Source organism: Polyodon spathula, chromosome 20 (assembly GCF_017654505.1).
Source record: "Polyodon spathula isolate WHYD16114869_AA chromosome 20, ASM1765450v1, whole genome shotgun sequence".
Classification (NCBI taxonomy): domain Eukaryota; kingdom Metazoa; phylum Chordata; class Actinopteri; order Acipenseriformes; family Polyodontidae; genus Polyodon; species Polyodon spathula.
In genome coordinates this window covers 17,165,869-17,237,957 of record NC_054553.1, presented here as the reverse complement: position 1 = coordinate 17,237,957, position 72,089 = coordinate 17,165,869, and the positions used below count along the sequence as shown (strand labels likewise).

At 42.5% G+C, this 72,089-nt stretch overlaps 1 protein-coding gene across 1 annotated transcript; it reads left to right on the top strand.

Annotated features, from left to right (window-relative positions):
• The first annotated feature begins 18,053 nt into the window (after positions 1-18,053).
• Positions 18,054-66,796, top strand: LOC121295274 (FERM domain-containing protein 7-like). The gene is made up of 13 exons (XM_041219728.1): positions 18,054-18,226; positions 18,818-18,986; positions 51,670-51,774; positions 52,243-52,285; positions 52,822-52,900; positions 54,337-54,434; positions 54,643-54,757; positions 55,502-55,649; positions 61,976-62,071; positions 62,604-62,767; positions 62,859-62,927; positions 63,566-63,641; positions 64,255-66,796. Exons 2-13 carry the CDS (start codon positions 18,846-18,848, stop codon positions 65,251-65,253), a joined length of 2,133 nt encoding a protein of 710 aa, XP_041075662.1. The 5' UTR covers positions 18,054-18,226; positions 18,818-18,845; the 3' UTR covers positions 65,254-66,796.
• Positions 66,797-72,089: the final 5,293 nt, after the last annotated feature.

Genomic DNA, 72,089 nt, shown 5'->3' with positions numbered 1-72,089 from the left:
TTCTTACTTTAAAGCATTTTTTCACACCTGCCTAAAACTTTTGCACAGTGTGTGTATATAAAAATATATATTAGTTTCGGTTCAGAAGGCAATTATCACTCTTGTGAGGTAAGGACGCTCTTTCCGTCCATAAAACCAATCAAAAATTATCTATTACCAAGACAGCTAAATTTGGATTATAGCTTCTAAAGGCAGAATGATAATTGCCTTATGAAACTCACATCAATTTGTAGAAGTCAAACAAATACTATAGTGTTAATTAACTCAAAGCATGAATTGAAAGCAACAATTCTTACATTCCACTTAAAACAAAACATTAATTTTACTTTAAGGTCTGCTTATTCGAGTTCATAAGAAGATTACAACACTATTCGTTGAATACTTAACAGATTTGCACGGCTTCCTCCAGCTGTTCCGTGTCTTCAACACTACAGGTGCTCGAAGCTTGGCCGCCGGCAAGGTCAGGTAGGTTCCAGGGTGTGCCTTCCTCGCATTTTGTCTCGACTTCAGGATACGAAAGAAATGTCTTTGCAAAGAACCAAGAGTCATTAACTATTTAGATATTCCATTGAAACAGCAAGTCCTCCACCAATATATGCATTCTTCATCTGGTTTCCACCGCAAGCTCCGGCACTGCTAGCTCAATAAATTGAATATTCAATTTATGTCGACTTCAAATGTTTATCCAACTCTTTTTCCAGTGATCAAAAAATCGGGGCTAAGTTAGAGATTTGATTACAAGTACTTTAGGGTTTTAGATGTCTCACGCAGAAGACTCCCACACCAAGGAAAACACTAGAATAGTTATCTTATATTACAGTGTCCAAAAATGGCATCTCTGTCCCAGATGGATCTCCAGGTTATCACAGTTCAAAGACCGGTTTGTGTATTGGAGCCTTGACTTTCGTGTCAGGAGCATCGTTTCAATGCCGCTCATTTTTGTAGGTCTCTCTCTACCCCTGTGATTGGATAGTTTGGTTAATTTGGGTAGTGCCTGAGCCCACGTGAAGTTCTTTTCATTGGTTGTTCTCATACCAACGCTGCCCCTTGTTCTCCACTGGTCCACTATTCCACCCCCTGTTGGCTGAATTTATGACAGACAGGTTCTCATCTTAAGTGTGAAGACACCTAGAATTGTTTGGCTTGAGCCATGTGTCCAGTATTTAATTTACAACTCTTTTTAAAAGCATTCTTTTTCAGTGATGGAGTTGGTGACCAGAAACCAAGAAGACACAGAGAATGGTTTAAGATTCACCCCTGTATATTCCAATTCTGTTACTTTCATGCACAGAATGAAAGTAACCCCCCCCCCCCCGATGCTACAGCTCCTCTCAGTGCTTCTGCGATTATGTCACAGCCTCATGGGAAAGTGGTTCCTTACTTCGAAAGCATCCCCTATCTTCCCTGACCAGTGCTTTGGACCAGCCGTTGAGAAATTGCTGCATCGATCCCACCGAGAACTCAAGGCGGCTCAGCAGGTAAAGAATGAGACTATGGATAAAACTATAGTACATTTCTACAATGCAAATATTTGCAAGCCCACTCTTTCACAATACAGATTATCACAATAGTAGAGGTTATTTTTCAATTACTTTAACTGAATTAAAAAAAAAAATGGGATATGGTCTGCAAGACAAGGAAGCTACAAACTTTAAAAAGAGCAATATTCTAGCAAGAATGAAAACTTACAAGCACACAGGTGGAAGAAAAAGAATCTTAATGAAATAAGAACTAAACTTTTATAAAAGATCCATTCAAATGTGTAAAGATAGTCACCAGTGAGAAATGGCACACAAAATCATTTAAGTTTGAGCTGGAGAGATATTTGGAGGAAACACAGATTCAAAAAAGGCAGGAGACTATGTCACTTCCTTCAGATATCCCACCTATCAATCGACCTGAATACCAAATGGAGGACTGTGCACCTAAGGGGAAAGAAGTAGAGCAAGCTGTAAAAAAAGCAAGCGCATCATCCTCATCTCCAGGACCTAATGGAGTTCCCTACAATGTACACAAGAGTGCTTCTGGAGTTATACAAATCCTGTGGAAATTTATGAAGGTTTAAAAGGTTCTACATTAATGGTGAGACAATACCAAGTGTCCAAGAAGCCAGTGAAAAGTCTAGGGAGATGGAACGATGGGGATCTAAAGGACACAGTTCGTGTGGGAGAAGTTAGACAACAAGCAGTGGAAGGGTTGAAGAGCATAGACAGCAGCGCCTTACCAGGCAAACTGAAACTCTGGTGCTTTCAGTTTGGTCTACTGCCAAGACTGCTGTGGCCACTGACTGTGTACAAGGTTTCCTTCACAACAGTTGAGAAGCTGGAAGATTTAATCAGTTCATACGTCAGGAAATGGTTGGGAGTTCATTGGTAAAAGGAATACTGCCGGCACCAATTTCTGCTCTAACCAAGGAGTTTAAGTGAACCAAAGTCTGACTGGAAATGACATTAGTAGATTCATGTGACAAATGATTGAGGAGGCAGCATCTGGGAAGAAAATGGATAGCAAAGAAAGCTGTGGAAGATGCCAAGGCTGCCCTTCAAATGGAGATATTATGGGGAAAGTTCAGCTCCTCCTACATGGCAAGGCAACCCCAGCTCAACGGAGGAAGCTGGTAGTCAATGAGGTGCAAAAGCAGGAGGAGAGGATCAGGTGTGTAAAGGCAGTTTCCCAGGCCAAGCAGGGAGAATGGACGAGATGGGAGAGTGTGGAACAACGCAAGATCAGCTGGCAAGACCTATGGACAATGGAACAGAGCAGGATCAGTTTCCTCATCAGATCAGCATATGATGTTCTCCCATCACCACAGAACCTAAACCTCTGGGTGGGTGAGGATGCCTCATGTTCATTACCTGTAATATTAAGGCACATTTTGACAGGATGTAAGGTGGGTCTTAGCCAAGGACGGTTTACTTGGCACCATGACTAGATGCTGCAATGTTTGGCCTTAGCATTGGAAGGCAAGCGTAACCTGACCAATAAGTTACCACCAGTTCCATCAAAGCATTACACACAAGACAATATTCCTCCATCCAGGAGAGCAACCACCAAGAAAAGGTGTTAAAACCAATCCTCGCTCAGGACAACTGGAAGCTGCTAGAGACTGGAAGATGCTGGTCAACGGCTTATTTTCCTACCTGAGATTGCCACCACTAACCTTCAACCAGACACTGTCTTGTGGTCAGGATCAGCATGCCTTGTTAAGTGCCATGGGAAGATGCTGTGGCTGAAGCTTATGAGATGAAGAAACTTTGGTATGCTCAACTAGCTGCTGAAGAGGAACAGCGAGGATGGAGAGTCTGAGTTTACCCAGTGGAGGTGGGTTGTCGAGGATTTGTGGCACACTCTACAACCTGGTTTCTCAGAGATGTCGGGTTCAGTATCCAAGAGTTGCGTCGCACAGTGAAGACCTTATCTGAAGCAGCAGAAAGGAGCAGCAACTGGCTGTGTTTGAGACTGAAAGATTCTGGATGGGGATCTCACGCACAATAGAAAGCAATGCTGATGTACAGGTAAGTAAGCTGGGCTGAGCTGAGTGGGGGATGATGCTAGGGTGCCAGAATCACTGTTGAGCCCTGTTGAAGTGTCGTGGGCTAGTCAAGGAGCCCAATTGAAGACCCCAGGAGATGTGTGCTGATGCGCTGGGGGAGGCAAAATGAGCTGATCCCTGGAGCCAGCACTACACTTCAGCCATCAACACCAAAGAGAAGGATATCTACATCAAATGGATGGAGATGAAGATGGCTCACATTAGTTTGGAGAGAGCAGAGTTCAAATCAGCATGAAATTCAACATCTACTCTCATAACGAAAATCAATTACATGTACTTAGAAACAGTATATAATTACAAAATATGAAGCATCTGTATTCAATACATTTAAAGTACTTGTTTTACACACATACTGCTAACTATTCAATTATTTTTCAAATAGTCTGCAAAAATAATTTACTATATAAATTGCAAGTATGGAATAAAGCAACATGGGCATGGTGTTCTTTATGCATATTCCTTTGTCGTTCTTTTTTTTATAAATTTAAGGAAACACATTTCAATATTGTTATCAACTTTGCCAGAGGTAGTCTTTTTCTGGTTTCATAACAGCCTTTCACGTGTACATTTTAATGAACGTATTGAAATTATATTCTGATAATTGAGGGCAGCATAGGGAGGGGAAAAAAAAAAAAAAAAAACACTGAAAGTTAGTGACCTTGCTTGTTGACTGCCGATGTTTTAATGTCAGTGGATGCCAAGTATGGAAGGGCATGATTGAAGTTGTTCCTGCTTTAGTCGTTGTGCTTTTGCCACATTCGTACATCCTATTGTACTGTCTAAAATTCTAAAAGGTATTGACAGTGTCGACCCAAGGGACTTTTTCAGCCTCAAAAAAGAAACAAGGACCAGGGGTCACAAATGGAGTTTAGAAAAAGGGGCATTCAGAACAGAAAATAGGAGACACTTTTTTACACAGAGAATTGAGGGTCTGGAATCAACTCCCCAGTAATGTTGTTGAAGCTGACACCCTGGGATCCTTCAAGAAGCTGCTTGATGAGATTTTGGGATCAATAAGCTACTAACAACCAAACGAGCAAGATGGGCTGAATGGCCTAATCTCGTTTGTAAACTTTATGTTCTTATGTCTATCCCCACTAATACACACTATATAATATATATATATATATATATATATATATAATATATATATATATACATATATATATATATATATAAAACACACACACACACACACACACGTACTCTTAACACCTTTGAATTTCATGCTGTCCAACTAACCTCTCCCAGTCAACTCCTGCTAATTGTACTGTACCGTCCCTTGGGCCTCTCACTCACTTTCGATGATCCCATCTCCTCTCCTCCCTCCCCTCTGTCTACCCCAACTGTCCTTTTAGGCGATTTCAATATCCATCTCTCCAACCCAACCTGCCAGATTCCTTCCTCTCACTTCAACTTCTCTCGCCATCCCCTCCTACCCACAAAGCTGACAGTCAACTAGTCCTTTCCTTCTATAGGGCCTGCTGCCCATCCACCCCTCTGATGACTATTTTCTCTGTTTCTCCCCTCTCCACCTACCCCCACTGTCACCTCCTGCCGTAACCTCTGTTCTCTCACCTTCCTCCTATCAACTCCTCCCAACTCTGCTACCTCCACCCTGTTCTCCTCCCTCACCTCCTACCTCAATTCCCTCTGTCTCCTCACCAACCATGGCTCTCCTCTGCTCAACAAGAACCAAACTGCGGTCCACTGAAAAGAAATGGAAAAGAACCAAACTCCCTGCTGCCTAGACCTCTGTCGCTCCCTCTTCTCCTCCATCTCCTCCACTCTCTCCTCTGCTAAACACTCCTGTTTCCAATCTGTTATCCAATCCTCCACTAACCACCACCGGAAACTATTCTCTACCTTTTCCTTCCTCTTCTCTCCTATCTCCGCTGACAACTTTGCCTCCTCTCCAAAATCTCCAATATCTGCAAACCCTTTAACATCTCTCCCTACCCCCCCACTCCCTTACCCCCCTCCTCCTCTCAGACTCTGACCATTTCTCCCTCCAGGGCCACAAACCCACCACGTGCGCCCTGGAACCCCTCTCCACTCACCTCTTTCAAGTTGATGCTCCTCCTCCTCCTCTACTCCCTAACACCTCTCCCTTCAAAACAAGCCTCTATCAACCCCTTTTTAAAAAAAAAAAAAAAAACACCCCACACACACTACCCTTTGTATGGTTTTGTAGTTGGACAGGAAGAGACTTAGTTTTAAAATTTTTCATTAATCACAATAAGCGTGCATAGCTAACTAGACCAACAGGGACATTTCTCTAATCCCACTATCTGACGTTCACACGCCATACATAGCAGAGTACGTCATATCCTAACATCCTTCAATTAAGTTTAATTACATTAATGCCAGGATCTAATCTGCTGAAATTCAGAATTCTCTTTTTTAGGTTCTTATTTTTTACTATGCATTGTTAAACTATTAACATAACTCTGCAGCTTAACATTTCTATACTAGTCTTTTGTACTTATATTTTTTAAATGTTAGCTTGCATAAGTTCAGGAGGTGTGTAGCAAAGGGGTTTCCAATGTCCTGTCAATTAGTTTCTATTTAAGCCCTGATCACTTGCACCTTTGCTGTCTAGTGTTTTTTTTTTTTTTTTTTTTGTAGCACACGGTCAGATGCCGTCTTTTCGTATTTCTCCGCTAATCTACACTTCGTTGCCCTTCACTGGAGGTTAATTCTCTGCGCAGCGCTACCAAGATATTATCAAATATTTTCCTACCTGCTCCGGTGCTGTTTCTCATTATTCAGCTTCTCCATTAGGCTGCAGGAGCTCCAGAGTTAGTCTTTCCTGCTCTTTCCAGCCTCCAGCAAAGCAACAGCACAGTTCAAACCGCAGCTTCATTTCTCATCTCGTCCACTCTTTGTTAGACAAACTGGCCCTCCACTAAAATCCTAAAGCTCCTTCAACAGACAGACATTCCTGTTGTCAGCGTTTGCCTTGCCATTGCTCCTCTATTTAATCCACCATAAAGATCTGTCAGCTGAACATTCCTTTACTCTTCGCTTGCAATTAAGCGCCCCTCCTCCACTCCCAGAGCCAGCAAAATTACCGTTCCTTCATAGGATCCTGCCCTGAACTTCTATTGGCTACGTTCAACGTTTTAGGGACCTGTCCATTCAGTTTCATGCTCCATTTCGCCATGCGGCGGCTTGTGCTTTCGACTCGTCACAACAAGATTCAACAACACTGCTGTTTTGCAACTTTTCCACCAGCGCTTCTCAGTTCATGGCTACCATGGTAACGCCCTCATTGCGTGACTGCGGGGGAGTGGCAAGTAACCATGGTGACCAGGCAGCTTAATCTGCACTGCGAGCTCTGTACTGCAATTTTCTGGCTTGCTTGCCGCTGGGCTTTTACAACCTGCAAGGGCTCGTTCAACTCGAATTGCGACATCTAAATACTGCGTTAATGTATTCATATACACGACTGACTGTCCTAAAACATGTAACGAAGATATTAAAATCTAAAAGAGTATTAATCTAATTGTTGTTCTACACCGACAAGGATTTTAATCACAATAACCAAATATTCTACCCGGTGTCACTCAAGCCAATGGTTAATTCTAATCATAACCACTAGATGGCAGTGTAACACCACAAATTTTATACAGTCTAAGCTGGTTTGCTATCACTGTGAAGCTCACATGCTCCAGCTTTTCTACACATCCCGCAGTTTGTCGTCATTCCGAGGGATTTACAGGAGACCCCCTCGTCCTCAACCTTTTGTAGCAACTGACATTCTTCAATTTCAACAGTTCCCCTCTCCAAAGACCTGGTCATGAAGCAACCTTACTCAGCTGTTTGAGATGCTCAGTATCTACCATCATAGTAACGTCCTGCTTTCCTGCATCATGCATCCATTCCTGTGACTTATTCCTGTTCCCAGATTCGTGTTTCCTCATCTGGCGCTGCTCCTCCAGTCCGACCAGCTTCATCAAAAGTCATCATTTCATCAACACGAGCCACTAGTCAGTCATGGAACCATGTCCTACGATTTATCAATGTTCCAGTCAATGTCCTCCTACCCCCAAAAGACAATAAACTTCTTCCGACAAATCAATAGGTTTTGCAGATGCCTCGGAGCAACATATTCTTCATCCTCTCTGGTTCTGCAGCCGTCTCAGATCTCTGCAATCTTCATCTCTGCCCAAATCTCTGTTCTCACAGCTGGGCCTCTGCACACTACTGACAGCACTCCATTGTTTTCTTCCTCAGACCTCTGCTCTGTTCAGCAGATCCCGCCCTCTGTTAATTGCTCCTCACTACAGCAGATCTCCACTCCCTCTTCAGATCTGTTCACTACTGCAGCTGCAAAGTCACTCTAGTTTACTGTTTAAATCTGCAGCTGCACTCTCCAGAGCCAACAATGCTCCAGCCTTTCTCCAATATGCAGATCGTAGCAGTATTCCCACAATCAAGGCTAACGCTAATCTCCATCTAATCAAAATACGGGGCACTTCCTCAGCAATCCTATTCCTCCCAAATGTTACAGCATTAATACTTGATTTGAAATGTGGTACGAGACTGGAAATCTGTCTTGATTATGAGCTAAGGATTTCCACTATTAAGAGAATAACTACAGTTGCGAAACCCGAATCTCTGAACGTGAGTTTTCCTTTTCCATTTCAAGCAGACATGATATTAGCAAACCGCTGATCGATCCTGTATTAACTAACCCATAGAAAGGTGGCATCTCATCTCTGCCCTCATTTCTAGAACATGGGGCGCAAAGGAGCCATGTTTCCCCAGTAGCAGATTCATGTTCGTTCAGTCCAGCTGCCACCTCAGCCCTCAGTTCCTTCTCTTCTTCTGCCTCTACTTTCAGTATCCAAGTTCAGTTAGTTGGTCCCATTTGATTCCACAACCCCCATCCAGAATCCTCAACTTCTCCAGATGCTATTTGACTGAAACCTACTCTCCGTAACCCCCTTCAATCTGCTCAGCATTACATGTCTGCAGCCCTCCACTTTGTTCAAGCTCCTACTCTACAGCCTGCTCAGCGTCTTCAATCCCCTGCGCCCAGCTTCGAATAATCACAGCCCTTCAATCAAAATCTGGCTCTCATGGCCTGTGCTAGGGATTCTCTCCAACTCCTTCCAGTCTCTCCATATTCAGCATTCTGTCTGACCCTCTGTGGGATTCTTAAGAGCTTTCCCCCTGCCTCACCTTCCCGTCTGTCTATATCAACATATATTCTCCACTTGCTAATTTCCACTCTTCAGAAAAGCCACTTCTCCCCCTACAATGATTTACCCATGGAGATCAACTGTCTATCAGCCACCTTCCATGCTTACTCCATCACTTGGCTGCGTACCACAGGACGGATCAATTCAGCGCGGTCGGTCTACTCACATGTCAGGTATCAAGTTCCCTATCCCCCTTTTCAAAGGCATCTCCACAGCAGGAACCCCCCCCTCAGACCATCTGTTCATTGATTCATCTCACTCCTATCATCACTCGCCTAGAGCAGACCTCCCTCCCTTCCTCCACCACTGGCCCACAAGCAGGCCTCCTTCCTGTCCACCCTCTCCTCCAGAGCACCCCCCCCCCCCCCCCCCCCCCCCCAGCCTGATCACAAATGTGGGGGAACTGGTCCTCCTCTGCAGTGGATTTCTACATTCATCCTTCCCTGATATAGTTGCTGCTCCTTCTAAAAATGCTAGAATCATCTCTACTCTTCGGAGAAGCTGCTTCTCCCCTTACGAGGCTCTACTCATGGAGACAATCTGCCTCACAGCCTTCTTTGCCTTTCTCAGAAGCTCTGAATTCAGTTCCCTCAGCTTCTTGCTTCCCCTCTGTGGGTATTCGTTTGTGACCTCTCCTATTTCCAACTCCTATTTTCTTATTCGGCTGCGCATTTCAAAGACAGACCAACTCCGGTGCGGTCAATTCTTCCAGCTTTCAAGGACCAAGTCTGCTCTCTGCCCTTTCAGCAATGTCAAGGTATCTCTCATGCAGGAAACCCTGCCCCCCCCTCCCAGACCCTCTATTCATCAATTCTTCCAAATCCATCATCACTTGTCTCTGGTTCTCAACCCACCTCTCCAGGACAGGCCTCCCTCCTCAGCTATTTACCCCATTCCTTCCGTATCGGTGCAGCCACCTCCGCTGCAAGGGCCAGCATCAATCAGAGCCTGATCAAGACCATGGGGCACGGTTCTGTTCTGCAGTGGATTCTTATGTTCATTCATCTCCCTCTGACATAGTTGCAGCCCATTCCAAAATTGCTAGTATGCCTGAAGTGGGGGCTACCTGTCTGCCGGAGCCACTAGAGGTTTTCCCCTAATTAGCTTCAAGGGGTTTTTTCCTCTCCACTGAGCAGCAGGTATACACAGTCATATCCTACTAAATTTACTAACCATTCTCCCGTTTGTCCCATTTGTCCTTCTAGTCTTTTGTTTGTTATGCGCTGGCATGTGCTGTCTTTTGTTTGTCTCACAGTGTGGGTGATTTGGTGGAATGCCGGGGGTCCATCCTTTGGGGGGCAAGTGATCTCACTTCCCCGACCTCAGGGAATGGCTTCAGCTAACCCTTGACCGTGCGAGTCAGAGCGGACCCCCGGCCACACTCCGTTCTTTCGCAGCTCCTGCTTATCGTGCCTCACTCAAGGCATTCTATACGCTGTCTCAGTTCAGGACGTGGCTACTCATGCTCGAGTCCCATACGAACATCTATGCCTTTTTCTTATCTCAGGTCCCAGGCAGCGTGAAGTCTCGGCCAATTGGGGGTCTAACGAGCACCCCTTTACAGAAGTCTCAGATGCGGGGTACCTCTCCCTCTCTATCTCCTTTCGTGTCCCAGTCTTCCGGGACCATGTTCCTCTGAGGGGCAGCTCCGAGTCATAACCCTCATATGTTTTCAGTTGCTAGGTCCTCTGCCCCTGGGCTCGTGTCGGCATCACCGCCTTCAGTCAGTGACCACCTTCTATCCTAGCTTCCATGTCCAGCTTCGCTGGTCTGCTACTAGAGTGGGTCTCGCCTGCTCTTCTATCCTAGGTCTGGTCCTTTCTAGCCGGCACTCTGTCCTACTAACTGCTCCCGCCCTATCTCTATCCCTATCTCTACCCCCAGCTCACGCCTCATGAACTATCATTTATTCATGTTTTATCATAATGAGTTTACATTGTCCACTTTTATTGGGGGCAGCGATCCACCTACACCCCTGACAATACAGTTTCCTGTTGGTCTAGTTAGCTATGCATGCTTACTGTGATTAATAAAAGTTCTTGAAACTTACACCAAGTCTCTTCCTTTCCAACTAGAAAACCGTACATGGTGTCAGAAGTTAAAATCTAGAAGCTTAACAAAAAACGAACACCTTGAAGAAAAAAAAAAAGTGGAAAAACTGAGCCTGCAATCTAAAATTAGGCCTGGAAGGAAACCTGGCTGAACAATGGCGTAAGTTTAAACAACAATTTCAAATCTATACAGCGGCCAGAGTCAGAAGAGAAGACAGAGAACAGAAAAACCTCCTTGTTCCTTGATGGTGGGTGAAAAGGCAGTAGAAATGTATAACACCTTCATGTTTACCGATGAAAGGAAAAGAGCTGGATGATGTTATGCAGAATTTCGAGGAATACTGCACAACAAGAAAGAATATTACCTATGAGAGGGATATCTTCACACGTGTGCAGCGGCAAGGTGAGACAATAGACCTATATGTGACAGAATTGAAAAATAAAAGTAAAATGTGCGAGTTCCAAAACCTAGCTGAATCTTTAGAGATCGAATAGTATGCAATATAAGTGATCCGGTTTTAAAAGCGCGATTGCTGAGAGACCCTAATCTTACTTTGCAAAAGGCAGTGGACACTTGCAAAGCAGCTGAGGTTACAAAAAGAATTAAGATTCTCACAAACACTGAAGTAAAAGAATCTAGGCCCTGAACTGGATGAAATAAAAAGGTACAAAAGAAAACAAAAGAGCTGAAGTGGGGAAAAAAAGAAAGACTGCAAGGAGGCAGTCACAGGCCAAGAAAACACATGAAATGCAGAAGGTACAGTAAAGAACATGACAGAAGTAGCTGTCCAGCCATGTTGAAAGAATGCTTAAACTGTAAAAAAAAATCATTTTGCAAGGATGTGCAAAACGGGGAAAAATACAGACAGTGAAACAGCTAGACGAAGACACCAACAGTGAAAGCGAGCTGTTCATTGGAGTTATGCAGAAAACATCTGCAGGAAAATGAACTATCAGCTTTGAAGACTAAAATGACTGACTACATACAGTGGAGAGCCGATTCCAATTGTTGGAGTGATTACAACGGACTGGGCTCAAAGGTACTTTGAAACAATTAAACTAGTCATGAATGTTGCTCCTGTTGTGAATTAGTCTAGGAAAATACAGTTCGCTCTAAAAGCCAGAGTTGAAAAGGAACTGAAAAGATAGAATTAGGCATGATAGTGAAAGAAAACAAATCAACTGGGTGGGTTAGCCCCATGGTAATTGTCAAAAAACCAGACAAGTCATTAATATGCTTGGACCCACAAGAACTGAACAAATCAATTAAAAGAGAACACTACCAGCTTCCAACGATGGAAGAAATAAATAGCAAATTGGCTGGAGCTAAATACTTTATTGTTTTAGATGACTCCAGTGGATTCTGGCAAATGCAGCTGGATCAGAGCTCAAAGTACACTACTTTCAACACACCATTCGGGAGATTCCGCTTTCAATGATTGCCGTTTGGAATTTCTAGTGCACCCGAAGTTCTGAAACACTGGAAGGGTTTGAAGGTGTAACACTATACATTGATTTGCCGATATGGGGAGCTACCAGAAAAGAATACGATGAGAGGCTGCGAGGAGTCTTCATGCGAACTAGAGACGTGGGCTTAAAATTCATAAAGAAAAAAAAGTGCCACATTGCACTGCAGCAGCTTTAGTACTTGGGTAATATATTCACATCAAGAGGAATGAAACCCAATGATGCCAAAGTAAAGGTAATTATGGAAATGCCAGAGCCAACAAACAAAACAGAATTGCAAAGATTTATAGGTATGGCCAATTTTCTAGCAAAATATCTGCCACACATGTCTGCAATAACTGCACCACTAAGACAACTGCTCCAGAATGACATTGAATGGCACTGGACAAATGAACATGAAAAGGCTGTAAACAAATTGAAAGCATGTTTGATTAAAGCTCCAGTTTTAAAGTACTTTGACCCAAACAAGCCAGTGAAGCTAATAGTGGATGCCTCTCAAAGTGGTTTAGGAGCAGCTTTGCTACAAGATAATGCACCAGTTGCATATGCATCCAGAGCACTCAAACAAAGCAAAGGTATGCCCAAATTGAAAGACATGTAGTTTCTGGCTGAGAGATTTCACCAGTATGTTACAGGAGAAGAATTGAAATAGAATCAGATCACAAGCCATTACAGGTTAGTGAAGAAACGACAGAGTAAAGCCCCACCTAGGATTCAGAGATTCCTACCGAGATTACAGAAATACCAGTATGACTTGACACTTACTACAGGTAAAGAAATGTGGGTCGCTGATGCTTTATCAAGAGCATACCTGCCAGAGACAGATTGTAGCCTGAAGTAGAAACCGAAGCACAGGTACATATGCTTATAGAACATTTCCCTATCTTGTATGACGAACAGCAGGAACTGAAAACTGAGATTGAAAATGACAGCAACATGCAAGCTCTGAGCAAGGCCATAGAACATGGTTGGCCAGAAATAAAAGTAGTATCTGAACCGAGACCTTACTGGCATGTATGAGAAGAGCTTAGTATAGTGGACTTCCCGATCCTTAAAGGAGAACAAACAGTCATTTGTCAGCTAAGGAAAAGCTATGGGGGGGGGGGGGGGGGGGGGGGGGGGGGGAGGGGGGGGGGGGCTTAAAAAAAAAAAAACACTTGAAGGTCACCTTGGCATAGACGCATGCAAAAGGAGAGCTAGAGAAATCTTGTTTTGGCCAGGTATGAATGCAGCAATAACAGATGTAGTGTCAAAATGTGCAGTGTTTCAGAAACACGAGACAGCAGCAAAAAGAGCCACTGAGTCCTCATGACGTGCCAAACAGACATTTCTCTTATCCCTCTATCCAACATTCACATGTAATATGTCTATAAATAGCCGAGTGTCATATCCCGACACCCTTGACCCCACCTCCCTCCAGAACTACTGTCCTGTCTATCTTTCCTCTAAAACCTGAGCAAGCAGTACACCCCAGCACTCTGCTTTCCTGTCTAACCACTCTCTGCTCGACCCTCTCCAGTCTGGTTTCTGCTCTGCTCACTCCACCAACTACTGCAACTCCTTCCTGGCCGGCCTCCCTGCATCCTCCACTCGTCTGCTCCAGCTCACCCAGAACTCCGCTGCTACTCTGATGTTCTCTCTGCCTCGCTTCTGCCACACTACTACTCACTCCACTGGCTCCCGATCAACGTTCGCATTCAGTTCAATAAAACACAGTACAATGCCTTGACCAGATTGCACCCAGCTACCTTCAGACAATCATCTCTCCATTCCACCTGCACTAAAAGACTGACTGTACCTCCTCTACCCACCCCTGCCTCCAGAGCCTGCTCCTTCTCCACCCTTGCCTCGCAGTGGTGGAACATCCTTCATGTCAGGACTGCCCAGTTCCTAACCACATTCTGACAACATCTTCAGACAACACCTGTAAAACTCGATTCTTCCCTTCTGAGCAGTATAGCACTCTGCCTTTAATGCACTTCAACTTGCACTTATCTGCTCCCTATTTTCCAGTATTTAATCCTGCACTTAACCCAGTCTGTCGTGTCTTGTATTTCACTTGCACTCATATCTAACCCTGATGTAACTATCAACACTTATCGGCTCTTGAACTGCCCCAGTATCAAATTGTACTGTTTTGTATTTGCTCTTATTAGGACTGAAGTCATTGTATCTTAGTAATTGTTCTGTAGTTCTTGATATGTACTTTTTGTATACAACTGTAAGTTGCCCTAGGTAAATATCTGCTAAGAAATAAATAATTAAGGGTTGGGCACCAGTATTGATATTTTGATATGATATTATTCAATGTCGATAATTTCCATATTGCAATATCGTGGAATAAGAAATGTCACTAAGCTTGCAGATTTTTAGCTGTATTATTGCTAAAAATAAACACAGTATAATCAGGTTTATTTTGTTAAGATACAACAAATCCTACACATACCAATCATTGTTAGTTTCACATGTAACGATCACTCTGCACAACTGAGAAGCAGTTGTACCGTCCTCCCTAAGGAGATACTACTTGCCCAATATCTATAACTAACTAAATCAGCAAGAGTGACAGACAGCAAAAGCAGGGATGTCAGAGGTGTCAATTTCATGAACAAAAGGTTTATTGTTATAAACTAATGTAATAAATGAAATATGAGGACAACAACTTATTGCAGAGAACATTTAATGGAAGGTACAGGAGTGTAAGAAAGTAAAGTGAACTAAGCAAACATCCAAACAAACTAACACTAAAGCGAAATGAATGCGATGTCCGGTGGGCCTCCAATAAACCCACACACAAAAAAACACCACACCAACACACTGACAGGCAAAAAAGACTAAAGGTGAATGAATAATTATATGGGGAAACCAATTAAAGACAGTCTTGATAGCAATAGATGATAAATGAAACTTAGGCCTAACAAGTCCAGCGAAGGAATGCACATGTAACCCAAAGTGACAAAAAGAACAAAACCAAAATTACAGGATCCAAAGTATCAAAGTAGAAAAAAACAGCAAACAGAAAAGGAATAATCTCACCAACAAATAATGAAGTCCCGAATAGAGTCCTGTACTGATGATGATGGATGAAGGTTGATGAAAAAATAGCGATCGTAGAAAATGGTGAGTCTGTCGAGTAGTACTGGGTTGAATGGTGAACAGCCTTTTGGAAAACATTAGGAGAATCAGGAACAAAATGGAGACTGAACACGCTAACAAAAACAAACCCTAACAAACCTTGAACAGCAACTAAACTTAAACAAGTAATAGTGTAAACAAAAAAGAAAGGTTTAGACAAAATACAAGATTAGCAAGAGTAAATGGGTGCACCAGTATTTATCTAAAATAAAGTTAAAGTTACACCATAATTAAGTAATGTGCTGTTTGTAAAACAGATTCTTCAAGAGAAAAGGAAGTTTTTTCCTGGCCTAGCCAGCCAACTTTAATACTGGAACTGGCTTCCAAGGAGCTCTGAGATTGGAGGAGTGGATATCTAAATGAGCCAATGGGGGGAGAGGATGAACAGAGGGTCATAGCAAGGAACTATGGGAATTTGAGTTTTAACCTGGCCAGGCTACTGACCCTAATAAAAGGGACAGGTGGGTGAAACTTACACCCACTTTATGGAGCAAGTGAATTGCTACACATATACCAGTCATTGTCAGTCTCACATACCAATCGTTGTCAGTCTCATATACCAATCATTGTCAGTCTCATATACCAATCATTGTCAGTCTCATATACCAATCGTTGTCAGTCTCATATACCAATCGTTGTCAGTCTCATAAACCAATCGTTGTCAGTCTCATATACCAATCGTTGTCAGTCTCACATACCAATCGTTGTCAGTCTCACATACCAATCGTTGTCAGTCTCACATACCAATCGTTGTCAGTCTCACATATCAATCGTTGTCAGTCTCACATATCAATCGTTGTCAGTCTCACATATCAATCATTGTCAGTCTCACATATCAATCGTTGTCAGTCTCACATATCAATCGTTGTCAGTCTCACATATCAATCGTTGTCAGTCTCACATATCAATCGTTGTCAGTCTCACATATCAATCGTTGTCAGTCTCACATATCAATCGTTGTCAGTCTCACATATCAATCGTTGTCAGTCTCACATATCAATCGTTGTCAGTCTCACATATCAATCGTTGTCAGTCTCACATATCAATCGTTGTCAGTCTCACATATCAATCGTTGTCAGTCTCACATATCAATCGTTGTCAGTCTCACATATCAATCATTGTCAGTCTCACATATCAATCGTTGTCAGTCTCACATATCAATCATTGTCAGTCTCACATATCAATCGTTGTCAGTCTCACATATCAATCGTTGTCAGTCTCACATATCAATCGTTGTCAGTCTCACATATCAATCGTTGTCAGTCTCACATATCAATCGTTGTCAGTCTCACATATCAATCGTTGTCAGTCTCACATATCAATCGTTGTCAGTCTCACATATCAATCGTTGTCAGTCTCACATATCAATCGTTGTCAGTCTCACATACCAATCGTTGTCAGTCTCACATACCAATCGTTGTCAGTCTCACATATCAATCGTTGTCAGTCTCACATATCAATCGTTGTCAGTCTCACATATCAATCGTTGTCAGTCTCACATATCAATCATTGTCAGTCTCACATATCAATCGTTGTCAGTCTCACATATCAATCGTTGTCAGTCTCGTAGACAAACACCACACCATTAAAGTATTACTTAACCATTTTAGTCCATTTTTAGTGTTTTTCTTTTAATGAGAACCCAAGTAACAAATGTATTTCAAACATTCAATAGCTGTAAATCAAGAGAAACAAATCCACAACCTATGTACCCTCTGTCAAATACTCTACTCTTATTTGTTCACCTTTATATGCAGATAAGATTAAATTACTTCGGGATTTGCTAGCCTGCGCAGTGAAGTATATATTACGGTTTTGAGATGGCTGTTGACAGCATATAATAGTAAATCCTTATAACAAGACATTGTTTTTGTCCATGGATATTGTGAAGCAAAGTTAAGTTAAAGTAAGTTATTGCTTTTCTTATGTAAATATCTGTTAATGTTTTCATATTGCAAATGTGTTATCAAATACAAGCAGAGCATTACATAATTTTGGTGCTCTGCGGGAAAAAGCCCAACCTCCCTTATTACTTTTGTTGACCCTAGTAACTCCGTATTTTAAAATAGCTATCCATTCAATAGTCCCTAGTAAAGACATTGTTTGGCAATCCCTTTCCAATAGAACAATGCAACCAAAACACAGGGTTGCTTTCTGTCTGTGTTAAGTATAGAATACAACTTTTATATAAAATTAGGTTGATAATACTTCAAAGTTAAGATACAGTCTGGAGACCCCTATTATGACACACAGTTGAACACTAAAACATTAGAATAAAATGAAAACAGAAAGAATGAGCTTAAACCCCTGTCCTTATGCCACAAGTGCCCTTCTCAGTCATAAAAATATTGCGATGCTTGAAGTGTCCTTTATTTTCTCAATGAGCCCCTGTCTTTTAATATCCTCTGCATGTTACTGCCCACTCCCCATTGTAATTTCAAAGTAATTATTTTCAGCTCTTTCCTTTGTCAATCAATGAGTCAATCCACCAGTCACGTATTAACTAATTAAGACTGGAGACTTTTCATCGTCTTTCATTACAGCATTGCTTCATTATTACTGTAGTTACACAGCTATACAGTGATACACTCTTTGCTATGTTCTTCAAAGCAAACCTGGAAAAGAGTTAAATATCAGCTTTGAGTGTTCACAATCAGGTGACTCTGATCAAGTAAATTATCCCTTTTGCTGCTCAGCAAAGCCGCCCCTGGCTTGAGGGGACGACAATAAGGAGTTATGTTGTTTGATGGTGACTGTGATCTATTTATTATATTTGTTGGACAATGACGTTTGAAAACAAAGGAGTTCAGGTAAATGTTGGGTTAAAATAGAAGTGTATAGGGCGTCAATGTAATATAGATAACATACTGATTACGTATTGCAGTTACTGTAAACAAGGAGAGCTCGGCGTCTAAAGAAATACGCGGTATAATCTGCATGATGTGTCTGTATAGGAAAATATTTAATCGAATTATTAGCTAGTTAACATCAAACATTCATGAATCGTAGCAACAAAACAAACGAATAAAACATACAACTATTTGTTGTAATTTCTCATGTGCCATTATTTTAATTGTAAACGGAATTCTAATGCGCTTGTAAGAACCTGGTTTATTGAAGGTGTCAAGTTTCTATTTCGGGCTGTGGTAATTTGAAAAATATTAAAGCAATTGTTTTTGGCACTGGAAATGTCATTTTGTATTGGAAATCCGCAATTTAACTGATTGATGTATTTGACATGCCAGTGTGGCGAGTTGTAAATGTGGGTGACACGAATAACGTACATACTACAGTATAGAAAGGGGACAGCGGGAATTGTATTGCACGATACATTTTAAATACATGTACTCTGTACAGTTATAGAATCGATTCTGTTTCATTTTTGTTTTTATTTGTTTCAGGATACGTGATCTAGCCGAGTGTTTAATTATGTGTGAAAGTAGATCCAGATCAGAGTTTTGTAAGTCCTCAGAAAAGACTGCAAAAGCAGCGCGGAAAAGATACAAGGAGAAAAAGCTACAGCTCAAAGTGCTGTTTCTGGATGATACTGAACAAACATTTGAGGTCGAGGTAGGACTACATTTGTAAACGACTCTTTATCAGCAACATGGTTATCTAACTGGAATATTTAAGTTGCGTTTTAAAATAATACAGTGCTAAATGTATTGAATTAATTAACATATAAATGAAACGGTGAAATGTAATGTGTGTGCTGCAGTGGTGGGCGATGTGATGCCACAATGAAATGTAATGTGTAACACCTTGGGAATGGAGGTTTGTTGTAAGTCAGAAATGTCCGTAACTCTGAAAACTGAATTGTCAATGTTTTTATTAAATGTGTACACCTGCTATCTTCACCCTCAAACTGGCAAAGATACAGTACAGTAATACAGTACTTACATTGTTGTGGTTTTCAAGTCTTTAAAACAGAACTATAAATGGTAAAAAAGTCTACATTTGTTACCATTGAAATTGTAAAAAATAGCAAAAACACTTTTAAATGTCTGAAGTCATTGTATTTTGAATGTTGCTCTTAATTGCACTGTAATCCTTGATATATATTTTTTGTATACAACTGTAAGTTGCCCTGGGTAAGGGCATCTGCTAAGTAATAATACTAATAATAATTGCGTTCTTGGGGTTGAAAGTGGGGCGTTCAGCAAACCGGTCAGTTCAGAAGTTTGGTGTTGGGAACTCTTGGGGTTCTACTTGCACCAATGCAGAATGACTGCATGAGGTCACTTTGAAGAGAGTCATCAGTTTAGGAGTACCAAGATATTTGGTTAGAGGTCTGAGTAGGGGAAACGGGGACTAAATGTCCCAATTTTACATGTATTCATCTTTCCTTCTTTAGGAATGTCAGTAAATCATTATTACTTAATACCTATGTTTTGTCTGATTTTAGTGGTGAAGTGACAGAACTGAAATGTCATATAATAGGCAAAATATTCTTGCTGTATAATGCCGTTCATAGCTGATCATATGTGATGTTTGAAGACCTATTTTTTATTTTATTTTTGTAGACAGGGCTGTTGGAGGGGAGGTTTGGTTTTCCATTTGTTATTGTAAGCATTCCCTCTGTAGATACCATTAGTCACTGCTGCTTTCTTACATAAAGCCCTAGTAACTGACAGCTTCAAGGCATTTTCTGCATTTTGGGATGCAAGAGACTTGCAGGCTTGCTGAGATTAATAGAACAATCCTGAGTGCATGTTAGGAGAGAGGTTCAGGCAGCATGCTTCAATGAAACTGCATTTCCAATTTCTACCTTCAGGCACCATACCTGCTCCTTTTCCTTCACTAATAGGTAAATTATTTTGTCAGTGCTTTATCGTAAATTGAGATCTACAGATCAGTCAGTGTGTTTAGACATTGGACCGACACAAAGCTCAGAGTAGAAAGCATATTGGCAGGGATGGCTAATGGAAAGACGAGCTCCTTTTTCTAGTTTTTGAATTTTTTATTTTTGTTTTGTTTGCTCCTCTGGGCTCTAGTGGAGTCAGGGCTGAGGCCATGGGGGCCACTAAGGGTCGTTGCCTGACCACTTTTAATCTTGTACCTATTCTTCTCAGTTTGTTCTTCTCTCCAAACAAATCATCCATTTACAGTACACATTGCAGAGCTTTTTAGTGCTTTTTGGTCAACTTTGTATTTCTGCTATGATGTGTGTGTGTCTGCTTCAATATTTATCCATGTATTTTCCATTTGCAATGCCCAGAATGTCCGTATCCTGAGTAATGTAGATAACTGGTGTACATTCAGTACATAGGGGCGTGGTTTGTGTAGCGCAAATTGAAAGAAGTATACATATTTTATATACACTGCTGTACAAAGACATATGTTGCATTTTTCTACTCTGATGTCTTTTGAGCATCAACAATTTACTGAAAGCCTACACTAGTGTTTTTTCTACTATTATAACAACTTTGACTGTTATTAATACAACTTAGTTTGGGTGAGAATAGCTGGCATCACTCAGTTTTCAAGGTGTAGTATCCGAAGCATGATCAGCAAAAACAGAGCAACATCCTCTGTAATTGACAAACCCAGGACTGGAAGACACCAAAAGTTGTCTAACAAAGATGAAGATAATATCCATAAGGAATAGAAAGAAGTGTTGAATTGACAACAGAACTGGCAGAAGACTCGGGTTTCACCTGGACCGACCAGTCAGATCCATTAACTGTGACCCTCTAGCTCCCATCAAATTCTGGAGAGCACCAAGAAATGGCTCTGGCTGATGCACCCCCCCACAGCAGAAGAGACCTCCCTCCACATGCACACCCAACCTCTCCCCTTCCCTACTCCGATGGCATTGTTACAGGTGTGGTCTTCTCACAGGTGTCAGTCCCCTGTCAGCCACAGGGGATGAACTGGCAGAGTTCAGGGGTGCTAAGGACTGGCAGAGCAAGGTGACTCAGGAGAGGGCGGGGGGGGACTGTCAGAGGTCATCGGGTCAGCCTGTGCCGGGTCCTGTTCCAGGTAGGAAGACAGCCTGATGCAGGACCACCTTGCACGACACTCTCCATGGGTCCGCCGACCTGTTACTGCTGGAGAGGGGCATGTAATTGACCCGGGCGGTCCTTTCCGATCAGTAGGACGACTGGCGTAGCCGTCGCATCATGTTCATTACTCCTGTACGCAGGGTTTCATGGTGGGAGTCTAGCACCTCCCCCCGCAGTGCTTGGGGGAACATTACCTGTCACCACACCTCTCCCATCGCTGGCTCCTTCCACTGGCACTGGTGGACTCCATCCCTCAGTCAGTCCAGACCACTGCAACCACAGCCCTCTGGTGGCAATATTTTCTTTGTTTAGAAAATACCGTAATACAGTAATACGGTAGCCTACCTGTATGTAGCAACATGTGTGGCTAACTTACTTTGACTACAGTACATTTATCGGTGACCGTTACCAAGAGCCTATTAGGTGGGAGTTGGAAGGTTAAGGGAGTACTGTACTAGTGTGTACTAGTGAATCAGGAGTGTTCATTGGTTGTTAAGGGGCAGGACAATGCTGTTGTGGCCGTCAAATAACGTAAATGTTTTTCTGCACCAAAAATGACCTCCGTTTTGATTTCTGTAAAAACTACAATGTATCCTACTTGGTTATTTTTTTTCTCACTGTAACTTGCTTATTTGTAATTTCTCTGCAAGAGAAACTGAAATTCTATCTTCTGATAGATAGTAAGCACATTGGTTTTTATTTGTACTGGAATTACAGTTGAACTAAAAACAAAACCACCTATAACATCCGAAGGACTGCTGTTCTGTACATAGTTTATCTTGCATTTTCTTTCAGGACTGCACTACCATAAAATAAAATGTGCTTACTCTGTCATTAGTTTGTAATTTACGTGCTAGATTGAGGCTCCCGTCTCTTCAGGGGTGTTACATGTACATACTGAGTGTGGCACGTGTGTGTTGTTTTTTTTTAGTAGGGGGAGAAAAATGTACCTTAGTGTTTCTTTATTGATAGAGTGTTTATTTGAAGACGGCCTCTATTATAAAGCTAATTTATGACTGAGGTGTCAGTACAAGGTGTCTTAAGTCGAGGGCAACTCCAAATTAAAGTAATACCACAGGTAGATGTTGTAGATTGTATCAACATGATATATAATATATTTATAGAGGCTTTCCTACTGTTTTATAGTTTTATCCTCCCTGTACTGGAAATTTGACACATTTTAAATATACACTGGCAGTGTGTAACAGTTAGTTTATTCTAATAAACTTATGGTGGGCTACTGTTTCTCTCTCTCTCTCTCTCTCTCTATATATATATATATATATATATATATATATATATATATATATATATATATATATATATATATATATATATGATCTAGATATATATCTATTTATCTGTCTCTGTCAAGCTACAATGATGGATATTAGAAAATTCATAAATAAAATTTGGAAAATTCATCTCTGATTAGCGGCAAAAAAGTTAGCAGTGGAATTCCTGATGACTACCATTTCATATTTACCCTATAGTAAGGAAGTCTTTAAAACGAGAGATCTAACACATTTTGACTGCAAGTTATTTTGAACTGGACTTCTGAATTTAGTCTGATGTATTTAATAGAGCCCATATGGCAACAGAATGTTGACACTATCTCAGTGCTGCACAGACTGGACGTTGTATCGTAGTGCTACACAGACTGGATGCTGTATTTCAGTGTTTCGTAATACCCCCTATTGATCAGCTGAGCTTAGTCATCACCCACTTGCCATAGAAAATAAAGTAAGAATTATTGCTGATTAACAATGCTGTTTAATTAACATCAATTATTAGTTACATTTAATTCCACTAGTTCTGAAACTTTACAGAGAAATATTTTATAAAACGATAACATTCAGCCAAATATAAACGATTCAGCCAGATATGGAATCCATCTCCAAAAGATTTGGCCAAATACTGAATCTACAAAAACTGTGAAAGAAATTGTTGAATGAAAAACAGACTGGCAGCTACTATCAAGGGACGCACACAATCTATAGTTCTGAGCCTTTTAGAAATAGTATTTTTATTACTGAATGGAAGCATAACCCTGAATAAGATTTCAGTTTGAAACTTACATAATTTATCGCTAGCCCCCTCCTCGCACAACAGAAACATAAAAATACAGAGCAGTTTACCTTTACAAAAAAGGAGCGCTGCATCTTTACCATAACCCTCTTTTATTTAATGAAGTTTCAACCTGTGTCACTTGATCTGAGAGTAGGGTTGCCAATAGGCTCCAGAATGTTGGGACACTTTTTAAGGCAGGTCAGGTTTTGTAACTCTCTAAACTGTATACAGTAAAGTGAGTGTGAATTGTGCAAACTGTCGCTAAATTAGTTGAATTGTTTTACTTGTGTTACCAAAAGCATACACCTGTCTGTGAGGATCATTAACATCAATATGAACTATACAGCAGCTGATTGGCTTTCTGAGTCTCTGAACCTTTAACAAGGTTAAATGAAAGGGTGCAGGTGAGTGCAAAGTTATCTAGAATAATGGTGTTCCGCTATTTTGATATATTTTTTACTTCTAAAACAATTAAAGCAATATGATTAATCATTGTTACGAGGCTCTTTGGATATAATCACCACCACAACTAAACAGTTAAACACGTTGTCTAAACTGCTGAAGCAATTCACAATCACATGTCTCATATATTGCAGTTTAGAGAGGTGAGTTGAAAAACCTGACCTGCCTTAGTGTGCTGAGATTCTGGAGCCTGCTGACAACCCTACCTGAGAGCTATGAGGAAAAAAATACCGTGATGAGTGACATGAGTCTCCCTGTGAAATAAAACCCACGTTGATTTAAATGCACTGTGTGTGTAACACATATCAAATAGGCTACAAAATAGTAAATATATTTTCATAAACCTCAGCAGTTCCCAAAGGGTTCAACTTGTATTGGCACATTACAATAACGTAATTTAATTTATGAAGCATATTGTTCACAACGTCTTGCACATCTGACAGTTGTAAAGTTACAAAAAATATGTATCTGTGCACTTTTTTTTTTCCTCTCAGTATGATCTACAGAACATGTTTGACAGATAAAGTACAAGTGTCTACAACAGTTTGCCGTTGCTATATATTACAGGTTTACTGCATAACTTCATAAACGTTATTGCATGAAAGTGTGATGTGAATATGCTGTTGCATACTGGGGTATGTTTGCATTCAGTAGCTGCGTGTCCTGTGTGCCACCAGTAATTTAGGGAGTTGAGAGCTGCGACAATGTGTAGCCTTGCTCCACTAAGTATACTTCTTGCAAATCAGGAACACATTCCTGTTGCGGAAAATAGCTGCACTATCCATTCAGGACTATTGAGCAGGCAAAGATCTTGGAAACAAATCGGCATGTCTTCCTTCATTTGGATAACGCGATTGATGTATGTGAGAAGGCGATCATCATTAAGTGAACTGGAGATCTGAAAAAGTAACAGTAATAGCCCACCATTTTTAATAACTGATAGAATGTAAGAGTCATAGATTTCAGATGTCATGTCAATATTTTGCTTGTACAGCTTCGATTTGTCAGTAAAGCTCAGAATTACACTCTATATGTAGACGTGTGATTCAATTTCCTTGACATTTGAGGCTCGCTGCATTGAGCTTCTCAGATATCAGCAAGATAGAAAATGTCTGACACACGACTTCACAACCATTTTCAAAGATGTGTTAACCTTGTCTAGAAACTCTACAACAGTGTCATGCAGTTAACAAAAACGTGCAAGACAATTCCCCTTCAGTAGCCAACGTACTTCTGTGTGAAGTAACAGGTGCTCAAATTCTTCATTGTTCTCATGACAAAGTTGTCAGAACAGCCGATCATTCAAAGGGTGACCTTATGATCTTGTCAGTGGCCTTTATTGCCAAGTGTAAGGACTGGTGAAGTTTAGGACTTGGCAGTTTTGGCTACCAAATTGTTGGTGAAAAACACAGTGAACAGTAAGCACCTGTGGTGCATCTGCCTTCAACAAGCAGTTAATCCACAATATCAACCAACCGTTGAAAGGGCACCATCTGTGTTGCAAGCAGCTAAGTTTGTGAGAGGAATATTTCTCTGAGAAGTATTCTTTCAATGTTTTGAAAATGGACTCTCGCTTTGGTGTTTTTCCCAAAAGTCACAAAGAAAAAATCTTCTCCCGTTTGACCCCAATCGTTGAAAAGGACATAGGCCATGATGGGTATTGCTGTCACAGTGCTTTCATCTAGTTGCAATGAAAATTCAGTTTTACGTAAAAGGGAGCACAATTGTTCCTCAACACCTTGAGCCATTTCTGCAACTGTTCTGGATATGGACTCCTTGCTCAGAGGCACAGGAGTAACCAGGACATTTTTGCCATTGGATCAGAAATACAAATAGAAATGTTCTATTTTTTTTTTCTGACAGTGCTAAACCTAGTGTATTTAATCTGATTCAGTTTTAATTACATACTCACCTATAATTCTTATAGAAATGTAATAAATCTCTGAACTTCCCTAGTTTCTGAAATAAATAGCATAATTTCTTCTTGCGCTCAGTTCTGTCTCCTCCAGTACCACAAAACTTTCTTTCAGTGTCTTGTCACTGAGGGATACCAGTATGTCTTGATCCACAGAAAATAGGAGCAGTGCCCGACACAATGACACGGAGAGATGGGATGAGGGTGTGTGGTCTCTCCCTCTCTCTATAATGCTCTCTTCCCTCAGGTCGGCCCTACAGGACAACAAACGGGCGAGCAGAAGCTCTATTTCTGGATGGAAACCGGCCGGAGAACGAAAACAAAAGAAAAGAAAAGAAATATAGGGGTAGCGGAGAAAACGTGGGCAGGCCCCAAAAGTATAGACCATAGTCTGAGGGAACATAAGAACATAAGAACATAAGAAAGTTTACAAACGAGAGGAGGCCATTCGGCCCATCTTGCTCGTTTGGTTGTTAGTAGCTTATTGATCCCAAAATCTCATCAAGCAGCCTCTTGAAGGATCCCAGGGTGTCAGCCTCAACAACACTACTGGGGAGTTGATTCCAGACCCTCACAATTCTCTGTGTAAAAAAGTGTCTCCTATTTTCTGTTTTGAATGCCCCTTTTTCTAAACTCCATTTGTGACCCCTGGTCCTTGTTTCTTTTTTCAGGCTGAAAAAGTCCCTTGGGTCGACACTGTCAATACCTTTTAGAATTTTGAATGCTTGAATTAGGTCGCCACGTAGTCTTCTTTGTTCAAGACTGAACAGATTCAATTCTTTTAGCCTGTCTGCATATGACATGCCTTTTAAGCCCGGAATAATTCTGGTCGCTCTTCTTTGCACTCTTTCTAGAGCAGCAATATCTTTTTTATAGCGAGGTGACCAGAACTGCACACAATATTCAAGATGAGGTCTTACAAGTGCATTGTACAGTTTTAACATTACTTCCCTTGATTTAAATTCAACACTTTTCACAATGTATCCGAGCATCTTGTTAGCCTTTTTTATAGCTTCCCCACATTGCCTAGATGAAGACATTTCTGAGTCAACAAAAACTCCTAGGTCTTTTTCATAGATTCCTTCTCCAATTTCAGTATCTCCCATATGATATTTATAATGTACATTTTTATTTCCTGCGTGCAGTACCTTACACTTTTCTCTATTAAATGTCATTTGCCATGTGTCTGCCCAGTTCTGAATCTTGTCTAGATCATTTTGAATGACCTTTGCTGCTGCAACAGTGTTTGCCACTCCTCCTACTTTTGTGTCGTCTGCAAATTTAACAAGTTTGCTTACTATACCAGAATCTAAATCATTAATGTAGATTAGGAATAGCAGAGAACCTAATACTGATCCCTGTGGTACACCGCTGGTTACCACACTCCATTCTGAGGTTTTTCCTCTAATCAGTACTTTCTGTTTTCTACATGTTAACCACTCCCTAATCCATGTACATGTGTTTCCTTGAATCCCAACTGCGTTCAGTTTGAACGGTGGAGTGTAGGACGGAGCCCAGGACCATGCAGGTAGTGACGGTCGGGGAAACGCTGCAGATTGCAGCACATTTATTTTGTAATTTTGTTTTAGTATTGTTTTGTTTTCCCTTTTTCATTGTGTCTTTTGCTTTCATTATTATTTTGAGCACTTGTATGAGCACTGGACTCTATACCGGTATTGGTAACCCTGTGGTCCTGTTTACTGTTGTCAGTATTCAGGCCACTGATAACAGCGCCCTCTGCAGGTAAAATAAATTGGTGCACCTGAGCCACGTTCCAAATAGTTTGTCTCCTGTGTGTCGGTGAATTGCCCATCACACTTCCACACAGGGCCATTTTGTACAGACACTCAAGGTCCTTGTGTTCCTTTGGGATTCATGCATAGGCCTGTGAGAGTGACGTGGTAATCTTTAGGCCTGGCAACTTTCTCTGCAGCCTCTACTGTGCCACAGCAGAAAATGAATCCAACTGTGGATATGTGCTGGCCAAAGACTCCACTGGATGGTTTGCTTCCAGTTTTTCCATGTGAAGTGGAAGTAAATAGGCAAAAGCATTCAACTCTGAAGGGAAACGAGTGTTAAGCTCCATAAGGATCAGGTCCAAGGTGCTAAAGTAGAATTCTATCTTCATGCCCTCTTCTGTAGTGTTGTGCAACTACATTTCTGGATTCTCATTAATTCTGGTGGACACTTTTCTTTTCTTCATATTCTGCCCTGATGCCCATGGTGCAACCAGGCACATGATGAATTTGAATGTGGTTATGCACTCTGTGAGCCCAGCCACTGTGCCTTTGTTTTAGTCAAACAAACACTTTCTTTCTGGGACAGTATTTTTATGGTGCCTAGCCTCTTGTAAACTACAGAATTAAAACACTTTAACAAACTATAGTACAACCCTTTCGGATTTTGTTTTAAACACTGCTTTGGCTCTAAAAATGTATTTATATGTTTTTGTAAGCAACAAAGCAGCTTGTAGGGGTGGGAACTTAAAACATCAAGTTAACCCAAATGTCAAGTATGTCAATGCCTAAAGTTTAAACATTTCTAAAACTAAAATGCATGTCGCTGGTAACATATTAAATAGCTAAATTATTTAAATGGTTTTCCTGTCTTGCATGAATATATTTTCATAATCTCCTTTTTTTTCTCAGAACACCCTGATTTGAAAACTATAATCATTTCTTTAAATAAAGCCTAACAGTTTTATTTACTGTATTAGACCTTGGCAATGTCAAATAATGGCATGTTTAGAATAGAAAACCTTACTGGATTTGCAAACTACTCATACCTTGGGAACAAAGTTTTATTAATTGCATGGGGCAAAACGCCCATGTTAAAAATATTTTCAATGCATACAATTTCCAAATTTATTTATTTATATATAAGTAATGTATGTTTACACTACTGCCACCACTTAAACAAGGCAGAAATAATTAAGAAAATAAAAATAAAAAAAGAATCGGTCAGAAACCGTGTATTAAAATTTTCAGCCTGGTGAAACTGCATGTGTCACCCTGCCCTGTGTTATTTCCATTATGTCAGCATTGACCTGTTTGGCAGGTTCCCATGTATATCCAGCCAATCCACATAAGTCATGTAATAGGCAAGGGGGTGGGACTTCTTTTAATAAACTGTTTTTATTAGACAGAGTGTACAGTTTCTCTAGTTGAGATGAGGCTATCCAGCCAATGGGATCACTGCAATCCTGACACCTCCACTCCCCAAAGAAGAAAAAAAAAAAAGGAAAATCTCATCAGATTTGCACAAATTGCATGAGCCACTCCTGACGGGGTGACTGGGGCAACGATTTAATAATTCCGGTTGGATCACACTCCATTACTATGGATACGAAATCTTGTACTAAGCAGTAAGTCCACTGGCTTTATAGTTTTGTTTCCGCTTGAAAATATAATTGATGGAAGCCTGCTTGATAAATATTTCGTGCAAAACTTGAAAAAACGATAATTCTTTGCTTGCTTTATCTGGATGAATTTGCAAGATATGTTCCTTCAAACGCAATGGTTTCATTGCCTTGTTTGAGAATATTTGCTTGCATACAAACACAATGGCAGGTGTTGATTTGATGGCGATGAAATAAAACCAATTATTCAGGCCGTAACATGGCAACAGGTATAAATGGAAGAGCTCCTTTGTTCTGATTGGACCATATTACATTTTCATGACAAACCGGATAGCACAACTGGAAGTGACGTTGCTGCGTAGCAATGCATTTCTAACTTGATGTTTACATAATCTTATAGTGCACGAGTCAGTGTGTACATTACTGGTACACCTTGTATAAGTAGTTAGTTAGCATTTTGAAATGTTTGCTGCTTCAAAATTTTAAATAAGAAGGAAGTGCAACTCCCCCTTTTGTAGATAAAATGCCCACCTCCTGCCCTCTTGGCTGTGAACACCTCCCTTTGGCTTCAGAACACCCCTTGGGGCGGTATTGTTCCCCTTTAAGAAACACTGCTGTATCTGAATCAGGGAGACCTGTTTCTGAATGGTTTCAGAGCTCTAACTACTGTAGTGTTCTGCTTTGACATGCTAATGGAATGCAGATGCTTATTGCAGCTGTTTAATGAGTGCTTCATTTCCTGCAGCTCCTGATACAGCAGGTGACTTCTGTTTCTCATAAATGGGGGCTTTTTGTTTCACACATTTAACTAGTTAAAGCCCAGTGATGTTCAAAAGTGCCACCTTTATCCACACAGTTATACTTAAATTGTAACCTGGACTGGTACCGTACTATGTTCTAACAAGCAGGCTTGCTGTTCCTTCAAGGGTGTCCCTCAGCTTGAGGAAACTGTTTTAATTATACATGGACTGTGGTAATTTGCAGACTCTGGCGGCACATTTATATTTAGAACCCTGTATTTATTCTGTCAGATTCAGTGCTCCCTGTACACAAAGTAGGCCGCTTTAAACAAAAACAGCATCTGCTTCCCCAAAAAACACTTGAGATGCATTGGGCAATTCATTTGTGAATGTGTTAATGTGTTAATGTGGTTCCCAACTGTAATCACTTATTCACTGTTATTTAGGTAGGTTCAAGTTTCAATTATTAGCATATTTTACACAATTACCTTTTAGCCCCTATAAAAAAAATAGTTATCGACTTAAAATATATTTTCGCACTTTTCATTCACACCAAAAATGCACAGTCAATGAAAGGCAACAGAAATGCACACAAGTATGCATTGCCTATTTTACAAACCAAAAGTATTAGAATAGAATGTTCAGCATTTCAGGTACATTTCTGAAGCGTTTTTATTAGTTTTCAGTCACAGCTTTTGTGGTGGCTCATCATTTAAATACTATATTAAAAATAAACCTTTTGCCTAATTTATTGTGGTATTCAGAGTCTGAGAATAAGCCTTCGTCGTCTCTGGTATGTAATTGCAATCAACAAATTCAAGAACAAGAAAAGGCCATTTGGACCACTTATGCTCACTCACTCTGGTGTCAACATGGTCCATTAGCACTCGGAAAGGAAAAACAAACCCCCCCCTAACCAGGTTAGTAGGGGAAATGAAACCTCTGGGAATCCATGACTAGATAGATCGCCCACCCTCCAGGCAGCTAGCTAAAGGCTGTATTCTGGTCACATAGAGGGTTATACAGTATTGTTCATGGCAACATCCAGTGTATTCCTGAAGGATCTGATCTCTGCTTCAACAGCTCTTCAACAAAATAAAAGATTGAAACACAAAAACAGCACACCAAAACAGTAAAGTAATACAAAAATGACTACAAAAGATTTAGAAATGAGTAGTTTTTTGAGATTTACGATTATACTGTATTTACAGTATAATCATATCTCGAAAAACTACTCGCTTCTAAATCTTTTGTAGTAATTTTTGTATTACTTTAGTATAAATACATGTTAATTTGGATTCAAGTGTTGTTTTTTTCTGACTTTATGTGAACGAAAAAACACACATTTGCCTGTTTTCCCATTGGAAATAGTGACATTTTGAAATATCACTGTTCTGGTCACAAAAGCAAAGTTTGTGGGGAATAATAGCCATTTTCTATACTTTTGAGGCATAAGCAATTAGGAAATAACACTTACTACCCAGGAACAAAAATTATGTTACGTAGTGTATTCAATACTTGCTGGATGCCACAACTCTACCGAGACACCTTCAGTTTGTCACCATAGTGAGTCTTTGAAGAACTAAGAGCAAAGTATTGTGATTACCACTTGTCGCTAGACCCCATGGTAGATTTTTATGTGCAGTTTCAGCACTCTGGAGACTGTTGGTACATATGCCATCGATCTGGAGACAGTGCTCAGAGTAATTGAAGACAAAGTGTATGATGGACAACCTCTACCAAACTGAGATTACAAACTGACACAACATTTTCTGCTTGGTTTAATAGATCAGTCAATCAATTTTTATTTTATATATCACCTTTTGTAGTGGACCACCATCACAAAGCACTTTTCAAGATTCAGTAACAAGAAGAAAATCCATAATATATTAAATACAGAGAATAATATGTGAAATAGTACATTTAATATGGTGAAAAGTGCATAAGATGAGGAGGTATGCCAACACCTGCTTTCCATGAAGCCTAGACACGTTTCGTGAAATCCAAGCTGAGTTTCGTCATATTGCTCAGGAGGCACGAGTGGCCAAGGGTTACAAAGTGGAAAATCACCCACAGAAAATTGTAACACTAGCAGACATTGCCTCCTCAAGGCATAAATGAAGCAGATAAAACCACAGCTCAGATGAATGAACTGATGGTACACACCATCGCAGTCAACCAGCAGAAGCAAGTCCAAACATGATGAACAGTTAGATGTCTTCTCTGCAGCCCTTGGGAAGGGACAGGAGATCAACTGTTAACCATGTGAATCTTGTGTGCTGGAGAGGCCATATTAAGTGCCACTGCCAGATGGAAGCACAGGGCATGCAGAGCAAAAGGCCCGAGGAAGACCAGCCTTTAAACTGATACACCCTGTGTCCAGGTAGCAGGAGGCAGAGGAGAGCACAAACCCAAACTCCAGTGAAAAAGGTCACCTCTCAACCGATAAATGCTGAAAAAGAGGATCCAGACAGCATTATTGGACCATCAAATGAGGACACAGTCAAGATCAATGGGATGACCTGTACTAGTCTGATTGACTCTGGATTGCAAATTGCATCCATCACAGATACATTCTGGAGGGACCACCTGGAGCTGAGACATAGAAAGCTGATATCAAGCCCAATACGGACCACTGGGGCAGGGGGCCAGGAGGTCCACCACGTAGGAATAATCCATTTAAAGCTTGAATTCCTTGGTCTCCAGTACAATAATGTGCCAGCTTTTGTAGTTCCCACGACTGCATTTCGCAGAAGGGTGCCAGCTTTGATTGGAACAAATGTGATCAGGGCAGGAAAAGATGATCTGAAGGCTCTCAAAGGAGCATGTGTTATTAGAGAACTGGAGCATCACTCCCCGCCTGGCATGCAGTACTCATTGGGGTTGGCCCACCTTCAGTATACAGGAACCATACTCCAGCAGTCATAGCACCTGGTAAGACCAAAGCCATACTTGTGGCTGTTCATAAACATCAGAAGGGGACACCCGTCACGGCTCCGGTGGAACCGGCCACCGCTATCTCCTTAGCACATGGAGCTGAAGTCACCTGCACCTTGGTGGATGTTGTGGGATGAAAAATCTCTGTCTGTGTCAGTAACATCTCCTCCCATCCCATAGTGATAAAGAGAAATACAAGGTTGGCTTGACTGCTGGCAGTGGTGCATGCCCAGGTACGAGGTGGATCTCCGACAGGGGAATCCCATGAGGCTTCACCTCACCAGTGCTGCGGCAGAAGGACATCTAGAACAATTGCAGGAACAGTTGAAGTAGTTTAATGACATTTTCTCCAGTGGGCCTGATGACCCTGGGCACTACCAGAGAATTCCACTTGCTCAGTACCAAGAAGTGCGGAAAAGCATCCAGGATATGGAGAAATCGGGCGTCGTATGGCCCAGTCAAAGCACGTATGCTTCGCCCGTGGTTATTGCTTGGAAGAAAGATGGGTCAATGCAGATTTGCGTTGACTATAGGCAGCTCAACTCGACTTGCAACATTAGGATACTGGCAGGTGGAAATTGAGGGGAAAGACGAGCCAAAGCCTGCATTTACTACACCTATGGGATTATATGAATACGATAGAATGCCGTTTGGACTCCTAAATGCCTTAGCCACATTCCAGCACCTTATGATGTGTTGCTTGGGTGATCAAAGCTTTCAAGCAGTTCTGCTATATTTAGATTACATCATTTATATTTTCTGCCACATTTGAAAGAACACCTAGAAAGGTTGATAATGTTTTTTTTTTCTCGAATCAGTCAGCATGGCTTCAGGCTGAAACAGGAAAATGGCCCCTGCTCAGAAGTGAAGTAAACTCCCTTGGGCATGTAATTTCTGTTATGGTATATTAATGGACCCTGAGAAAATAACCAAGGTGCAGCATTGGACAACCCCCATTAATAGAGCGGAGATGCTGTCTTTCCTAGGGTTCACAGGATATTACCACAGGTTTGTGGAGAACTATGCCAAAATTGCAGGTCCACTTTACAGACTCACCTCTGGAGGAAAACAGAGGAAATGAAAGAGAGTCCCAACTAACACATTCAGGTGGACTCCGGAATGTGAAAGGGCTTTCCAGTCATTGAAAGGGAGACTCACTACAGCACCAGTCTTTGGATATGCAGACTGTGCACAGCCTTTCATCCTACGTACCTATGCATCCTTGAAAAGACTGGGGGCAGTTTTCAAGTCCAAGGGGGGAGGGTGAGAGGTGATAGCATAGAACTGGGCAGACACATGAGAGAAAAGTGTAAGGTACTGCACGCAGGAAATAAAAATGTACATTATATATATCATATGGGAGATATTGAAATTGGAGAAGGAATCTATGAAAAAGACCTAGGAGTTTTTGTTGACTCAGAAATGTCTTCATCTAGACAATGTGGGGAAGCTATAAAAAAGGCTAACAAGATGCTCGGATACATTGTGAAAAGTGTTGAATTTAAATCAAGGGAAGTAATGTTAAAACTGTACAATGCACTAGTAAGACCTCATCTTGAATATTGTGTGCAGTTCTGGTCACCTCGCTATAAAAAAGATATTGCTGCTCTAGAAAGAGTGCAAAGAAGAGCGACCAGAATTATTCCGTGCCTAAAAGGTATGTCATATGCAGACAGGCTAAAAGAATTGAATCTGTTCAGTCTTGAACAAAGAAGACTACATGGCGACCTAATTCAAGCATTCAAAATTCTAAAAGGTATTGACAGTGTCGACCCAAGGGACTTTTTCAGCCTGAAAAAAGAAACAAGGACCAGGGGTCACAAATGGAGTTTAGAAAAAGGGGCATTCAGAACAGAAAATAGGAGACACTTTTTTACACAGAGAATTGTGAGGGTCTGGAATCAACTCCCCAGTAATGTTGTTGAAGCTGACACCCTGGGATCCTTCAAGAAGCTGCTTGATGAGATTTTGGGATCAATAAGCTACTAACAACCAAACGAGCAAGATGGGCCGAATGGCCTCCTCTCGTTTGTAAACTTTCTTATGTTCTTATGTTCTTATATGCCAGCTGTGGCTTATAAGCAGAAAAACGCTACCCTGCCCACAAACTGGAATTCCTGGCACTAAAGCTGGCAGTGACTGATAAGTTTCATGACTATCTGTATGGCCACCAGTTTGCTGTTTTCATCGATTAGCAACCCATTAACGTATGTGATGTAAGCAGCTAAGCTGGACACTACGTGAAAGAGGTGGGTTTTTTCAGCTAGGACCTTGCCACTTCATTATAAAGTATAAGCCAGGAAGAACTAATGCCTGTGCAGATGGGTTGTCAAGAATGCCCCAAACTGACAGTACAAGAAGCGAAAGCCCAAAGCAGCATCCCCATGAACTAAGTAAGGACACAGTATGTGAAGTAGGCCTGAACCCTCAATCCATGGCCCAGGTAGGTGAACCACAAGGAAGGGAAAACCTGCCAGGTGTGGCAGGGACACAGTCTTCAAGGTTTATCTGAGAGATGAGGATCCTATGATTGAAAAAGTAATTTGGTATTTAAAGGGATAACGAAGACCCAACGGGCTAATGAGATGAAAAGAAATCGGAGAAGACCAGGTGCTTTTGAATTAATAGGACTATCTAAGGTTGGAGTGAGAGCTGCTGTACAGGGAGAAAGGGACATGTGGAGAAGAGACATGACAACTGGTCCTCCCAGAGACACTTAGACAGACGGCAATGGGAATACTTCAACAGCCTCTGCCATTTTGCTGCTGTCCAAACCCCTGACCTGGTCCGAGCACAGTTTTACTGGCCAAAGATGAGTTCAGCTGTAAAAGCTTTCTGTGAAAGCTGTGAGATGTGGTTTGCGGAAGACACGCTTGGAAAGTTCACCAGCGCACCGCTGGCAAACACCAAAACAAGTGAGCCTTGCATGGACTTCCTTTGCCTGGAACCACCTAGAGGTGGAATAGAGAATATCTTGATAATTACAGACCACTATACAAGATATGCTCAGGCATTCCCAACCAAGGGCCAGCAAGCAACAACAATAGCAAAGGTCTTATGATGGAACTTCATTTGCCCTTTATGGATTCCCAAAACATCTTCACTCCTACCAAGAAGGAATTTCGAAAGTGCTCTGATTGGTCAACTTTGTAAAATGTTCGGGATCACCTGCAGTGGATTTAATTAATAGTTTGCCACTGATCAACACAAAGGCCATAATGTCAAAGTGAAAAATAAAATTTACAAATTGTTCTAAATTAATTACAAATATAAAACAAAAAATAATTGATTGCATAAGTATTCACCCCCTTTGCTATGACACACCTAAATAAGCTCTGGTGCAACAAATTGTCTTTAGAAGTCACATAATTAGTTTAACGGAGTCCACCTGTGTGCAATTAAGGTGTTTCACATGATTTCAGGTTAGATGCACCTGTCTCTGGGAGGTCCCACAGTTGGTTAGTACATTTCCTAACAAAAACTATATCATGAAGATGAAGGAACATTCAAAGCAAATCTGGAAGGTTCTTTAAAAGCACCAATCAGGGGTAGAATATAAGAACATTTCCGAGGCATTGAATATCCCCCGGAGCACAGTAAAGTCCGTTATTAAGAAACGGAAAGAATATGGCACAACTGTGAATCTGCCCAGAACAGGCCGTCCTCAAAAACTGAGTATCCGAGTGAGAAGGGCACTAGTCAGGGAGCCCACCAAGAGGCCTATGGCAACTCTAAGGGAGTTACAGTCTTCCACGGCTGAGCTGGGAGACACTATGCATATGGCAACAATATCCTGGGTGCTTCACAAAACTGGCCTTTATGGGAGAGTGGCAAAAAGAAAGCCGTTGTTGAAAAAATTCACATCAAGTCTCGCTGGAGTTTGCCAGAAGGCATGTGGGAGACTGAGACCAAGTGGAACAAGATTCTCTCGTCTGATGAGACCGCACATCATCCTGAAAACACCATCCCTACCGTGAAGCATGGTGGTGGCAGCATCATGCTATGAGGATGCTTCTCTGTGTCAGGGCCTGGAAAGCTCGTGAAGATAGGGGGCAAAATGGATACAGCAAAGTAAAGATAAATCCTGGAGGAAAGCCTGCTGAAGTCTGCAAGAGACCTGGGACTTGGGAGAAGATTCATCTTCCAGCAGGACAATGACCCCAAACATACAGCCCAAGCCACACTGAGAAAAAAAGAGTTGAAAATTACTGTTCACCAAAGGTCCCAATCCAACTTGACGGAGCTTGAGCAATTTTGCAAAGAAGAATGGGCAAAAATTGCAGTGTCCAGATGTGTAAAGCTGGTAGAGACTTATCCAAATAGACTCATGGCTCTAATTGCTGCCAAAGGTGCCTCTACCAAATATTGACTCAAGGGGGTGAATACTTATGGAATCAATTATTTTCTGTTTTGTATTTGTAATTAATTTAGAACAATTTGTAGATTTTATTTTTCACTTTGACATGGCCTTTTTTGTGTTGATCAGTGGCAAAAACTCCTAATTAAATCCATTTTGATTCCATGTTGTAACACAATAAAATGTGGAAAAGTCCAAGGCGGTGAATACTTTTGAGATCCACTGTACAAACCACTAACCGAGATCGTGCAACAGTCTCTTGACACAGGGGTTGTATTGACAGACTGGACAATTGAAAATGTAATGCTGATCCACAAAAAGGGAAACAAAACTGAACCAGGTAACTACAGACCAATAAGCCTGCCTTCTATTATATGCAAACTTATGGAAACTATAAGATCCAAAATGGAAAATTACATATATGGTAATTTCCTTTCCTGAAACCATGCTGACTGTATGGAGACAGCATGGTTTTAAGAAAGGGAGATGGTGTCTAACTAACCTGCTTCATTTTCTTTTGAGGATGCAACATCGACAATGGATAATTGCAACGCATATCACAGTGTTTATTTAGATTTTCAGAAAGCTTTTGACAGTCCTGCATAAAATATTAATTTTCAAACTGAATGCAGTAGGGATTCAAGGAAATGCATGCACATGGATTAGGGAGTGGTTAACATGTAGAAAACAGAAAGTACTGATTAGAGGAGAAACCTCAGAATGGAGCGAGGTAATCAGTGGTGTACCACAGGGATCAGTATTAGGTCCTCTACTATTCCTAATCTACACTAATGACTTAGATTCTGGTATAGTAAGCAAACTTGGTAAATTTGCAGACAGAAAAATAGGAGGAGTGGCAAACACTTTTGCAGCAGCAAAGGTCATTCAAAATGATCTAGACAAGATTCAGAACTGGGCAGACACATGACAAATTTAATAGAGAAAAGTGTAAGGTACTGCACGCAGGCAATAAAATATGCATTATAAATATCATATGGGAAATACTGAAATTGAAGGAGGAATCTATGAAAAACACCTAGGAGTTTATATTGACTAAGAAATGTGTTCATCAGGACAATGTGGGGAAGCTATAAAAAAAAAAGCCAACAAGATGCTCGGGTATATTGTGAGAAGTGTTGAATTTAAATCAAGGGAAGTAATGTTAAAACTTTACAACACAGTAAGACCTAATAGGACCTCATCTCGAATATTGTTTCATTTCTGGTCACCTCGCTACAAAAAGGATATTGCTGCTCTAGAAAGAGTGCAAAGAGCAACCAGAATTATTCCGGGTGTAAAAGGCATGACATATGCAAACCAGCTAAAAGAATTGAATCTGTTCAGTCTTGATCAAAGAAGACCTATGCGGCAATCTGATTTAAGCATTCAGAATTCTAAAAGATATTGACAATGTCGACCCAAGGGACTTTTTTGACCTGAAAAAAGAAACTAGGACCAGTGGTCACAAATGGTAGACAAAGGGGCATTCAGAACAGAAAATACGAGGCACTTTTTTTTTTTTACACAGAGAATTGTGAGGGTCAGGAACCAACTCCCCAGTAATGTTGTTGAAGCTGACACCCTGGGATCCTTCAAGAAGCTGCTTGATGAGATTCTAGGATCAATAAGCTACTAACAACCAAACCAGCAAGATGGGCCGATTTGGCCTCTCGTTTATAAGCTTTCTTATGTTCTTAATGTTCAGACGGCATCCCTGGCTTCCAATAGATGTTTAACAGACCAGAAATCATCAAGCAACAAAGATTATGATCACTATGTGGAAGTGTTAAGGAGGGAACTAGCACAGGCCTACAACAAGGCTTCCCAAGCTTTGTTTTGATTCATTTTATTGTTCAGGTTTGGGAATGTATGTAAATCGAGTGAAATAGACTTTATGAAGCTGTGACTGAGCCAATAAACCGAGAGATTCGTAAATTTCCTTTTGATGCCTTAGAATCTTCATGCTTCTACAAAGTCTCCGACACCTTAAGCAGATAACGCATAGTACTACAAGAAACAGCACGTAAATCATGATGTTCTGTTGTCGTTGGAGTCTATATATCTATATATATATATATATATATATATATATATATATATATATATATATATATATATATATATATATATATATATATAGCTCTGGAAAAAATTAAGAGACCACTGCTAAATTATCGGTTTCTCTGGTTTTACTATTTATAGGTATGTGTTTGGGTAAAATGAACATTTTTGTTTCATTGTATAAACTACTGACAACATTCCTCCCAAATTCCAAATAAAAATATTGTCATTTAGAGCATATATTTGCAGAAAATGACAACTGGTCAAAATAACAAAAAAGATGCAATGTTGTCAGACCTCGAATAATGCAAAGAAAATAAGTTCATATTCATTTCTCAACAACACAATACTAATGTTTTAACTTAGGAAGAGTTCAGAAATCAATATTTGGTGGAATAACCCTGATTCCCTTTCAATTCGAAAATAACCGTTAACGTATGGGACATTGCCGTCAGGTACTAGGGATTGGCTGAGCTTTATAGCAAAGCTGCCGATAGGCCTCTGCGCGAGCTGTCGTGTAAGCCCGCCCCCCTGGGAGCTTACTATACACAGCGCGCAGAGACTCTCTTCCTCTTTTGTCTTTAGCATTGGTAGCGGTAGGTACTAGAGCCCGTGACTGTCTGTACTCACAAAGCTTAGGCTTGAGAAGCTGGTTTTGGCCCCTTCTCTGAGTTTATTTCAGTTACGTTTATTATTAGTTACTGGATTTTATAACTGTGTTATACATTTTTTTATATATATTACTTTATATATCCTCGCGCTTTGCTTCGGCGTCGCGTTTTTGTGTAACCTCGTGGTCTCCGTCTTCTCCTGTTATTATAATTATTTATAATTATTAAATATTATTATATACGGTGTGTTTTTCGGTTGTATATATTATTTTTCAGATATATATACATTGTTTAGGACGCGCGTTGTTGACCTTGGCCACGCGCATATTGCAGCCTCGGTCTGCTTTGCAGCTCGCTATTATCTTCCACTGCTGTGTGTTCCCCACAGCGTGGTAGCTGCACGGTTTGCCCTACAGCCCTTCTACAGTACACCAAGCACTTGCTGCAGCGTTCCAGAATAATAAAAAAAATAAATAAAAAATCCCTTTCACCAAAAGAAGACGACCACCAAGCATGTTTTCCCCAGCACCAAGGTAGGTATATAAACACCATATAGACACCGTACCAGAACTAGCGTCTCCGCTCTTTGGGTCAGCTGACACTTGGGCGTCTTGTGCTAGCGTCTCCACGCTCGGTACTCGCTCTGTGGGGTGTCAGCGCTTCCGCGCTTGGTGTAGTGATTTGCGCTTGGGGCTCGGTGCTCAACGTCGATGCTCGACGCATGCACTTCGACGCTCGGTCTGCCGATGCTCGGTGCTCGCGCTTCGACGCCACATACTCGACGCTTGATGCTCGGCTCTTCAACGCCACGTACTCGACGCTTGGCGCATCGACGCTACGCTCTTGATGCTCGGCGCTATACACTCGACGGTAAAATGCTCACCGCATCGGCGTTCCCAGCTCGTTGCTCGACGTTTTCGATCGAAGCTCGGTCGATGTTCACTGTGCCGTGTTCGCCCAAAATGTCGAGCTTTCACCGCTGCACGTCCTGTCAGGCAAAGCTGCCTACCAGTGACCCACATGACGAGTGCGTGGGATGCCTCGGGCCGGAGCATACCGCATCTGCGCTGGCGGATAGGGCTTTTTGCCAGTCTTGCAAGAAGTCAGTGGGTGGGCACTCCCCTTCATCTGACTCTTCCCACACCATCTCAGCCCCGCCATCATCCACGGCGACGCCGCCAGGGTGACTGCAGCTCTCCACGAGCCCAGCCTCCCAGATTACAGCTGGTCAGAGGTCCCCCACTGAACGCGCTCGGGCTAGCAGCTCCTCCCCTTCTAGGACACGCCCTCGTCGGGAGTCTAGATTGCGCTCTAGATCACCGCGGCGTAGGGGACGCTCTTGTTCCCCTCGGCAAGACAGGCGACACAGGGATAGATCCGAGGTGGCGGAGCTGACCTCTAAAATGATTTAGATTCTGGTATAGTAAGCAAACCTGTTAAATTTGCAGACAACACAAAAGTAGGAGGAGTGGCAAACACTGTTGTAGCAGCAAAGGTCATTCAAAATGATCTAGACAAGATTCAGAACTGGGCAGATACATGGCAAATGACATCTAATAAAGAAAAGTGTAAGGTACTGCACGCAGGAAATAAAAATGTACATTATAAGGGAAGTCATGTTAAAACTGTACAATGCACTAGTAAGACCTCATCTTGAATATTGTGTGTAGTTCTGGTCACCTCGCTATAAAAAAGATATTGCTGCTCTAGAAAGAGTGCAAAGAAGAGCGACCAGAATTATTCCGGGCTTAAAAGGCATAAGAACATAAGAACATAAGAAAGTTTCAAAAACGAGAGGAGGCCATTCGGCCCATCTTGCTCGTTTGGTTGTTAGTAGCTTATTGATCCCAAAATCTCATCAAGCAGAAGGATCCCAGGGTGTCAGCTTCAACAACATTACTGGGGAGTTGATTCCAGACCCTCACAATTCTCTGTGTAAAAAAGTGTCTCCTATTTTCTGTTCTGAATGCCCCTTTTTCTAAACTCCATTTGTCCTTGTCCTTGTTTCTTTTTTCAGGCTGAAAAAGTCCCTTGGGTCGACACTGTCAATACCTTTTAGAATTTTGAATGCTTGAATTAGGTCGCCCCGTAGTCTTCTTTGTTCAAGACTGAACAGATTCAATTATTTTAGCCTGTCTGCATATGACATGCCTTTTAAGCCCGGAATAATTCTGGTCGCTCTTCTTTGCACTCTTTCTAGAGCAGCAATATCTTTTTTATAGCGAGGTGACCAGAACTGCACACAATATTCAAGATGAGGTCTTACTAGTGCATTGTACAGTTTTAACATTACTTCCCTTGATTTAAATTCAACACTTTTCACAATGTATCCGAGCATCTTGTTAGCCTTTTTTATAGCTTCCCCACATTGTCTAGATGAAGACATTTCTGAGTCAACAAAAACTCCTAGATCTTTTTCATAGATTCCTTCTCCAATTTCAGTATCTCCCATATGATATTTATAATGTACATTTTTATTTCCTGCGTGCAGTACCTTACACTTTTCTCTTTTAAATGTCATTTGCCATGTGTCTGCCCAGTTCTGAATCTTGTCTAGATCATTTTGAATGACCTTTGCTGCTGCAACAGTGTTTGCCACTCCTCCTACTTTTGTGTCGTCTGCAAATTTAACAAGTTTGCTTACTATACCAGAATCTAAATCATTAATGTAGATTAGGAATAGCAGAGGACCTAATACTGATCCCTGTGGTACACCGCTGGTTACCACACTCCATTCTGAGGTTTTTCCTCTAATCAGTACTTTTCTGTTTTCTACATGTTAACCACTCCCTAATCCATGTACATGTGTTTCCTTGAATCCCAACTGCGTTCAGTTTGAGAATTAATCTTTTGTGCGGGACTTTGTCAAAAGCTTTCTGGAAATCTAAATAAACCATGTCATATGCTTTGCAATTATCCATTATGGATGTTGCATCCTCAAAAAAATCAAGCAAGTTAGTTAGGCACGATCTCCCTTTCCTAAAACCATGTTGACTGTCTCCCAGGACCCTGTTACCATATAGGTAATTTTCCATTTTGGCTCTTATTATAGTTTCCATAAGTTTGCATATAATAGAAGTCAGGCTTACTGGTCTGTAGTTACCTGGTTCAGTTTTGTTTCCCTTTTTGACCATACAGTGCGTATTACGTTTGCAATTTTCCAGTCTGTCGGTACCACCCCTGTGTCAAGAGACTGCTGCATGATCTTGGTTAGCGGTTTGTAAATTTACTTCTTTCATTTCTTTGAGTACTACTGGGAATTCATCCGGCCCAGGGGATTTGTTTATTTTAAGAGCTCCTAGTCCCTTTAACACTTCTGCCTCAGTTAAGCTAAAGTTATTTAAAACTGGATAGGAACTGGATGACATGTGGGGCATGTTGTCAGTATCTTCCTTTGTAAAAACTTGTGAAAAGTAATCATTTAACATATTTGCTATTTTTTTTTCTTCCTCTACGATTTTGCCATTTGTATCTCTTAAACATTTAACCTCCTCTTTGAATGTTCTCTTGCTGTTGTAATATTGGAAAAACATTTTGGAATTGGTTTTAGCTCCCTTAGCAATGTTCATTTCTATTTCTCTCTTGGCCTTTCTAACTTCCTTTTTGACTTGCATTTGCAGTTCTATGTACTCTTTCTGTGTACTTTCTTTTTGGTCCTTTTTTAATGCTCTGTAAAGTGCCTTTTTTCGCTGAATATTTTTTTTAATTGATCTATTAAAACCATTTTGGCAATTTAGTTTTACATTTAGATTTGTCTACTTTAGGGATATAATTGTTTTGCGCCTCTAGTACTACGTTTTTGAAGAACAACCATCCTTCTTCTGTGGGTGTTTTCTCTATTTTACTCCAATCTACTTCTGTTAGTCTCTGTTTCATGCCTTCATAGTTTGCTTTTCTAAAATTGTAAACCTTAGCTTTAGTCATTACTTTTGGGGATTTAAAAAACACTTCAAATGAGACCATGTTGTGGTCTGAGTTTGCCAGTGGTTCTCTGACCTCTGTTTTAGTTATTCTATCTTCGTTATTTGAAAAGACTAAATCAAGGCATGCCTCCCCTCTAGTGGGTGCCTTCACAAATTGTGTTAGGAAGCAGTCATTTGTCATTTCCACCATTTCAATTTCATCCTTCGCGCTACCCACCGGGTTTTCCCATTTTATATGGGGGAAGTTGAAATCCCCCATTAGTATGGCTTCTCCTTTGCTACACACATTTCTAATGTCATTGTATAACAGATTATTGTGCTCACCGTCTGAATCTGGCGGTCTATAGCATGCTCCTATTATTATGCCTTTTGAATTTTTGTCTGTTATTCTGACCCATATTGATTCGGTTTTATTTTCTTTGTCCAGGTTTAACACCTGGGCTTCAAGACTGTTTCTTATGTATAGCGCTACCCCTCCTCCTCGTCTGTCCTGCCTGTCTTTCCTATACAGTGTATACCCACAAATATTATATTCGTCCCCATCACTCTCAGATAACCACGTTTCTGTAACACCTATCACATCATAGTTACCTGTTAGTGCAGTAGCTTCAAGTTCTAGAATTTTGTTTCTGATACTTCTAGCATTTAGATAAATACATTTAATGGTTGTCTTACCTGAGTTGTTGTTCTTGTTTTGATGCGGTCTCCCTTCTGTTTTTTTGTTGATTCTCCCCCCTTCCTTTCTAGTTTAAATGCTTCCGAACCTGCTCGAGGATCTTTTCTCCAAGTAGACTAGTTCCCTTGTTATTTAAATGCAGTCCATCCCGTCTATACAGATAGTCCTCGTTGTAGAAAGTGGTCCAATGATCAAGATAGGTGAAGCCTTCCCGTGTGCACCACGTCTTCAGCCATTCGTTTTGATTAATTATTTCCAGCTGTCCATATGGTCCTTTGCAAGGTGCGGGTAGTATACCAGAAAATACCACAGTTTTGGTTTTCTCTTTTAATTTCCTTCCTAGCTCTCTGAATTTGTTTTGCAGGGATTTTGGTCTGTCTCTTCCAATGTTGTTTGTACCGATGTGGACGACTACTACCGGGTCGTCTCCTGTTCGTTCTAGGAGCCTGTCCACGTTCTCAGTGATGTGCTTGACCGAGGCTCCCGGAAGGCAGCACACTGTTGTAGTAAGGGGGTCCAAACTGCGAAAATTGAACTTGCTGTGTTTCTCAATATGGAGTCCCCAACAATCATGACCTCCCTTCTTTTTGCTGTCTGGTCACCACTGTCAATGGGGTCCTGGATGTTGTTCCTTTCATTCTCTTGTTGTTGGTTCTGCTCATCAAAATTCTGAAGTGACTCAAATCTGTTGGTTGTTTTGATTTCTGGTGGTTGTGTTTGACGAAGTTTCTTTTTTTCCCTGCTTCTGCCTACCTGAACCCAGCTGTTCTGACCTTCTATCTCCCTGGTGGCTTTCAGTCTATTAGGGGTGATGCAGACTTCCATGAATTGTGGGTGTGCCAGTTCCTCAAGATCCTGTTGCTGTCTTCTTCCAGCTCCATTTCTAGCATACTTACTAGTTTATGCAAATCCTGGATCGCGCGGCACTTTACGCACACTTGGTTTAGCTCCGCTGGGTTTTCTCGGATTTCCCACATCAAGCAGGTGTCACAGATTACTGGCTTGAAGACCATGTTGGTTTTTTTTTTTTTTTTTTTGAAGTTTAGTTTCTTCTGCAGCCGTCAACCTGCTTTCAAACTGCTTCGAAACTGCTCTGTACTTTTCCACACCTGTACTTCTCCCACTCGCTGTCGCTTCCACTCGCTGTCGCTGGGAAGACTGCCTCGTTTAACTGCGTTGTTCTGCTGTGCTGTTGGCTCCTCCCCTCGCCCGTGTCTCAAAACGGCGCTGAATTTGAATCAGCTGCTCCGAGTTTCAGCTTGTTTGTTATCAGAAAAACCCACGCGGCTGTTGTTTCCCCAATGTCCTCTGTTTTCTGATTAAAGCAATTCAAGATGCAATTTCTCCTTACTGCTTCGAAACTGCTCTGTACTTTTCCACGCCTGTACTTCTCCCACTCGCTGGCTTCAACTCGCTGTCGCTGGGAAGACTGCATGTCATATGCAGACAGGCTAAAAGAATTGAATCTGTTCAGTCTTGAACAAAGAAGACTATGTGGCGACCTAATTCAAGCATTCAAAATTCTAAAAGGTATTGACAGTGTCGACCCAAGGGACTTTTTCAGCCTGAAAAAAGAAACAAGGACCAGGGGTCACAAATGGAGATTAGACAAAGGGGAATTCAGAACAGAAAATAGGAGGAACTTTTTTACACAGAGAATTGTGAGGGTCTGGAATCAACTCTCCAGTAATGTTGTTGAAGCTGACACCCTGGGATCCTTCAAGAAGCTGCTTGATGAGATTCTTGGATCAATAAGCTACTAACAACCAAACGAGCAAGATGGGCCGAATGGCCTCCTCTCGTTTGTAAACTTTCTTATGTTCTTAATGTCCCAATTTATGGAGGTCATGATGGGACAGCAGTCCCTGCTTATGTCCCTGGCTACAGCAGGACCTCGAACCCCAGAGCAGCCCGCCGGGCCCGTCTCCAGCCAACCAATGGCCCCCCCTCAACCTCCATTGGCTAGTTCCCTCCCAATGCAGTCGCAGAAGGACTGGGATATTGACGCTGTCTCCAGAGATGCTTCTGACATCCTGGAAGGGGACAGTGTAGAGGCTGAGGTAGCCTCCCATCACTCAGACCGGGATGTTGATTCTGAGCTGATGGACACTGATGACCCTATGTGGTGTGTGGTTGACAGAGCAACCCACCACTTGGGCATCGATTGGCCCCAGACAGAGCTTCCCCGGTGATCTCTGTTCAAGTCGCCTTCAGCCCAGTCCCATCAATTCAGGATGCTCCCGGCATTCCCGGACTTCAACAAGGAAGTGCAGTCTACCTGGGGGGCTCCGGCCTCTGCTCCTGTGACGTCTCGTAAGGTTTCGGCCTTTACTATGCAGGGGACCAGTGAGGCCGGCCTAGCGTCCTTTCCACCTGTGGATCCTGCGTTCGCCGCATTGGTGAAGACGCCGACACTGTCTGGGCTTACCAAAGACCCAGCGTGTCCTAACAAGCAGTGCAGGACCACAGAAACACACCTTAAAAAAGGGTACTCTGCGGCCACGGAGGCAGTCAGGCTGTCTAATACAGCCAGCCGACTGACGGTGTACCAGGCGGCACTGATAAGGAAATTACCCGAGTGCCCTTCTGTGGCCCTCAGAGGCGAGCTGGGTACTGTCAGCCAGCTGCTGGTAAGGCTGGCCCAGTTAAACACGCGGGCGCAAGGCAGGAGCATTGCTTCCATGGTGGTGGCCAGAAGACAGCTCTGGCTCTCACAGGTGAGAGAGCAGGAGCCTGATAAGGTCACCTTGCTGGACGCTCCAATCACTCCCGGACACACATTTGGTCCGGTAGTGGAAGAGATGCTGCAACGCTCCGCCAAGGCACGGGAGGCGTCGCAGCAAATGGCCAAAATGTGGCCAAGTAAGCAGTTCCAGCCGAAGCGGCCTCAGGAACAACCTTGGCATAAGACACCGCCACAGCAACAGGCGCAACCTCTGGGTAGCAGGACTTCCCTTGCAGGTCCATCAGCACGCAACCAGCCTGGTTTTCCAAGACTGTGGCGCATGGAATGGCGCCCTAGAGGTGGTGGCAAGTCGCATCCTCGTGGCGATAGCCAGGCCCCTCATGAGCGAGCCCAACCAAAGCAGCCCTGAGACATCCAGGCAGCTATTAGCTCACCCCTACACCGTTCCACAGATCCAGTTCTGGCAACAGTGCGCCAACTGGGTGCACAAGACCATCTCCACCGGGTACACCCTTCAGTTCCGGTTAAAGCCTCCCCCCTTCAGGGGGTGGTTGTAACTGCAGTGAAGGACTCGGTTCAGTCCTCAGCTCTGAATGCGGAGATACAGGCACTGCTCAGGAAGCGTGCCATTCAACAATAGACCCTGCTCTGATCGACCAGGGGTTCTATTCCAAGTACTTCCTAGTGCCCAAAAAGGACGGCGGGTTCCGCCCTATTTTAGATCTGCGAGCACTGAACAGATACCTACGGCGGTTCTCGTTCAGGATGCTTATGCACAGGCACATCATCCAGTCAGTCTGATACAGCGACTGGTTTACCACCGTGGACCTGACAGATGTGTACTTTCACATTCCCATCTGCCCGGGTCACAGGAAGTATCTGCGTTTTGCATTCCAGAGCAGGGTGTACGAGTTTTGTGTTTTCCCATTCGATCTGTCTCTAGCTCCTTGAACCTTTTCCAAATCTATGGATACCATTTTAGCTCCTTTGCGGGCTCAAGGTGTCCAACTGCTGAACTATCTGGACAACTGGCTCGTCTGTGCGCAGTCCAAGGAGCAGCTGGCACAGCACACAGTGATGGTTACGAACCATCTTCAGCGGCTGGGTCTGAAGGTCAATTCAGAGAAGAGCCGCCTCGTGCCAAGCCAACAGACCGAGTTCGTGGGGTTGCATCTGGACTCAGTGTCCATGGAAGCGACCCTGTCGACAGAAAGAGTTGCCTCGCTGGAACGGTGTCTCTCCCTGTTCAGGTTGAGAGAAACAATCAGCATGGAGCTGTGTCAGCGCATGCTGGGGCTGATGGCTGCCGTCTCACAAGCCCTTCCCTTGGGCTTATTACACCAGAGACCTCTACAGGCCTGGTTCAATGCCTTCACGTTACATCCGCGGAGAGACAAACATCGCAGGCTGACGGCATCCCGGACCTGCTGGGAAGCACTGCGCTGGTGGAAAGTTCCGGCAAACATCTGCCAGGGCGTTCGCCTGGGTCCCATCTTCCGGAGGGAAGTGGTTACAACTGACGCTTCCAACCAACGGCTCTGGAACCCGAGGAGTGTGGTCAGGAGAACTCAGAGCAGTGGACCTCGCCCTCCGGCACTTCTTGCCAGTGCTTCTGGGCAAGCACGTGTTGGTGCGGTCGGACAACACCACGGTTGTGGCGTATATCAACCGCCAGGGAGGCCTACGGTCCCCCCGCCTTCACCGAATGGTAGCACAGCTGTTGCTATGGGCACAGCCGCGCTTGACCTCTCTGCGCGCGGTTCACTTACCGGGCAGAGTCAATTACGCAGCGGACCTCCTATCCAGAGGAGGCCCTCTTGCAGGAGAATGGCGTCTCCACCCTCAGGTGGTAGAGCGCATCTGGGAATGGTTCGGCAGAGCGCAGGTAGATCTCTTCGCTTCGCGGGAGACCACGCACTGCCCCCTATGGTTCTCGGTGAGGGATCCCGACACCCCCCTAGGAGTCGACGCACTGGATCACGATTGGCCGCCAATCCTCCTACATGCATTTCCACCGACTCCGATGCTCCTCACCCTCTTAGAGAAGGTCAGGGTAGAGCGAGCGACAGTGATTCTGATCGCTCCTCGGTGGCCTCGTAGAGTATGGTTCCCGAGCGTGGTGCAGGTACTGCATGGTCAACCGCATGAGCTTCCCCTGCGAGTAGACCTATTGTCCCAGGCCGAAGGTCGGCTTTGGCACCCGAACCCCAAGCTCATGCAGCTATGGGCTTGGCCCCTGAGCGGGAGTGCCTGTCAGCCTTAGGGCCCTCTACCAGGTCGCAGTATACGTACAAATGGCAGTTGTTGCAAGATTGGTGTCTGGCGGGGGGCCATGACCCAATATCTTGTCCTATGGCAGTAATATTACAGTTTCTGCAGAAACTGTTAGATGAAGGGAAATCTCCCTCTACACTTAAAGTGTGTTTAGCCGCCATATCAGCCTGCCATGTACGCTTTGACGGATTATCACCGGGTTGCCGCTTTTTGGCATCTCAGTTCCTTAAAGGCGCAAGACGCTTGCGACCTCCAAGAGTGACCAACTTACTGTCATGGAGCCTTGACGTGGTGCTAGAAGTCATTACCAAGGCACCATTCGAGCCTCTCCACTCAGTGGATATGAAGCTCATGTCTATGAAAACCACGTTTTTGCTGTCGGTAGTGCCAGCAAAACGCGTCGGTGAATTACGTGCACTGTCAGTGCACCCTTCATGTATCCGCTTTGCAGGAGACGGTTCTAAGGTCTCCATGCGTACAAATCCAGCCTTTCTGCCAAAGGTTATATTCCCGTTCCATATGAACCAGCCGGTCGAGTTGAAGGCGTTCCATCCTCCTCCCTTTTCCTCTCCAGAGGAACAATGGTTACACATGCGGATGCAACCCCGGTTCCCTGAAAGAGAAAATAACCATTAACCCGCGAGGTCGCTCCGGAAGCCTTCTCGGCCCGAAGAGCAAAAGAGGAAGAGAGTGTCTGCGCGCTGCGTATAGTAAGCTCCCAGGGAGTGGGCTTACATGGCAGCTCGCACAGAGGCCTATCGGCAGCTTTGCTGTAAAGCTCAGCCAATCCTTACTACCTGACGGCAATGTCCCATACGTTAATGGTTATTTTCTCTTTCAGGGAACCGGGGTTGCATCCGCAACCTATCATTTTCAATCACAGCTTTCATGCGTCTTGGTATGCGCTCCACCAGTCTTTCACATTGATGTTGGGTGACTTTATGCCACTCCTGGCGCAAAAATTCAAGCAGCTTGGCTTTGTTTGATGGCTTGTGACCATCCGTCTTCCTCTTGATCACATTCCAGAGGTTTTCAATGGGGTCCAGGTCTGGAGATTGGGCTGGCCATGACAGGGTCTTGATCTGGTGGTCCTCCATCCACACCTTGATTGATCTGGCTGTGTGGCATGGAACATTGTCCTGCTGGAAAAACCGATCCTCAGAGTTGGGGAACATTGTCAGAGCAAAAAGAAGCAAGTTTTCTTCCAGGACAACCTTGTACTTGGCTTGATTCATGCCAAAGCTGCCCGATTCCAGCCTTGCTGAAGCACCCCCAGATCATTACCGATCCTCCACCACATTTCACAGTGGGTGCGAGACACTGTGGCTTGTAGGCCTCTCCAGGTCTCCGTCTAACCATTAGACGACGAGGTGTTGGGCAAAGCTGAAAATTGGACTCATCTGGGGGTGCTTCAGCAAGGCTGGAATCGGGCAGATTTGTCTTTGTGAAGGAAGCATGAATCAAGCCAAGTACAAGGTATAAGGTCATGGATGGTCACAAGCCATCAAACAAAGCCAAGCTTCTTGAATTTTTGCACCAGGAGTGGCATAAAGTCACCCAACATCAATGTGAGACTGGTGGAGAGCTTGCCAAGACGCATGAAAGCTGTGCTTGAAAATCAGGGTTATTCGACCAAATATTGATTTCTGAACTCTTCCTAAGTTAAAACATTAGTATTGTGTTGTTTAAAAATGAATATGAACTTATTTTCTTTACATTATTCGAGGTCTGACAAAACTGCATCTTTTTTGTTATTTTGACCAGTTGTCATTTTCTGCAAGTAAATGCTCTAAATGACAATATTTTTATTTGGAATTTGGGAGAAATGTTGTCAGTAGTTTATAGAATAAAACAAAAATGTTCATTTTACCCAAACACATACCTATAAATAGTAAAACCAGAGAAACTGATAATTTTGCAGTGGTCTCTTAATTTTTTCCAGAGCTATATATATATATATATATATATATATATATATATATATATATATATATATATATATATATATATGTATATTATATATATATATATATATATATATATATATATCTATATATAAATATTTGATAAAACAATTGTTAATCAAACTATTTTGTTAATCAAAATATTGCTTTTTGTTAGGCAGTCTTTCTTTGTTTATGATGCCTTTGAATTCATGGTCACTGCGTTGTCTTTCAGCAAGGGATCCTTGGAAGTGACTTCTACAATAAAGTGTGTGGCTACCTGAAGCTGTTAGAAAAAGAGTACTTTGGTCTTGAGTTCAGGAACCATACTGGGAGTTACGTAAGTTATTCTGCAATCATTTTATTCTGTGCAGTACAATATGTATATGCAGTACAGCCTCTGAGACATTGTTGAAATTCAATATTGACCAATGGTATAATAGGCCTTTTTAGAGTGAAACTGCAATTCAGCTCATTTCATGGCATAAAAATAACAGTCCAGATTGAACACTTGTAATAATGTCATGTTTAAAATAGCATGACTGTTAACATGATTTTAATTACAAATCCAGTAGCAGAATAGGGACACAAGAATACATAATTGACATCAAAAATACATAATTTTTTAATTAGTATTTATCAATACAGTCTGATCTTGTCACACCCTAACCCCCAACTACTGGTAAATTTATTTTTTACTGGTAAAGTGTGTTTAATTGCAGAGGTGTAGACCTAGTGTAACATTATCTGATAAAACTATACTTTGTATAAAAACCCAGAACACTATACTCTTCATATTTACTTACAGGTGTGGCTGGAATTGCTGAAACCGATTGCAAAACAAGTTAAAAGTAAGTAAGATTATGAGCCGATAGTCGACCCTTTTGTTTTCTCCCTGGGGAAACGCTGGTTAAGGAGGAAGGCTGCACCCTACATACACATTGCATCAATTACTTATAACCAATTAAAAAACAGAAGCAAGCAAATAACTCGCCCACTCTTTCAGTGATTCATAGGCCTATCTCCGACTCCCATATCTCCACTATTAAGCGACCGCTTTGTCTAAGTGGCCGTATTGACCCTTAATCGAAGTGGGCTTGAGGCAAATGTTTCATGTTCCATAATCATTAATACAAATTCCTTCTACTTCAAATGTCTGTGTTGTGGGGTTTTCCTGAACTATTGAATTAGATAATAGAAAGCATGGTGCCCTTCAAACCACAGATGTCCTTTTTAAATGTGCAGCTCTTCTAGACAATTGTGTTTTCATCACTATTAAAATATGAACAGTCAGACCATTTTGCCTAATGTTACTCATGTGTTCAGTCTTATATTATTGTATTTTTTTTATACTTTTGTTTTAACTTCAAATCATAATTTCTCTTAGATGCAAATGAGATTTCATTTAAGTTCATAGTGAAATTTTTCCCACCGGATCCAGGACAACTTCAGAAAGAACTAACAAGGTGTGTATCTTCCAAACATAAGGTACTTTGTATTTGTTTTATATTTGTGTACTATACAGTAGGGATGAAATGATAGTAAATTTCCATGATACAAATAGTTGAGAGCCCATTCTTTCACGATAGTGGTCGTTATTTTTCAATTACTTTTTTAACTGACTAAAATAGAGCAATATGGGCAATATGGGTTTTATAGCCAGTTTTAAATTTGACCTTTAGCGGTCACAAGCAATATAGGGCATATATGGGTTACTATACATGTTACATAACAACCACGCCCATATCTGCAGTCAATAGGAAGTTCTAGGCAGTTTTATAGCCAGTTGCTTATACAGATGATGTCATCCAGCTTGGATTCCATTATTTTCACAGTAGCAACTTCCCTTGAACAAGCGTTACAGCTGAACATACTGAGATGTTTTATTCCAATTTTTGTTTCAATCAGATAAGCAGTTTCAGAGAAGATGTTTGAATTTTGATTATTTTATATTTTTATGGTCATTTTATTACATTAATCTATGTGGTTGCCGAACCACAGTACCAAATTGGCTTCATATTAACAACAGTTAATCACAAACTATCCTTCAACATGTATAGCAATTTTCAGAACTCTGCAGTAAGTAGTTTTCAATATGTAGGTGTTTTAACAAATTCCACAAAGTCCAATATGGCTGCCGAACTATGTGACTTACGCAAATTTGCAGACTAACACCAACTATTGCACATTGGCATCTACCAGCTTACCAAATTTTGTGAGTTTTTGAGCAACTTTTGGAAGAAAAAAAAAAAGAATAATCCTAACAAAAACAATACACTTCCATTGGCTTTGTTTACACAGTGGATACAGAGGGGCATACTTACGAACATTTTCAAATCTGATTTGTTGGTAGGATGGAACCAGCAAATTGGATGCTAGTTAACACCAGCAGGCGAAGAACAACACGCCCACTGTTTGTCTGGCAGAAATAATGTAAATAGCAAGACGTTCATTGCATTTTCGTTGATAAACTAAATATTTGTATTAACTATGAGCGTTACAAAAATGTAATTATTGAATCGATTACCCAGTGTTTATATCCATGTATATAATGAGGAATAGAATCGATCGAAAAATAGATTTTTGATTTAATCGTAGCAGCCCTCGTACACACCGATGATTTTACCCGTCTTTGCAGACTTGAGTAATTAAGACAGTTCATCTGAGCACTGCTGGGAAGAAATACAAAGTAAAAGTTGTTGGAATTAAACATCCTCTATCATTGTGTTTAAAAATGAACAATGATGAACCACCACAGTTACAGTACCCGACAAACTGTCAAGGGTTATTTCTATTTACTATGCATTTAGCTGAGATGTATACTAGAGGATGGAAGCACATTGCCCTTGTTCCATGTGTAATTGCTTTTTGGCTATTAATACTATTTCTTCACTCTTTTCAGGTATCTCTTTGCCTTGCAAATCAGGCAGGATTTGGCTAATGGAGGACTTCCATGTAACGACAACAGTGCAGCGCTTTTGGTGTCTCATATCTTACAATGTATGTCATGCATACCAATGCAAGTCTGTCTAGAATTATTAATAATCATAGCTTTCTATACAAAAAAGCCTGATTGTTTGGTGTGTGTGCTTTTGGTGGATCTATTTAAATGGTGATTCATCCTTTCAAACAGTTACTAAATTGAAATATATTTTACATAACACATCTAAATGTGTGTATCTTTGATGTTTCGATATTTCCAATGCAGCAGAGATGGGTGATTTTGATGAAGAGCTAGACATACAGCAGCTAGAGTGCAAGCAGTACCTCCCGAACCAAGAATATCTGGACAACAAGATCATGCGATTTCACCAAAAACACAGGTAACTGCAAACAGTCATTACCTACAGGACTTGGCTTTACTCAGTTATCTCTGATTAATATATAACCTTTAATAAAATGTGGATCATGTTTACTCAAGAGACACTAAAGTAGAATTTTAGATTTGGAGCTGAAAAGTTTCCTCCTTCCTTTGCCTCAGCAACAGGGAGTGAGAACCACCCTCCCAGGGTGAGAGAATCCAGAGGTTCTGCATTATATGCACTTCTGATCCCATTCTGACATTCATTTATATTTATTTATTTATTTATATTTAGTGTTTCCAATTATTGGTTTTACCCTGATTTTTCCCAATTTGGAATGCCCAATCACTTTTACCATCGCAGCAGCAGTTCCTCGAAGGAGACCCGAAGGTGCAGTGGGCATCCTCCGATCCCAGGACTGAGACAGCTTCCCTTTTCATCCAGGAACTTGAGAGTGAATGTCAGGGAGCTACCTGACCCTGCAGGTGTCCACTGTGAGCTCACTGAGCGCCTGGCCAGCAAGGTTCACTGTAGTGTGATGAGGACAAATGGTCTCTGCCGGTTCTGCCTCCCTAACTCATGGGAGCTCCAGAGCCAAGTGATGCTCCCTTCGGAAATCCCCAGCAAAGACCAGCCTACTTCACGCAGCCAGGACGCGAACCTGCGCTGTATGACTCACACTGCGCACCACGCAGCTGCGCTTCTACCAGATGAGCCACTTGACGAGGGACCCCCCTTTTTTTAAAGGTGCCTAATATTTTACAGAGGGCAATTGCCAGCAGAATCCGATGTTCAGCTTCTGGAAATAGCCAGGAAGTTGGACATGTATGGAATCAGACCACATCCAGCTAATGACGGGGAAGGAATGAAGATCAACCTTGCTGCTGCACACATGGGCGTGCTCGTCTTTCAGGTACTGCTTCCTATACCACCTTTATTTTAGGTTTGTCCCCCAAATACAAATAAGCTCTCATTACTGATTTGTTTACATTTTTGGTTATAGTCCTGGAATTGGTGTCTCTTCTTTCAGGTCAGGTAACAGCACATTGCACCCCAATAAATGTCAGTAGATTCACCTTTTATTCTCACTATCTGCTATCAGACAGCTATCTGCTCTGGTTGCCAGGATATGATTTGCCTGGCATACCAAGCAACAGTGTCATCTAGTATGAATGAACTCAATGGCCTGTCGGTTTTAGACATGTTTTATTTTTATAAAATGCCTACTGTAGTGGTAATTGTATAGAATAAATTAACTACCAAGACTGCCCTGATTTTGAGTTGAGCTTAAAACCAGTATTTGGTTGTCCTCCTTTTCCCTGGTTATTCTGAGCTGTTATTCTCGCAGTGCGCATAGTAGAAATAAAATGGAACATTTTGCACCTGTCATGCATATTTACATTCTCTAGGATTTATGTTACAACTGTGTCCTCGACAATTACCATTAAAGAAAATACCCATTATAGCTCATAATGTAATTATTAACCATAATAAATACAATACCTCAATAAGAACTAGTGATTCTGATATAATTATCCCTAGATTCATGAAGAAAAGAGATAAACAATTAATATTATGTCAGTTTAACTATTTCAAATCAATCATAAATGTGTGTTTGTTATAAGACAAAAAGAAACCTAACAATCGAAATTATTATTACATTTATTCATATTCTCAAAGGAAGAAGAAGAAGAAAAGTTAGGCTTCATAGTTAAACATGTTAGAAACGGAATGTATCCACCTATTTTGTTATCAAAGTATTTACATTTATCATTTAAACCTCCTCTTCAATATAACTTTAGTTATATTCATTAGAGAAGCATATCAATTTCAGTTTCATTCTCTATACAAAATTACAATTACAAGCATATAAAACACAATACAATCAAAGGATAATATTCAAAAATAGTTATTAGTTTATAATAATTTAAAACACAATAAACCCTTTAGGTTTGTTGGGAAACATACTTAAAATAACTGTTAAACTTGTATCTACAAGTTATGTAATTTAAAATGATTCTTAAAGCATTTTAACTAACTGTTAACACAATAATGGTACAACTGCACTGTAGCTTGGCTTGGTAAGTTTTATGACACCTTAGGAGACCAGACAATCGGATAGCATTTTGGAAGGTGAGCTTCAAAGAGTTAACACTACGTTTGGCCTGTGCCTTGGTCTAATCCACAAGCTTTGAAGTAGATCTGGTTAAGAATGTTCTGCAATCTGTGATAAGAACGCAATCACCACAGCATGTCACACAGACAATAGTCTGAATCAAATATCATGGAAATGCTTATATTAAAATGAATTTAACCAAGAATGTCCTTGCACACCACTGCTTGAGATTCCCAATCCGCTCCCCTGATCCAGACAACATAGGCATGCTCCACTCTGCTCACATGGTGTTCAAAAATAAAATAATAATAATCTTTTAAAAAATTGTTTTATCCCCACTGTATTGCTGATTGCAGATGAGAAGATGTAATGTACATTCAGAAAGGAATACTATTTAGTCTTCTTTTATTATAATTGCTATGATCAGCAAAGAAAAAATGCTCAGATGCTTTCTCATTATTATTGTTTGATGTGTGTGTGTGCGCAATTCTCAAGTCTACAAAACATAAGTACCTAATTTTGGTTTAAAACTGGAAAATTAATGGTTAACATGCACATGGTGGAAAATACTGACGTGTATTGCATCTGTATTTCTCACCTTTTTAAAACAAACTTTTGTGCAAACTCCATGGGTGAACATGTATTTTAAGAAAAATAAAACCATGCTCAGTTCCTCAGTGGTCTGAAAGAGCAGGCCGGAAATGTCCGATCCGAGCTCCGCTCCAGCAGCTAACCTGCTCTGCTCCCTCGCTCCATATAAAATTGGCGCGCACCGCTCCACTCACACTCTGAAATATAAATCTAACCATTACTGAATAGGTATTTACCTCCTAAAGACCTGAATGCTGAATACTGTATATCCAGAGCTGCTGTTTGATCCTGTGACACAGTCTTGACCACGCCCCTGAGGAATCAAAAGGACTGCACTCATAGATCTCAGCGTCATTTTTCCTTAAAGCCTGCTGCAGTCATGGAACGCCGAGATTGTATTCGGCAAGATTGGTGCAGAGCGTGACCTTTGTCCTGGCCCCTGTAAACATTAAGCAGGCGTTCACAATAGAGAATACCTGCATCTCACTCGCCCAGTTTGCGGAGGTGATGGCAAGCAAGAAAGCCGCTTTAAATTATAAAAACTTTAGCTTAACTGAATGCTGTGGCTCAAATGAAGGCTTCATGAGTGCATTAAGCACCATTAGTGCGTTACGCTGCCTATGTCCTTTTATAGGCCACGAGCCCCTTTGAAAAATTGCCCCACTAGGACGTGAGCTCTTGGAGACCTAGTCAATCTTGACATGGCAAGCTGAAATAGCTGCCAGATAGACCTTGATGTGGAGGGGAATTTCCCCTCGTCAAATAGGTCCTGCAAAAATTGCAGTATTAATTCATCGTGGGGTGGAACCCACGAGGCAGACACCATGTTTGGAAGACGGCCCACTTGTAGCCGTACTGGGAACGCATGGACGCTGTGATGGCTCAAATGCATGGGTCAGGATGCCATAATGTCCCTCATGACTGACTGAGCAGGTTGTGGCGTGTTGGCAGTCTCCACGGCTGGCTGCCGAGGAGCTACATCAGGGTTGAAAACCAGATTCTCCTCCATGGGACTACTAGGATCACCTTGGCCCAGTCCTTCCTGATTTTCTCCAGACACTGCAGGAGTAGCGTGAGCGGTGGGAAGGCATATAACAGCTGTCCTAGCCACTGGTGTGCAAAGACATCTCTTCCCTGCCTATTACAGAGAATCAGAGAGGACACTGGGAGGCAAAGAGGTCTGTCTCTACCATATGAGTTTCACCACCTTGAGTTAAGAATTCACTCTGAGCTCCTGGGGACTGCCTTTAGAGGAGCCCCATCATCACCTTGGGCAGATATACTGCCCGCAATGAGAGGCGGTTCTAGAGGAAAAGTATGCGCACCACACAATGGAGACTGGGCGACCTCAGGCCATCCTGGTGGTTAGTGTAAGCCACCACTGTCGTATACAACCACATGTCTCTCTTGAACCTGTGCAAAAATTCTGCAAGGCCAGATAAACTGCCTACAGATCTAAAACATTGATGGGGAGACCCTGCCAAGGGGGCATCCACACACCTTGCAACCCCTGCCATTCCAGACTGCCCCAGCCCAGACTGGATGTGTCTATGTTGACTACCTCCCCAAGAGAGTGCCTTTAGACAGTGACGAGACACTGTCAGTAGGCTGTCACGGTTTAACGCAAGCTGAAAAACCCTGCTGTTGAATCAGGGCTGCAGAGGGTGCATGCTCAGGAGACCCAACAGAAAGGCCTGGGAAGCTGCTGACATCAAGCCTAGATCTTTTGGAACGTCACTACCATGAGTGCTCTGAGCAAAAAGAGCTCTAAACAGGTGGCTATTCTCTGCACTCAGCCTCCTATATAGGAGTGTGTCAGAGGGCAATCTGAGAAGGTGCGAGCTGGCTCTTCGCGTGATTCACTGTAAGGTCCAACTATTGAAGGTGACCCAACCACGTGGACCTCAGCTTGTGCTCGAGACTTGGCACAAATGGGCCAGTCGTCCAGATAATTGAGTACTCTGATGCCTTTCTGTCTCAAAGGAGCCCGGGATAGCTTCCATGGAGCATGAGAGAGGCCAAATGGCTAGACCCAGAACTCGTACACTGTTCCCTGAATGGCAAACCGCAGGTACCTCCTGTGTGCTTTATGGGGATGTGGAAATAGCTGTCTTTTGAGGTCCACTGTGGTGAACCAGTCACCTGGCCTGATTGACACTTGCATCGTCAACATTTTGAACCTCCTTCGGCTCAGATACAGGTTGACCTGTCTGAGATTGAGGATAGGTCTGCGGCCACCATCCCGCCTGGGCACTAGGAAGTACCTGCAGGAGAACCCTTCCTTCAACTGGAGGGGGTTTACCATGCAAATAGCCCATTTTTGCAGCATATCTGCTGCCTCCTGAGACACCACAGCGGTGTCCTGTGGGTCGGTGACTGATGTTGTCATACCCTAAAAGGGAGGGCAATCCTGCTTGAACTGCAGTGAGTAGTTACAGTAGTAAGCACCCAGATTCTGTGATGCGCTGATGCCAATAGTACAGATGGCCCCCTGAAAAGGGGCCCTGTGCCTGTGGCAGCAAACTCGTAGGGCTGCTACTGGCTTGTGGCTTGGACTGAGGCTTCTGTCTCTGAGCAGGGTGGCGAGCAGTCGAGGGCTGGTTCTGACCATCACCTCTCTTAGCAGGCGCAGCCGGCTGTGCTGGACTTGAAACCTGCTGGAGCAAAAGGCGGACAAGCTCCTTCGTGGATTCCTGCAGTGAGAGCATTGCAGTATCTCATCCACTGCGGGATCAAATGTATACCCTGGTGTATTAGGGGCATCCAACAGCAGTGCTTTATCCTCATCAGGTGCAGCTCATCCAGCTGTTGTGGAGAAGGCCTATGACTCTCAGAAAGGGACTTCCTGCTAATAGGACTGGTAGGCATCTAGAATGCTATTCTAATTGCCTAGCCATACCGTGAACACAATGGCTGCTTGAGGATCACCACCGAGACCCAGCACTGCTTGTTGGGGCAATGGACCAAGGTGGCAATTGAAGCCTCCACCGGTGTAAAATGGGCCACGTCCAGCTTCTCCACATGCACACTATATAGAGTCAGCGGTCTCCCACCAAAGAGCAGGGGCTGTAGCTGGGTGACCCCAGGACAACTGGATATCAAAGAGGTAATCCCGGTGAACTGCAGGCGGTATGGGGAAGGTGGTTGGTGGCAGTAGTTCTGCAAGCACCATTCCTTGATGGTAGACTGCTGCCCCGAGTTTCTCCATCTGCTCAGAGTCCGCCAATCACTTGTAACGGCGATCTTCTTCTTCTTCTTGAAGATAGCTTCCCAGGTGTGTCGTCCACTCTCCATTGGCACAAAGCCATGGGATGAAGACGCAGCCGCATCTCTACCAGAAGGTGATGGGGAAGAGTGCCGTGCAAGGGTGAGTGACACAGAGCACTCTGTAGAGCTGCGAGAGAGATGTTTCTCTAACGTGCACTTGGAGAAATGTGCACAAAACTCGCAGAAACTGCGGTTCACCAGTGCCTCCTTGTGTGCTATGGCCCCAGGCAGGAAGAGCATCTGCCATGTTTGTCCTCCACAGTCAAACTGGCCTTGCATGTCTCACAAGGATAGAACCCAGGCATGATGCAAATAGCAAGCAATTTAAAGTAAGAATGTACAGGTGCTGCCTCGGCTCTAAAAGACTGTTCGATATTATGTAGCACCAGGTCGGTACAGTACGGTACGGTCGGAACCGGGACTGTGATACCGGTTCAGTGCCTGTAGCACCAGGTCGGTTTGGTACGGTATGGTTTATTTGGTACCATACCGGTGTAGTGACCTCGGTCCGGTTCAGTACCGGGTTAGGAAAAGAGAGGGTCGGTGAACTCTGTGGGTATGGGTCTACTCGGGTTCTCAGTTTCCGTGGGTAGCAATGCACAGGGATGCCTGTGCAAGTTACTGGCAAAACCACTCTGTCACTACCAACATGAGTCTGAGGGGAACCTGCTTGTTAATAAATTAACAGCCTTCGTAATGGTGATGCGAAAGCTGTCGCCAAAACGGCAAAGAGATGCTGTGGGAGGGAATCCAGCAGCTGCTCTCACTACACGTGTGCCGCAGCACGCAATGCAGACAAGCCTGTGTGTAGTGTCCTGTGAAAACCGAAAAATATAATGCCATATAATATAATATATTTATTTAAATTGTACACACCATCTCAGAATTTTGTCCGAAGCCAAAATGAGAATAAATTAACTCCAGTAGGAGCTATGGCAGCTTGCGAGAAGTTATGTTAATAGGTTTGTTTATCCATACTGACTATGCAACACAGCTAAGTGACTTAATAATCACGCTGTAGTCGTTTCTTGTTTAATTGCACAGCATCACACTGTAATTTATGCACCAGTTGTTTCCTGTTGTAATAGTGTCACACTGTAGTTTATGCACCAGCCATTTCCTGTTGTATTGCACAGCGTCACACTGTAGTTTATGAAGCAGTTGTTTCCTGTTGTATTGCACAGTGTCATAAAGCACCCTGGCTATACAAGCCTCTGCTGCAGCTTGCTTGGGAATGCTACAATATTGTGATACTTCTATTTCAGGGCAACACGAAAATAAACACCTTCAACTGGGCCAAAATCCGAAAAGTGAGTTTCAAGAGGAAACATTTTCTGATTAAGCTTCATTCAAAAATTGTTGTAAGTATTTTGCTGCTTTTATTGTATACCTTTTAAAGCTGCTGTCCATATGAAGATACAAAGAAAGCATTGGATTAAGTGCCGTCCCCACTAGTGACTCCCAGGTACAGGTTAGCAGGCTGGTCTGAGTGAGGTGCTGGTGAAGGTTTCTTGGGTGTACTAGACCCTGGATGAAGTGAAATGACAGGATTTGTCAGAAGCATATGAATGAGATGGAATGCCAACATTACATTATTATAGATTAGACCCTGGGTATAGTTTATTTCTGCACTGTATTGTGTAGCTTCACACTATACACATTCTTGAATTCTAACTTGGTTGTAATCAAATAGAGGATAAATCACATTTCAATTAGCGAAACAATGCTGCTATTTTGAAATAATGACATCTGCCTGTGTTTGCCAACCAGCTCCTGACCATGGCCCCCTCTGATTCTCCACCTCCACTGGGGAGCTCTGCTCTTCCCAGCACAATATTGTTTTGTATGTGCATTGTCAATTTATTTTAGTTGTCTGTGCGTGCTTTGAATCAGCCATCCTGCAAGGACACCGTGGAGTTCACCATGGTGAGCCGCGATGCCTGTAAGGCCTTCTGGAAGATGTGTGTTGAGTACCATGCATTCTTCAGGCTTTCTGAAGAGCCCCAATCAAGGCACAAGTCCCTTTTATGCAGCAAGGGCTCATATTTCAGATACAGGTAATGATGCAGCAGTATTGTTTAATATTCCTCTTATTTAAATAAGAAGAATAATGTATCCATTTACATTGTATTATTCTTGTAATCTCAGCGGCAGAACCCAGAAGCAGCTTCTGGAATGTGTGGGTAGAGGGGAGAAAAGGAACTTGCCTTTCGAAAGGTAATTGACACTGTTTCCAGGGAAAGTATAAACCTAAACTTTACTCTTTTATCCTTCATATAGAATGAATATACAGTAGTGGAGGTGTCCCTATGCTCACTGAAGGTTAGCATTACTTTGAAAATCAGCAGAGGGAAGGAGGCTGCTAGACTCTTGCACATGTTACTTTAATACACAGATCTGTTTTAATAATCTGAACTGTGGCAGATCAAAACATTTTGATGCATTTTAACTCTAAAATTATGTTTTTTTTACTACGGTGATGTATAGACCTGCTCGTTACAATTACTAGACATCTGTAATAACACTAAAAGAAACACATTTAATGACAAATATTTGACAAGATGTGGGTTTTTAATGTCTTAATTTTTTACATTTGAAGAGATGTCACAGGTTAAATTATTAAAATGGAGCCCTTGATGCAGGGAGAAAAGTGGTTTTGTCTCTCATCTTTGACATGTTTAAAATATGCATTAGAAATGGTAACCTTAAAAACACTGAGAATACTAATAAGAATAGGGTTTGTTTTTATAAATTATTCTGACAGCAGAAGCTCTAGCAAATCCCCCATTCTGCTCTACAAAGACCTGTCCACAAGACACTACAGAATAACAGATGCTCAGGTTTCTCATTTCCAGAAAACACTGTAAAGCTCACTATGATACACGGCAGTGCAGATCATCGCCAGACCTTCTGACAGATGTATCAACACAGGTAAATAGAGTGTTTTTCATTTAGTATGTATTTATTGTTTAAAGTAGTGTTTTCCAAGGTTCGAAATACACTGTGGTTACCTCACAGCTGCTATATCGGTAACAGTTGAGTTCTTCATAGTGTCTCCCCACCACCCCCCTGTGGCTGCTTCTGTCCTTGAGAAAGCTGACACCTCTTAAGTAAGGATGGAAACTTGGTTTCTCACTGTAAACTGAGCCCAAAGCTGTGGTCTTGTGGCTTGATTTCTCTTTTCCTAGGACATGTTTACAAACCATCTCTGTTCATATCTTTTGGTTAGTTTGTAATTGGCCCATAAAGTAAACTTGTCATTTACACTTATCTGTAATAATACATACCAAGTTCACTTATGTTTTATGCAAATAATGTGAAAAATATTAGCAGTTTAAGGGAGTGTATACTGATTTTCAAGGAGTGAAAACAAAGTTGTCACATTGATCAGAAGCAATACTGTGTGACAAACTAAGAATCTGAATATCTTCCCTCTCCAACACAAGTAGCATTTTCAAACTTGAGAGCTGAACCCTAATTTGAACAGCTCAACCTTCTCTAATGTAAACTTGATATTGTTGTTTTCTTGACCTAATGTGTCCAGGCGCATGAACAGACACACTCTGATGACACAGACAAACACAGCGAACAAGCTCCGCCGGCAGCCTTGGCTGGAAAACGCAGTAAGTCAGCAGTGGAGGTAATCTTTGCTGCTGAACTGGAACGATCCAAGCCTGAAGCCGACCCTGCTTCCTTCAACCACTCAAGGAGCAGCTCCTTCTCCTGCTTTGAGGCGGAGGGACGACCTGATGTGCTGCAGGGCCAGAGAAGCTGCATGTATTTCGTGAGGAGCAACAGCATCGCCGAGGTGGACCGCAGCAGGATGATCACCAACCCACAGCTCCTGAGACATACTGCTTCCCCAAATTATGCCCTGTCCGCAAAGCAGACAGATGGTTTTGTCTCGAGCGCATCCTTCTACCTGGAGTGTCCGCCCCCACTCCCAATGCATGCCTCGCTGCTGGAAGACGTTATCAGGTCTTCCAGTTTCTCGAACCCCTCCTCCATGTCTCCTGCTAGTAGAGGCCTTCAAAAAAACAGATGCGATGGTCTGTACCAAGTCGAAGTTACAAGCTGTGGTAGTAGAATTAATGTAGGGAGAGAGGAAGCTGGACACAGGGCAGAGAATCCAAACTACCAGGTTGCACTTCCTAAGCGGTCTTGGAGTCAGTGTGATATGAAATTCCTGCACACAGCTCACAGCACAGAGTTTAGATCGCTGGCACATTACCATTACCCATCCAGGAAGCCGAGTTTGGTGCGGCAAGTGTTACCACAACATGTGGGTGCGGATCGAAGAAACTCTGTCTGTACGACAGAAAGGTATGTTGGTAGTGGAACAGATGGTAGTGATTCAGACTCTGACATCATCTATCCTTACTACTACCCTGTACTAGGCAAGCTTGTTAAAGCTGCCCCCCTTGCCAGGCTGCGAGTATCCTCTGGTAGCCTCCAGCTGGACGAGGAAGATGAGGATTCCTTTAACAATGGCGACTGTGCGAGTGCAAGTCCATTAACAGCCTCTACCAAGTTACTGTCATAATGGGATTAGCCAAAAAAGTTTTACATTTGTGTAAGGAATAAAATGAACATATAATATTGTGTTCTGTATATAGATATGGAAGGAGTGTACGCAAGTGTCCTATTTCAAGGTGAACAATGTTAGTGGAGAAAAGTAATGTGATTATTATTGCAGGGCCTTGAAGGGTCCAGTGCTGAGCGGAGGAAAGGGTCTCTGTTGTATAGGCTCATTATATGTGAGTGTGCCGTCTCAGCTAATGTGAAACAGATGTAAACCAAAACCACATGTAGTGTATGGAATTGTATAAGATTGTCTCTGAGCATGTGCAGGCTTAATGAGATGCACTCTATAAAAGCTTAGAGGAAAGTACACATTTGAATCTGCTTGGGGGAAATGGACCGCCAGACCTGGTCTGAAAGGGCGTTCCCAATTGAAGGTAACGGTGAATTTCTATTTTGACTACACGTTCGGTGTATACCATTGTTCAGCTAGAAGAATGGGTTGAAATAATTGTGATGTTTCTGTATCTTTAACCGTGAATGTAAACACATGTAGTCATGTATTGACTGTCACCTGGTAAGAAATCTTTCAATTCAATAATTAACAAAATTCGAACATCCTGTAAAAGTAGATTTGTCTGATTCATTATACATTACTACACCCTACATTTGTGAAAGAAGCACATATAATCTTAAATAAAAACTGTGATTAAGGATGGTTAGTTTTCATAGATGGGACTACAAAGTTCAATAAAAAAATAGCTGGGGTTGGGGAACATATTATTAAATAATAAAAATGGTTTACTGTTCTTTCCAACTTGTATTTATTATTGTGTTTGAAGCTATTTCATCTTGCTCTGGTACACACCCCTAATACTGCAGAATAAAGTGTCGGTCATTGGCACCTGGTGTAGGTTTCTTTGAACTTGAAGCCAGACTGAAAAAAAACAAACTATTTTTTCTACAAAATGCAAGATGTCAGTAGGTTGGGAATGCTATTGGTAGAGAACTCAAATATCAGTTAATAAACATTAAATAAGCATTAAAGCATTTTGTTAGCAACTATGAAACATTTTTTTTTGGCTATGGGCTCCCAGAACCACTGATCAATATCATGACACACAGAGACTGTTCACGCCGCTCTGCAGTCACAGCAGACCACTAGTCACACTGAATGTGGCAGGGGAAAGTCAGTGGGCTGTTTGCTACGTCACAGCTGTATGTGCAAGCAATAAACAGTAGGAAAGGAAAACTCTTTTTGTACAGAAGACACCAAGCTTAGTAAGAAAATATATATTTAAAGCAATAAGGTGTGATATATATTATAAAAACTAATTTTAACCACCCACATTACCCAAAAAATCAGGCAATTGTGGTGTTAAAAATAAAATAAAAACATGTTGCTTTTAAAAATTGAGATATTTTCTTTCTTTGTGAGTTTTGTCTGGTTTGCTGGATATAGGCAAAGAGAGTGAGTTAAAGGCATAATTATGCATTGATATTATTGAGCATTATCGTATACACACGAATAAAAAATGCAACTACTGTCATCCCATCATATCAAACTTTTAGTTTCAGTAGTATATGACAACACAATACCTGGAACAATGAACAGCAAACAAAGATAATTGTGATCGCCCTCCTCTACTGGAGAAAGTAGAGGAAAAAAAAGTAAGATTGCTGTGGGTCCATGACATCGCCAAGAAAAGAAAAAGGTACGGCGAATATCATGGGCTGATACAGGAGCTTTGGTTTGATGATTTCAAACCTACTTAATGTTGTATTATACAACTCTGGAAAATCGGAAATCGGAAACATAAGGAGCCTCCTATTTTCCTGACTGGCCGCTTCAGTGCCATTTCCTGTGACCGCCTTCATTGAAAACAATTGCTTTTGCCGCACCGCTTTGTGTGTGTTACCTGCCTGTTTATTAAACCATTGTATGTATCCTGTGTTCGTTAATGTTTATTGCATTTATTTTATTGAACTGCTTGTTCTTGTAAAATAAACCGTGCAGTGAGACCAGAATACTTGCCTGGATTTCTTCCTTTACTTCCACATTACAATACCAATTTAAAATTGTGTTGCAATATAGTGAATACCAGTTTTAATTTTTAATTCAACATCAAGTATTGCAAACGTACTGACAACAGCAGTTTTTTGTTTTATGCAATTCATCTCCTTCTCTGAGATAGTGACTGAGTGAGAACCAGATTCTCCTGGGCCACCTGGGGACCACTAGGAGAACTGATGCCTTCTCTAACCGGACCTTTTTGAGAAAGGCCGGGAGTAATGGCAGAGGCGGGAACGAGTAAACAAGCTCTCTGGGCCATACGTGGGCTAGGGCGTCAACGCCGAGTGGACCGTCGCAGCAGTGGAGGGAGTACTACAGGGTGAAATGTGTTGTCTCCGCCGAGGCGAAGCGATCGACGTGCGCCTTCCTGAGCCGTTCCCAAAAGCGCTCCACCACCTGAGAGTGGAGCCGTCACTCCAATGGATTCAGGCCATCCCTCGAGAGGAGGTCCGCCGCCCAATTTTCCATGCCCGGAACATGTGTTGCCCAAAGGGACAGCAGGTTCTGTTGTGCCCAATTCAGGAGCCTGAAGGCTAGGCGATGTAACCGAAGGCCACCCTGGTGGTTGACATATGCCACCACAGATGTATTGTCTATGTGGATCAACACATGCTTGTTTCACACTATGGGTAGAAAGCGCTGGAGGGCAAGGAAAGCTGCCTGCAGCTCCAGCATATTGATATGCAGGGATGTCCAACGGCCCAACCAGGACCCACTGACTCCTCTGCCTTTGAAGAGCTCCCCAACCTGAGTTGGAGGCATCCATCATCACCACCCTGTGGTTGTAGACCACTCCCATTTGGACTCCTTGACACAGGTGAGAGGGAATCCTCCATCAGTGCAGAGCCGCCGCGCATGCAAGACACACTGTCAGCCAATGGTGCCTGTCGTGCTTGGTGTGTAAGTGGAACGCATTGAGCCCCGCCTGCAGTGGGCGCATGCGCAATAAGCCCAGCTCGATGGCTGATATCGCTGCTGCCATCAGACCCAGTAACTTCTGGCACAAAACAAAGAGCACCCTCAATCCCTGTCAAAACAGGGAGAGGTGGTGCTGGAGAGCTGCTACCCTGTCGTCCGACAGGTATGCATGCATCATAGTGGAGTCCAGCCGGAGCCCCACATAAGTTATGCACTGCACCAGCATCAGCCAACTCTTAGCATCATTGATGATGAGGCCCAGCCTCACTAGATGCTCCGTCACCAGCGCTGTGTGGGCCACCGCTCCCTCCCGCGACTGGGAACAGATCAACCAGTCGTCGAGGTAGTTCATCATTCTGACCCTTTGCAGCCGCAAGGGGGTGAGGATAGCATCTACACACTTTGAAAACGTACGGGGAGCTAGGGAGAGGCTGAACGGCAGCACGGAAAATTACCTTGAAAGGCAAAGCGGAGATATTTCCTGTGCTGTGGATGAATGGGGACGTGAAAATACGCGTCGCAAGTCCACTGTGGTAAATCAGTCACCCGGCCGGATAGACTGGAGTATGTGACAATGAGTCAGCATTTGGAACCTCCTATGTTTCAGAAACCAGTTGAGGAACTGCAGGTCCAGGATGGGGCGAAAGCCACTGTCCTTCTTCGGCACCAGGAAGTATCTCAAGTACAACCCCTCCCCGGAAGAGGTGGGGTCTCGGAGACAAATGGCATGCTTGTCCAGCAAGGCTGCCACTTCGGCCTGGAGCACCGAGGCCTTATCGGCGTGACGTTCCCGCAATAGCCACAGCTGTCTGCACGTAACCACTAGGCCCACCAGGCTCCGGCCCGGTCACGCAAAATACCATCCATGTACACAACCAGCATACTAGATGTAATAGCCAAGCGGGTACTCTGGGCCCCTGCCATGTAAGCTCTCCGGGCGTGTGTCTCCGTAACCCTACATTGCAGGTTCGGGCACATAGGGTCCCTGGGAATACCTCCCACCGGTGCAGCATTCACCAAGGCTGTGATGGTGGAGTCTATAGGGGGGAAACCCCGCCAGGCCTAGCTTCTCTGCCCCCTCCAGTGAGGCCAGTTGAGAACCGTGTCTCAACTGAGCTGTGGCTGGGTGGTCCCAGGAGGAGCGCACCTCCTCCATAAAATCAGGGAAAGCGGGGAAGGGTTGGGGTCAAGGAGCCACGGCATGTGGACAAAAGACGGAGCGATGCGGCTTTGTCTCTCTTGTCCAGGGGACCTGCGTGCGCGTGGCAATATGTACAGTTTCACAGCTCTGTCCAGACTTGCAGAGTTCTGTGCAAGCCATCTTGTTGGTGAAGCAGGAGCAGCAGCCTCTGTTATATTTCCCTGAACAACCACAGTTGATAAACTCCATCAGAGCATTTGAAGCAGGCAAGATATCCATCCAGTTGAAAGTGAGCTCTCCATCAACCACAGTCCACCCATGTTCCACAGGTTCTGGAATCGATGGCTTGGCTTCCAGTGCATATCTCCATGTAGCAGCTTAGTAGTTTGCCCTTTGTATGTGTTTCTTTACAGCAGCTCTGCATGATGGTAACTCTGCTCTGAAGATTTCTGCAGCAGAAGAGTTTATAACGGCACCCATTAACATCACCTCCTGCTTTTCCATACAAAGAACAAACAAAAGCTTCAGAAGACTTGAGTAACTCGTTGCTTATATCAAACTGCTGCCCCAGTTTGCTCATTGACTGACAATGTCCTACATTTTTGACAATTAAGTCAAAGGAGAGTTTCTTTTTTGTTTTACCTTTTCCATGGAATGCACTGGTTGTATCACAGCCTGTGAATGCATGCATTCCAGGCAGAGCTTCACACACAGATGGTCTCAGGGTATTGCCCATAGCTTGTAAATCTAAGAACAGGGTGCATGTTCTTGTTCCAGTGTATATCAAGATTTTTGATGGAATGTCCTTTTGCAAAAAGCAAGCCAGGACAAGCACATCTGTGTCTGGGGTCTTGATCACTACAACAGTGTTTCCTTCATCAGCTGCATGTTTGGCATGCAGAAACATATGCGTATCTGCCTCCTCGTGTGTAGACTCCAGTGCATCTATAACCTGATGCCAAACCCTCCCATTGCTAGCATGGAACTTATGACAGTGTTTGCTAAATCCATAATAGATGATATGGCTACCAAACATTTCTGCATATTTATCTTTGGACCACTCCTGAAATAAGAACTGGATAAGAGCTGTCTTTTTGGCATAATTTCTTCCATTGCTTTGGAACTTTTTGAGTACTGTTTCTGATTTTAATCACAAATTTTCCACTACTAACACGATAACTATGTTCTGTGCATTTAATAGAGATTTCTCTCTATTCATCTGTAACAATATCTACTTGTAAAGATCCCTTGGAAAACTATAAGGCTTTACCCAGAACTACCTTGGCAAGGTCAGAGAAAGTCTCCGGGAGGCGAGTAAGGGATTGCAGCAAAGCCATCAAATCAATGATCCACACATCCTGGTCTGGAATTACATCAGCTGGGGTGACACCCTTTTCAATCAAATCACCCAATTTACTAGGAAGTTTTGCATAATGTACCATTTGCTGTTGCCAGTGCCCAAAGAACAGGTCCAAATGAATGTTTCAGCACATTCTGTAGATCCATTTGATGAGTCTGTGCAATTACCACCGTTCGAGCAAAGAGCCTCCGATCAGCTTGAAGGATTACAACTTGCCCAAAGACTTTGGCTTTGACTGGTTTTTTTATTTTTTTGTAAGTCTGCAAAGGATTTCAACTTCAACTTGGGGAGTGGAGCATGAAAAGAGGTTTCCTTTGTTTGGAGTCTCTTCTTTACAATTTGAGATAAGGCTTCTTTGCCCTTAGTATATGCTTGCAATAAATCTGTTGACTTGAGGGCCTGCCTTTATCCTGGATGTAAGACTAAAAAGTTAATCTGAACTTTCAAAGGGATTGACAAAATTCCTTACTGAATTTAGCACTTTCAGTACATCTTCATTGTCACGCTTCAGCCTTGATTGGTTTGCCTCTTTATGTGCTGAACAGCTTTCGTTGCATTTATTCCTGCCATGTGTCCATTGCTCCTTTTTGCAGACTAAAACCTACAAGGCCTCCCTTTGATTCTGTGTCCTCGTTAATGGTTTGGTCAATGGGAACCTGTGCAAATGTCACTGAAGATCTTTGAACAACAAATTCACAATTTATGAGATGACTGTAATCATCAGGATGGCTCTGTTCTAGTGTCATTATCTGAGACCAGTACACAGGCAAGTAGCGTGCATATTTGGTTCCATTGTAAGCATGCATACTGTGAAGCATGTCTTTTACACAGTCCAAATACGCTTCCCAGTTGCCTTCTCATTTTGCCCTGATAAATGACAACAACAGAGTTACCATTTCAATGTAGGAGCTCCAGAATTCTGCCATTGGGCCATTGACGGTTGTGATAAACTGAAGGAATCACTGGTGCAAAGCATCAAACTTGGGCATTCCTCAAGCCATTGTGTGAATGTTTCCCACCAAAGTCGCATCAGGGCTTCAATTATGATTTTATGAATGCAAATTGCTCTGTTATAGTGACCACCCTCAAGCACTCCATTGATAGATCCTGATCCAATGATTTCTGATTCTAGAAGGATGTCCTGGAGTCTAGTAGTAGGGTAGTAGTCCAGCTAGTAGGGTACAAGCTATGTGAAAAACTAAGGCACAAAGTGCTTTCCATGGGGTTCTTCCAGGTGACATCTACTGCTTTTGCATAGATGGCCTGATCAAAATCCACAACAACATCTTCTTAGCCCAGTTGGTCAGTCATAACCTGTGATCGTTTGAGGATGTTGTACACCACAGAAACATCTGTTGGAGAAGC

What these genes read in the sequence shown, in the direction of transcription:
- LOC121295274 (XM_041219728.1), top strand. Translation starts at nt 18,846, where the DNA reads ATGTGTGAAAGTAGATCCAGATCAGAGTTTTGTAAGTCCTCAGAAAAG. An exon ending in CGATTTCACCAAAAACACAG is followed by an intron (nt 54,758 to 55,501) that starts GTAACTGCAAAC and finishes AATATTTTACAG; the next exon opens with AGGGCAATTGCCAGCAGAAT. An exon ending in GGCTCATATTTCAGATACAG is followed by an intron (nt 62,768 to 62,858) that starts GTAATGATGCAG and finishes TTGTAATCTCAG; the next exon opens with CGGCAGAACCCAGAAGCAGC.